General features: G+C 40.7%; 1 protein-coding gene and 1 long non-coding RNA gene across 4 annotated transcripts; one reads left to right on the top strand and one right to left on the bottom strand.

Annotated features, from left to right (window-relative positions):
- Positions 1 to 47867: 47867 nt before the first annotated feature.
- LOC148031076 (potassium channel KAT3-like) lies at positions 47868 to 69258 on the bottom strand. The gene is made up of 13 exons (XM_087684601.1): positions 68912 to 69258; positions 68282 to 68497; positions 67998 to 68150; positions 67768 to 67825; positions 51526 to 51849; positions 51183 to 51422; positions 50989 to 51087; positions 50860 to 50892; positions 49747 to 49932; positions 49424 to 49618; positions 49213 to 49288; positions 48443 to 49102; positions 47868 to 48010 (listed from the first exon to the last, which is right to left on the bottom strand). The coding sequence occupies exons 1-13, from the start codon at positions 69103 to 69105 to the stop codon at positions 47868 to 47870; spliced, it is 2577 nt and encodes an 858-aa protein (XP_087540727.1). The 5' UTR covers positions 69106 to 69258.
- LOC148031075 (uncharacterized) lies at positions 47912 to 69661 on the top strand. Of its 3 annotated transcripts, XR_015691843.1 has the most exons (9): positions 47958 to 48036; positions 51166 to 51221; positions 51493 to 51582; positions 68034 to 68146; positions 68265 to 68684; positions 68849 to 69016; positions 69125 to 69179; positions 69257 to 69420; positions 69523 to 69661. It is a non-coding gene; the product is annotated as an uncharacterized LOC148031075 (long non-coding RNA). The 3 variants fall into 3 exon arrangements; XR_015691844.1 differs by lacking the exon at positions 51493 to 51582 and having other exon boundaries at positions 47952 to 48036; XR_015691845.1 differs by lacking the exons at positions 51166 to 51221; positions 51493 to 51582 and having other exon boundaries at positions 47912 to 48036.
- The last annotated feature ends 2428 nt before the right edge of the window (positions 69662 to 72089 follow it).

Here is a 72089-nt window from a genome sequence, read left to right as displayed (position 1 = left end):
TATAAGCTTGCTCCATGTTGGATTTAACTCTCTATATAGCATGCTCTTCTCCTTCTAGCTCCATAGGTACCCCATTGAGCCAAGATTAGTTGAATGTAGCCAAAACCCCCTTCCATTTTGATGAAATGCCCTATAGAATGGTAATAGGTAATCCAAGAATGATTGAATACTCCAAAATTGAAGAAAAGTCCAATTATTTCAAGAACACTTGAAGCCTATGTTGTCCATATGCCGAAGTTGCAGAGGTTGTCACCATGAAAGATAGGGTTATAGGCAGGGCTAGAGGTTTTGGATTCGTCACTTTTGATTCAGAAGATGCAGTAGAGAAAGTTGTACCGAAGCCCTTCCATGAGCTTCATGATAAGACAATAGAAGTGAAGAAATCTTTACCAAATGAACTTTCTAATGGTAGTGATGGGAATCCAAATCACGGTTTTAGTTAAGGATATATGGGAATGGTTGTGGGGCACCACCATATAATGCTCCACATGGATTAAAAAATAGTACAAGTCTTGGAAATGTGTTTGGAGGTCCTTGGTATGCTCCACCTTCAGTTGGCAATGGCACCTTTCCATCATAGATACCTCCTATTTATGGACCTCCAAGTTATGGAGCACGTCCTAGCTATGGAGTTGCTATGAATGGAGGATATACAACAACTCCATATGATGGTGCTCTTGGATACCCTGCTATTGGTGGATTTGCTAGTGATGCAAGTCCTATTGCTTATGGGGTAGGTGGAACAAGTGCAATGACTGGGTATGGTGCACCAAGCTAGACACCTGGTGATGTTGGTGTACATACAAGTGGTCTTGCTAACTAGCTACAATGCTATTGGATATGGTTATAGTATGGGTGATACAAATTACAACTCCAACACTAGGAATTATCCTGCTTGTGGTAGTGTAGGTATGCTCATCACTTATGGAGATTCTTTTTTTGCATCGACATCTTATGGTGATTTAAGTTGGAGGCCTAGTGACAATCATAGCTCTTTAGCACTTCCATATGGTAGGCCTTTCAGAAACGATGATTGATCAGGTGTTGTCTTTGAATGTCAAAATGGAATAAGCACATGCATTATTTTGACAGAACCCTAATCAAAGCTTATTCACCATAGACATGCTAATCTACATTCCTGTCCTGCATGAAGTGATTGAAGAAAAACCACCATAAATAGTGAAATGATGATTGATCTCAGGTATCGTCTTTGAATGTCGAAATGGAAGAGGCACATACATTCTTTTGGTGGAATCCTAATCAAATCTTGTTCACCATAGACAGGCTAATCTACACTCCTGTCTGGTGTGAAGTGATTGAAGAAAAACCACCATAAATGGTGCTTTTTGGCAAGCTTAGTTGATAAGATGGCAAGCTCAACACATGTGAACATTGATGATGGACCGTGTGGCTAGATGAATCTACACGTCTACACTTAGCACGTTGATGGTCATTATGATACTCACATGGTCACTGACTTATCACTTATTATATTTAGTTTGTTACACCTACCTACAGCTGGCAAAGACATAGCGCCAATTGATTAGTGTAGTCGGTTATGCAGTGTTTGACTTAGAAGGCCACTTTCCTTTATGTTGTATCTAATCTATACTTTGTATACATTGTATAGTGTGTGGAAGAAGAAGAAAAATCAGTAAGAAAACGTTTTGGCCTCCATCTCTCTTCTTTTGTTCTTGAGTGAGCTTCCTCTTGTGCATACAGTGTATGTTTGGCGCAGTAGCTCAAGCACTCCCCCCATCACGCAATTCTTGACAATAAAGAAGCTTGTTATAGAGTGTCTTTGCAAGATAAAGCCATAGAATCAAGGTAAGAGTAGGGTTTTCCATGGAATCCATGAAAGGAAGCTTGAAAAGAGAGAAAACAAACCCTATTCTCCAAAAGTAACTCAAGTTTGGTCTCCATTAAAGCATGTAGCCTTCATTTTGTCCATCTTACCCTAAATTTTGGTTGAAAATTTGGTCACGACTTGCGAAAGAAACTGGAGCCTGCCATTATCCACTAGGTCATGCCAAGAACCTCCATCTTGGTCATAAGTTGTGACAAATCTCCATTTCTAACCACGGTTCTAGAAGAATCAACTCCTGTGACTAAATTTTAATTGCAATTTTCACTCCCTAGTCACTGCAACTAGATCTAATGTATGAAAATGACTTCTAATAGGATCTAACTATTGCTCTGATACCAATGTAAAGAAGGCCTATTCTATCATGGAAATCAATAAGAAAACTAATGAACTGAACTAAGAAAATAATAGAAAATAACATGAAATGCTTCAATCATGGCCATGCCTTATACAAGTTCTATTATACCATAGCACAACGTAGCCATGGAAGATGAAATCAAGATGCAAGAAGCAAAGCTTGGTACTCACCCCATGATGGTGATGGACAAGAGATCTCCCAAAATTAATGTAGGTGTAAAAAAAGATTCCTACATTAGCACTTCTTTCCTTTTTATAGTAAACCCTAGTACCATCATGGCTAAGGTATTTACATGGTTTTTTTTTGTAAAGGTAAGTAAACTGATGTGTCTAATTTAATTCATTACAGTTTTTGTAAAAGTGTTCCTCTCCTTATTGTTGAGATATCAAATTATGTATGCCCATAAAGATTGAATGTATGCCCATAGAGGCTGAATGTGTGCCCAAAAGAGGCTTGCCTACAAGTGGCTTTGTATGAGAGAGACAATGATGTGCATTGTGTGCTGTAGGAAGAGATGTCAAAAATCCCATAATCATAGTGAGGAAGAGTGGTACTATCCATAAAGTTATAAAGGCATGTACTTGTTGACACTCATTTCAAGTAATGTGATTATCAGGTTGAGTCACTCAAGATTGTGTTTATGAGTCCAAGCTAATCTATCTTGGAACCTAATTCACTTGATTTACAATTCCTCATTCAGATAATGTATCATGTGTTTGACTTGTGTCGACCATAGCTGATCTAGCTCTAGATTCGTGTTTCTTTACATGGTATCAGAGCCATGGCAAGCTAGTTCTAGCATCACTAGTGAGTCGTACTCTAACGTAAATGGATAGTAGGAGTTGAACCCACTTTAAGGCCCTCTGCCATATCCATACCTCAAGCCCATCCTTCTCTACTTAGCATCTCACTATCTTTTCAGCCATATCATATCTGCAAACAGATAAAAGAACCGTGAAGGAGGACACATCAACTTCTTTAATAGCAGCTTTTACAGTGGTCATTTTCAAAGAGCCAAAGTCCGTGTTTCTAGTGCTCAGGTTGATTGAATTCCTCTCTCTTTGCTGGACAGAAAAAGAGTTTCGTCATCGGTGGGGTCTTCATAAAGCAGCGCAAGGCAACAGGCGTGCTAGTGACTACGGAGCAGCAAAAGAGGAGCCTGAAATAGATGCCATGTTGAATTTTGATGTTCACAGACATACACAGAGAGAGAGAGAGAGAGAGAGAGATACACAGACACACACACACACACAGAGATGCCATGTTGAATTTTGATGTTCACAGACATATACAGAGAGAGAGAGGCAGAGAGAGAGAGAGAAGAAGAGATTGGATACTTTTGAAAAAAGGGAAGGGTGCAACAAACCGTTTGATCTGCATTGGAAGAAGCTGATGGATTCGAGCAATGCTCCCGCATAGGTGTGGAGAGAGAGAGAGAGAGAGAGAGAGAGAGAGGTTTGGCTGGTTGTAGCAGAGCTTTGTCGCATCTACCAGCTGAGAGACTTTTATATGGGTCATTGTTGTGTCTGTGTGTGTTTCTAACATAACGCTCTACCCATGTTTATATAGTAACTAAGGAGTAAAGAGAGGATGCTTGCTTTTTTAGCATTTTTTTAAATGACGTCATTGAGAACAAAGATAGAACACTTTATTTTAGCATTCTTGATGATGTCATTGATGACCTTTGGGAGGGCGCTCTATTTTTGCAGCGCGAAGATAAAAATTGACAAATATATAGGCAAGGATGCACCACGCATCGCGCCATCTCGACGGGTGGGCGTCACTCCAAGGCGGTGACCAAGGCATAGACCTTGGCATCTTGACCTTGGCATACTTGGCAACGGGCTACGAAGGCTTCGTTGGCATCGTTGACTGCATGTGATAAGCTCCCACTAGCTTGTAGGAAAATCTTCCCGAGAGGTCACCCGTTGCGGCAGTGTCGTCACCCAAGTGCACTTAACCACCAAGTGACTATCCACTAGGCTAGTTCTTTTTGTTGTTCTGTTCTATAAACATAGTCTTAATAAGCTAGTGTTGGGAGGGTCTCCAAGTCTTCCTTCCATGAATTGGCATATAATATCTCATTAATAATAATAATTGTCTTCATAATTAGACCTAGTTTCATAATTAGAGTTAGTTTTTAAAAATGTGCAACATAAATCAATTTTCTTTGGAATGTATATGCACATTAAAATAAACTAAGTAATAGGGACATTACATTCTTCCTCCTTAGAGAAATTGAGATGTCCTCATCTCAAGAGAAACTGGGGATATTCTTTTATAAGGGTTACCTCATCGACCCAAGTGGCATCCTCTTTAGGATAATCCTTCCATTGTACTAGGTGTTCTCTTAGGATTCGGCTTCTTAGAGGTTTCTCCCTTATATCTAGAATCTTCTTGGGTTGCATTTCTAGAATTCCTTGGGTAGGCATAACTATTTGTTCGTCATTAAGCATATGATCGAGGTTTGGTACATAAGGTTTCAGTAGGCTTACATGAAATACATTGTGAATCTTGAGATGGGGTGGCAATTTAAGCTTGTAGGCTTGCCTTCCCATTACTTTGATTACTTCATATGGTCCACAATATTTTGGACTAAGTTTATTTTCCCAAGGATAATGAGCTCTTGTCGGGCCTTACCCTTAGAAACACCATGTCACCTTCCTTGAATGTTCTTATGGATCTTTCAAGATCTGCATAGGAATTTTGTTGATTTTGAGCAGCTTGGATGTCATGTTGGATCAATTGGATTTGTTGGTCCATCTCTTCAGGCATAGCCTTAGAAGCCTCTACCTTGAGAGTGGGATCTGAGAAGTTTAGATGTATACGACATTCTTGCCCATACAAGGCTTAAAACAGAAACATCTTGATTGTTTGTTGAAAGGTAGTGTTATAAGAAAACTCTACCAAATGTTAATGTTCAATCCATTGTTTCGGTTCTTTGCCATAATAATACCTTAGAATATCTTCAATGGTCTGGTTCACCCTCTCAATTTGGCCCCATAAGTTTGAGGATGATAAGCAATACTGAAGCATAGCTGCGTACCATTGCTTGGAATAGGCAAGTCCAAAACTTAGAGGTGAACTTGGAGTCTTGGCTCAGTGATTATGCTCTTTGGCAATCCATGTAACCTAAATACTTCTTTGATTAAAGACTCGAGAAATGTCTAATGACTTATAGGTTGATTTGACTGGGATCAAGTGTGTAACTTTTGTCAATCTATCAACCACTACCATGATGGAGTCATATCCACCAGTAGCAATAGGTGATCCAACAACAAAGTCCATACTTATTAACTCCCATTTCATTTGTGGAATATCCAAGGGTTGTAACTCTCTAGGCATCTTGATCCTTTCTGCCTTGACTCTTTGACAAGTCAAGCACTAAGTTACATACTTTAATGCATCCCTTTCTAATCCTGGCCAATGATAGCTCTTACGAATTGCATTGAGTGTCTTGGCATACCCCAAATGTCCTACAATGGGGTTGTCATGTGCTTCCCATAAGATCTTGGCCTTCACTTATGGTCTTTTTGGGACACAAAGGCGGACATGGTAATATAGACAACCATTGCTAGCATGGTAATCCTTAATCTTAGACCTTTCTTTGTTAGATATTTCTCCTTGAAGTACCTTAGCCAAGAGTCCTTCATATTCCTTACCCTGAGAAATAGCTTGGTGTACAAGCTCAAGTATAGGGCTATCATGTATGGATATGGTTCTTAAGCTTCAAACTTCTACAATGCTGTTAAGAAAGGCTTTTCGACTTAATGCATCACTAACAACATTGTCCTTCCTTGGATGATATTTGATTTTAAAATCAAACTCTTGCAGTATCTCTATCCATCTTCTTTGCCTCATGTTTAGGTCAACTTGGGTGAAGATCCACTTAAGACTTTTATGATCTATCACTAAAGTGAATTCCCTTCTCAATAGATAGTGTCTCTACAGTTTCACGGCATGGATTACTGCGAGTAACTCAAGGTCATGAGTGGCATAGTTGGACTCGTAGGGTTTCCACTGGTCTTCCTTCTTGTACTAGCACCCAACTGATTGCAAGTCCACTTGCATCAGTGATCACTTCAAATGGTTGATTGAAGTCAGGGAGTTTTAATACAGGTGCAGTGGCTATAGCTTCTTTAAACTTATTAAAGCTTTCTTAATGCTCAATGGTCCAAAGGATTACTGTATTTTTCTTCAAAATATTTGTCAAGGGTGCAACAATGAGGGAATAATCCTTGATGAAGATTCGGTACCATCTTGTCAGTCCAAAAAATCCTCGGATTTCTTTTACTATCTTAGGTATTGGCCATTCTAGGAATATTTCACTTTGGTAGGGTCTACAGAGATTCCATTAGCGAAAACAATGTATCCAAGATATTCAATCCTGTCAGTGAGAAATACGCATTTACTTATCTTGGAATAGAGCTGATTTTCATGGAGTGTTGCTAGTGCGATCTTTAAGTGACCTTCATGTACCTCTATTGATTTGGAGTATACTAGTATATCACCAAAGAATACTAGCACAAAATCATCCAAATATGGTCGAAAGATGTCTTGCATTAGACGATTAAATGTAGCTGGGGCATTAGTCAATCCGAATGGCATGACTAAAAATTCATCATGACCATACCTAGTGTTGAAGGCAGTCTTTGGGATATCTTCTTCCTTGATTCGAATTTGATAGTATCTGGACCTTAGATCAATCTTGGAAAAAACCTTCGCTTCATGTAGGCGATCTAAAAGTCATATATCCTAGGTATGGGGTACTTGTTTTTTATCGTAACTTGGTTTAGTCCTCTTAAGTCAATGTAGAGTCTAAGTGTTCCGTCCTTCTTTTTCTAGAAGAGGACAGGTGCTCCCCAAGGCAAATTACTTGGGTGGATAAATCCTTGCTCTATTAGTTGCCTCAGTTGTTCCTTAAGCTCAATAGCTTCAAGAATAGACATTTTGTACTATCATTTTAACACTAGCTCTGGACTCTAGTTCTTCCAACTTTCCCATATGCCTTTACAGTTTCTCCTTCCAAGTCTTGAAAGATTATTTCCTCTTTAGCACATCAAATGTGGACTTTATTCTTCTTGAGCCAATCCATTCCAAGAATGTAATCATAGCATCCTAGTGGTAGGATTCAAAATTCTATTTCAGTTATATGGTCGTCTAACTCAAATTAAAGTTTCCCTACAGTTTTCATTGAGGCGATTTCCTTCCCACTAGCCAATTCTACTATCATTTTCCTTGTCCCCATGGATTCCAAATGCAATCTTTTAACTGTCTTGGGTGCAGGAAAGGAATGTGTGCTACCACAATCAATTAAGATTATAAACAACATACCCTTGTAAGTAGCTGGAGATTGAATTACTGAACATTGGTGGTCCACTCCTTTCTTTTCCACGGTAGCATGAATGGATCCTCTTTCAATTTCTTCACTTAATGTGCATTCCTCAAGCTGTCCAATCATGGTATTTACCTGGGCATCAGCTGTTCTTCCATGTCCATGGCTTGGGTTCTTGTTGCCGTTCCCTCGGCCTCTTCCACCAACAGGGTTTGGGCTATGATTTCTAGGATGGTTAGGAAAATTTTCCCTTAGGTGTCCAATCCTTCCGCACTGGTAGGAGTGCCTGATTCCTATCCCATTTTGTCCTTGGGTGATTGCATTAGCTCTACTATTTCCTTTGGCATTGGCCATGTTGATACCATGGTTTGGGTAGCCCTTTCCATAGTTGTTTATTGGACGGTTCCTTTGGCCATTCTTGGCCATAGATTTTTCTCACATAAGAGCAACTTCGAGAGTTGTTGGTCTCATTGATTCAAGGCAAGTGTCCGAAGCTGGATTTAGTCCTTGGCAGAACCTTGCAATCTATTGAGACGTTGTTATTGGGGGGTGTATATTTGCGCAGACTCACAAACTTATAATAGTATCCTTCTAAGGTTAGGCTTAGTTGGCATAAGTTGTAGAATTCATTCATCTTGATTGATTCAAAAGATGGGGGAAAATAGTGTCATTTCATAGCTTCTTTGATCTCCTCCCAAGTTTGGGAAGCTTTTGTTACCCCTTTATCTCAGCAAAACTATTTTCCACCAAAGCTTAGCTTCACCAATAAGACGAAGATGATTAGTCATGGAATGATTTGTAGTAGTAGTTTCAGCAGTTAACACAATATTAGTGAGTTTAGGAATCTCCCAATTCCCATTTTTTGAATACTAAAAAGGTGGCACCCGGATAACATGCCCATAAGTTTCTCAAAACCATATGATGTGACCTATCATTGGAAAGCACTTGAAAAATGGAGTCTATTGAGCTATAGAACGCTCGATTTGGAGTTATAGTGTTCAAGTTATGACAAATCCAAAGATTTGACCACATGTCCCAAACTTATGGGAAATTCCCATATTTTCCAATATGGTGTTAGTTAGAAAATAGTCATCCAAAGCCTCAATCTACGCTTTTGCATCTTGCTCCACCTTGGGTCCTCCACCGCTAAACCTAGGTGTTTGTGCATTCTTGAGAAGAAACTTCTTCTCTTGGAGTTCCTTGTAAATTTCATCAATTCGCACCAGTTGGCGATTTTGATTATCTCTGTTACTTCTTTGTTACAAAATGAGGTGGGTTGGCCTTCAACTCTAGGATTTGATAAGATTTTGGGAGATTGGGATACTCTAGAAGCTCTTTTTTTTCTCTTTTGACTTTACACTCCCGACGGTAAGGGTTATCCTATCAGGAGAAATAACCTTTGTATATTAGTCATACATCCAATGATGTAGGGTCATTGTCTTCCCATTAATTGTCACAGTATCATTAACTCTCTGACCTTTAAATAAGAAACATCAAACTAGTTTTAGTTCTTCAAGTCATTTTAACAACTTGAGATGGACTTTTACATCTTCGTACAGAGTTGAGTCCATTACGGTTTCTCTTAATTCCAACATGTTTGACTGGCAAGCAATGGAGTACATGATCTCAAAAATCACTTCACAAAGCGTACTTCATTATTAACTTGTCAAAGCAACTCAACTATCATCTCATAAGTATGAGACTTTATATTTATGAAAATTATTTGCAAAGATGTATTGATCATACTATGATCTACCAATACATCATCTCATGGATCCTTTCCTCATGAAAAGTATTAGGGTCTATATTCTCATATCTGGGGGGATTCTTGTATACATGGCAAACAACATAATGTGGTGGTTCTTGGGGATAACCAAAACATTCTGTACCAAAATAAGGCCTTCTTGGTTGTACCACAACAACTCTCTCGGGTGGTACTATCTGTAACATTTTTTAGTATACCCACAAGGTTTCAAATACAAGCTTATCCCCAATGTCTAGTAACCATTCAACAAAGACACTGAACAAAAGGTATATCTTAACTATCCTTATTTTTTCAACCCATCGAATCCTCCATAATTCATAATGAAGCAAGATGTTATGCCCACAATATATCTCCATATGTGACCTATTCCTTGGCTAGAAATCTCTCATATACCATGAGTTAGGATGAGGTTGCAAAACAATTGGAGGAATAAAGGTCATTTCCATTATCTCAAATATAGCCTCGCGAGATGAGAAATTCTTCGACCCTAAGGCTACTTGATACATGATGGAAAAAATATCCCGCAAACATGTAGCCTCCTCATCACCAAGTTCCTAATGAGCATAATGTGTATGATAGTGTTAGTGCAAGATAATCAACAATAGTTTTCTTCAAACGAGTGTGATTATTTTATTAATTCATTTTGCACGTTGACTACTTAACCTTACACTAAAAGCTCTTTTGAAACCTAGACTCTAATACCACATGTGAGGAAGCAATCCATAAATGAATAGAATTTCCTACTAGTTAATTGATCTAAAATATGATCAACGAATGGTAACAGATAGTAATCCTTAACTGTCTACTTATTAAGCTATCTAAAGTCTATGCAAAGTCAAATCTGATTATTATTCTTCTTTTTGTGATAACAACTAGTGAACACCACTCTAAGTGTTGTACTAAAAATATCAGGCTTGATTCTGTAGTTTTGTCAATTCTTTGAATAACCCATCCCTTAGTTCAAAGAGCATATACTTTACTTTTTGTCACAGAGGGCGAGTACCTTCCTTTAGGGGAATGGTATGAACAACCAGTTGGGAGAAATACCTCTCAACTTGTCATAACTCCCAGCAAAGATGTCACAGAATTCTTGAATCAAGGGCACATAGTCCTTCATTTCTTCCAAATTGAGCATGGACCCTAATTCAATTGGCCGTGAATCATTCATCATACTAAGTTCTAGCTCAATTACATTTGCATCTCTTATCCTCTCTTAAGCCTCTATTGGCTCGTTCAAAGTTTTGATATATATCCTCTATAGTGGACCCCTAGTTGGATTCATTACTTGATGACGTGTCATTAGAAGATGGAGCATCTAATGTATCTAACTCTGACAAGGATAAAGGAACTCTCATAGTTTGAGGAGATTTAGGGTGGGCATCCACTACTAGACATCTAGCACCTTTGCCAAAGATCAACCGATTATAGCGGGTATATCAACTTGATAATATGCTTGTAAGATCCATGGCCTGCCTAGCAATACTTGATAGCTAGGCCACCTTGCGAACACTACTAACCCTAAAGTCTAGAATGCATTTCACATTAGCGACAATCATGTGTGTGGACTTTAGTATCAAAGAAAGGAGTGAGGTTAATACCGCACTTGGTTCAAAGAGAGTGAGAGACGGGGGAGAGTGTAGCTCAATCCCCCTACCCATAAGGTAAAATCTCACACTACAAGGAAACAAAGGAATAGTGACGGTGGGTAGAGACGCAGAAATAGCGATGTCACTATTTGCGTCGCTGTTAGTGTTGCATTTGCGACGCTAATAGCGACTCAAATAGGAATGCCCCACAAAGAAAAAAAAGTGGGCTGAAACGCGAGCGCGTTTGGTCATTTTGCGCATTCGTGAAACATTTCGAGAGGGAGAGAAAGAGAGAGAGAGAGAGAGCAACCATTTTGCATAGAGGGTGAGAGAGGGAGAGGAAGAAGGCTTGCCGCCACCGCCGCTTTTCGTGAAGGAGAGGAGGAGCCGCCAAACCCTCCTGCAAATCTTTACGATGATTCCATTGTCTCTCTCTTTTACTTGTTTAGGGTTTAATTTGTGTATATTTAGAGAGGGAGAGGAAATGAGAGAGAAAGAGAGGGAGAGGGAGAGGGAGAGGGAGAGGGAGAGGGAGAGGGAGAGGGAGAGGGAGAGGGAGGGCGAGGAAAGGGAGAGGGAGAGGGAGGGAGAGAAAGAGAAAGAGAGGGGGAGAAAAAGAGAAAGGGAGGGAGAGGGAGGGGGAGGAAATGAGAGAGGGAGAGGGAGGGAGAGAGAGAAAGAGAGGGAGAGGGAGAGGGAGGGGGAGAAAATGAGAGAGGGAGAGGGAGGGAGAGTGCATTCTCTCTCTCTTTTACTTTTTTTAATATAATTTGTGTATATTGAGAGAGGGAGAGGAAATAAGAGAGAAAGAGAGGGAGAGGGAGGGGGAGGGAGGGAGAGAGAGAGAAAGAGAGGGAGAGGGAGGAAATGAGAGAGGAGAGGGAGGGGGAGAGAGAGAAAGAGAGGGAGAGAGAGAGGGAGGGGGATGAAATGAGAGAACGAGAGGGAGGGAGAGTGTATTCTCTCTCTGTTTTATTTATTTTTGTATAATTTGTGTATATTGAGTGAGGGAGAGGAAATGAGAGGGAGAGGGAGAGGGAAGGAGAGGAAATGAGAGAGGGAATGGAGAGGGAGAGAGAGGGAGAGAAAATGAGAGAGGGAGAGGGAGACATTAAACATAATAGGGAAATGAGAGAGGGAGAGGGAGAGGGAGAGGGGGGGAGATGAAAACATAATAGGGAAATGAGAGAGGGAGAGGGAGAGAGCAAAAGGAAATGAGAGAGGGAGAGGAGAAAGAAAAAAAAATGAGAGAATGAGAGGAGAGAGAAAAAGAGAGAAGATGTTAAACATAATAGGAAAAGAGAGAAAGAGAGGGTGTGGGTGAGGGTGAGGACGAGGGAGGGAGAGGAAATGAGAGAGGGAGAGGAAGAGAGAAAAGGAAATGAGATAGGGAGAGGAGAGAGAAAAAGAAATGAGAGATAGAGAGGAGAGAGAAAAAGAGAGAAAAATCATTAAACCTAATGGAAAAAGAGAGAAAGAGAGGGTCAGGGTGAGGGAGGGAGAGGAAATGAGAGAGGAAGAGAAAGAGAGAAAGGGAAATGAGAGAGGGATAGGAGAGAGAAAAAATGAGAGATGGAGAGGAGAGAGAGAAAATAGAAAAATCATTAAATCTAATAGAGAAAGAGAGAAAGAGAGGGTCAGGGTGAGGGAGAGAGAGGAAATGAGAGAGGGAGAGAAAGAGAGAAATGGAAATGAGAGAGGGAGAGGAGAGAGAAAAATAAATGAGAGAGATAGGAGAGAGAAAAAGAGAGAAAAATCATTAAACCTAATAGGGAAAGAGAGAAAGAGAGGGTCAAGGTGAGGGAGGGAGAGGAAATGAGAGAGGAAGAGAGAAAAAGAGAGAAAAATCATTAAACCTAATAGGGAAAGAGAGAAAGAGAGGGTCAGGGTGAGGGAGGGAGAGGGAGAGGAAATGAGAGAGGAAGAGAAAGAGAAAAAGGGAAATGAGAGAGGGACAGAAGAGAGAAAAAGAAATGAGAGAGAGGAGAGAGAAAAAGAGAGAAAAATCATTAAACCTAATAGGAAAGGAGAGAAAGAGAGGGTCAAGGTGAGGGAGGGAGAGGAAATGAGAGAGGGAAAGAAAGAGAGAAAAGGAAATGAGAGAGGGAGAGGAGAGAGAAAAAGAGAAAAAAATTATTAAACCTAATAGAGAAAGAGAGAAAGAGAGGGTGAGGGTGAGAGAGGGAGAGAAAGAGAGAAAGGGAAATGAGAGATGGAGAGGAGAAAGAAAAAGAAATATGAGAGAGAGGAGAGAGAGAAAAAGAGAGAAAAATCATTAAACCTAATAGGGAAAGAGAGAAAGAGAGGGTCAAGGTGAGGGAGGGAGAGGAAATGAGAGAGGGAGAGAAAGAGAGAAAAGTAAATAGGACTTTACAATAAGCTCATCCTAGGCTCATAGGGGTTAGACCGATCCTCAACAAACCTAAGGGATATATGGCTAGAGAGACCTAGAATACTTGTGCCTCCTAGCATAATGTTCTTCTTGCAAAGAAACCTCTCATACATGGGGCTTGTCCTAGCCTCCACCACGCAAATATACAATGAAGGCAATCAGCCTATCAGTATGAAAAACATTCATTTTTCATAACGTAATCCCAAAAACAAATTTGGATATTCCATAAAAATCAATCTCTTCTTAAAAAGACAAATACAGAAAACTAAAACAGCATCATTCATATATATACTTCGCAAAACTAAAACAGCATCACCACAAGATCTCTTAGGAAACTCATCTTCAACTATCAATTTTAATTAATAAATATAATATAAAATCACTTGCAAGGAATGACGCTCTTTTATCATTAACCCTCTTTCTTCCTTAGAATAGTCTTAGGAACAAATTTATGCTCTAACAAGCATATATTTGAGCATAATAACTATTTTAAGGTTTATTCCATAAGTAGTAGTAGTATATATGCAACCATCAAGCTAGAGATCATGCTTTGGTATTTGTGGAGATCCCAATCTCATGCCCTCATAGAGATTGTAGTATGCAATAGTGTGGAGAGAAGATGGGTGAGTTGTAAATGGTAAAGGAGAATTCTATTGATGATGGAGAGCAGGTGAGGTGAATCGCCAATCCTATTCTTAGTGAGTGCGTCGTGGTCGTGGTCGTGGTCGTCGTAGTCGTACTCATAGTTGTAGTCATAGTCGTATTTGTAGTCGTGGTCGTGGTGGTCGTGGTCATGGTCATGGTCGTAGTCATGGTTGTGGTCGTCGTAGTCGTGGTCGTGGTTGTGGCCGTGGTTATAGTCATGGTCGTAGTCGTAGTCATGGTCATCGTAGTCATGGTCATGGTCGTGGGTCGTGGTTGTGGTCCTCGTAGTCGTAGTCGTGATCGTGGTCGTGGTCGTGGTCGTGGTCGTGGTCGTGGTCGTGGTCGTGGTCGTGGTCGTGGTCGTGGTCGTGGTCGTGGTCGTGGTCGTGGTCGTGGTCATAGTCATTGTCGTGGTGGTCGTGGTCGTGGTCGTGGTCGTGGTTGTGGTCATAGTCATAACGTAGAAAAAGAGATAGAGAGAGAGAGAGAGAGAGATGGAAGGAGAGGATAACAATTTAAGAAAAAAAAATGATAACAAAAATAAATTGTTTGTTATAACATAGACAAAATGGAAAACGATGAAGGTCATGTTGTTCAAGATCGCGAGGCGTATCTTAATCAGCATGTCCCATGTTCTTGCTCTCAATGCAAGCTGGCAATTAGACGAAAACATCAATTGTCTATAGAACATGTACAACGATTTGGCAAGTTTCAATCTGAGATCATTGATCAGGCGATTGCAGATTTTCAGCAAACGATAAGAAAAGTTAATATCAATCATGCATTGTACTCGCAAGCTAATTGAATACCATATACAATAAGATTGGGTCTCGCTGGCAAATTTTCTATCCAGGGAGGTGATGTCTCGTCCCAAGGAGGAGTGCACCCTTTGCGGCCAATTAGAAGAGTTCATGGGCGTGCGATGGATAGAGTGCATGAGCCAATCCACCACTTGCAAGGCCAATCTATACCGTCAATGCCAGAGGAGACAGGCAACCTTCCAGACCTACCTACAATCTTGGAGCCTGAGATGAAGGCAATGATCGATGCATTGATTCCCATGGATGTCGAGACTTCTAATCCGCTTAGAGAGGAAGCATCCATACCATTATATGATGGGTGCCGAGTATCTCACCTGAAGACACTGCTTGCACTCTTAAGTGTGCAAGCAAAATATGAGTGGAGCAATACGAGTGTGACCGAGTTGTTCAAGTACCTTGTACATATGCTTCATTGATTTTTTTTTCGGTAGTATTATTAAAAACATTTGTGCTTTTTCAAGGTGTTTATGATTTTTTTCAGGTTATTAAAATATCATATATTACCACCTACAAATACCATGCCAGAGTCTCGTGATGATGCACGACATGTTTTACGAAAGCTTGGCATGGACTACAACAACATCCATGCATGTATCAACAATTGCATACTGTTTCGAGGAGAATACGAGACTATGGAGACATGTCCAAAGTGTGGTGCTCACAGGTATCAAGAGGACTTGCAAGGGCAAACCATCCCTCAAAAAGTTCTCAGACACTTTCCGCTTATCCCCCGCATAAACCACATGTTTCGTACATCCGACATGGCGAGCTTGACAACGTGGCATGCGCAGAATAGGTCCACAGATGGAGTTCAACGAATATCAGCAAATTCACACGCATGGAGCCACATTGACTCTACCTTCCCAGGCTTTGCCCGAGAGCCAAGGAATCTTCAGCTCGGTCTTGCAATGGATGGCTTGAACCCATTCGGTCTGCGCTCAACTTCTTACAGTGTGTGGCCTATAGTCCTTGTCAACTATAATATCCCTCCATGGCTTTCTACAAAGAAAGGACATCTCATCCTTAGCTTACTCGTCCCCGGCTGCTATAAAGTCAAAAATATGGACGTGTATCTTTGTCCATTAGTCGATGAGCTTAAGATTTTGTGGGAGGAGGGGGTCACCGTGCAAGATATGAGTAGGCGCAATAGTCGGCGGTCAGCCAATATTCGAGCCATTCTCATGTGGACAATGCATGACTTTCCCGGATTCAGAGAGTGCTCAGGTGAACAGGCCTCAATTCTCGTTGGTAATATCTATATTTGATCTCGTTTAAGCTTGTAATCACTGGGTCGTGGTGTTGGAACAGGTCTGGTCACCTCAGGTTATCATGCATGTCCATTGTGTGGGCCACAGTTAGACTCCTGAAGGTCATGAACCATGAAAAAGATGGTATATCAAGGACACACTGCTTTCTTGCCAGAGGATCATGAACTCAGGGAAGGTTTTCTTGGATGACCTCCAACACGTATAAACACCGCAAGCTGGTACGAGCTGAAAATGGTCCACACGGAATCACATCCAAATGAAATGTGACGGTTCTCAGTTTTCTACGAGTTGCCATATTGGACCCACTTACAAGTCAACCATTGTTGGATCCCATGCATATTTTCAAGAATGTGGGCAGCTTGCTATGGGACCACATCACAGGAAAGAGAGACACTATAGGGGCACGAATGGATTTGAAGGAGGTAGGTAAGATGGAGGCGCTTTGGCCGCAATCGAGTGCTGATGGTCGCGTGCAGCTACCTCGCACTCCTTGGGTTTTGTCCACTAAAGAAGAGCACATTGTGAAGCAAGTAAAGTCTATCTGTACTCCGACGGGTATGATACGTTCTCTTAGGTCTGCATTTTCTAAAGACGACCAATTATCAGGTCTAAAATCCTATGACTGGTATAAGATATGTTAGGTTTGTACTAGGAATGGATTGTAATTGGTGTGCGCATTTTGCTATTTGGAGTGTAGCCATTATTCATAGTGCTTTCTCATTTGTGGCAGTTTGTACTACCAATCGCGATCGCAGGATATCTTACTCCAGAAATACGTGGGGCCATTTACAAGTTGTCGACTTTGGTGCAATGGATCTCACTGAAGGAGATTAAGACATCCTATATTGAATCCGTGAGGCGGGGAGCAGTGGAGACGGTCTGTCTCTTTGAGAAACACCTACCCACTAGCATGCTCACGATACAAATCCACCTTCTTATGCATCTTGTAGATGAAGTGAAGATTGCTAGACCTATCTATACGCGATGGATGTTCTTCTTAGAGCACTTCATGAAAACCCTGAAAGGCTTTGTGCGACAACGAGCTCGGCCAGAAGGTAGCATGGTTGAAGGTTGGTTAGTGTTTGAGGCGCTAGTGCATATTTCACAATGGCTACCAATGGTGGATCCAAACAACGAAATGCTATGGTCATTGAAGGACGATGATAGACTGACTGGAGATGTGGTGGTTAGAAATGGGGTAGAAAAAAGAATGGATGTCTCAATGGAGGAGAAGGTGAATCATTTTTGTATGTTGCACCATGCCTCTATGGAGACGTAGCTCGCTAAGTACTAGATCGCTAGGCAAGATCGAGAGGAAGCGGGAGCTGAATTCCGATGTAGTACGTGTCATTGACCGATTCGATATCCCGAGTGCATGGAGGAGATGTCGCGGTTCATGTCAACGTGATGGTTGCATGGAGCTTTGACCACAGCGTCTCGCGAAGTGACAGAGGTCTCAATGGAGGAGTGGGAATTCTCGAGGGGATGTAGTCCAAAGGTGATGAGGTGTTTAGGATTTGTCGTATCTAAATTTTATATGCGACATCTAATTTGAGTGTTTCAATATACAGTACAAAATATATAGTGCAACGTAGTCACGTGGATGGCATTTTCGCGTGGAGCATATTGACAAAATGCGCTCCACAATGGACTGTGGTATCATGGCAAGGTTCGGCAAGAGATCCGGCAACGAGCAACGGATCCAAACACGGTTGTGGATGAGATGGAGTATTTTGGGAACTTGCAAAGTATTGTTACGGTGGATTACCGTAGCTTCTCCATGATACTATTCGATATGCAGTGGTTCAAAGTGGTACTTGGAGGAGCTGGAGCAACAGTTCGATGAGGTCCATCTGGATTTCTTGAAATAGATTTCGAAAAAAAATAGACAGATTTGCGCGACACCTTTGTGTTGCCGGTCCATTGTGAACATGTGCATGGACTCATTTGTTTATTAATTATATTACGACATGGTAGATGTCACAATGGTTTAAACTCTCTTGTATGTGTTTGTGAACAGGTAATCTTCTATCCAAACCCCTGACAACCTCGATGGTGGTATGTTATACCTTCAACTCCCCAAAGTGCAAGAGTATATGATCAAAGTAATGTTCCGAGCATAGATGAAGACAATATGCAAATAGAGGGGTCGATATTGCAAGGAGTGGAGGCCATCGAAAGCTTGGAGCCAGCATCGGCTAACAATGATGGAAATACAGGAGTCCAAGAATTCTTTGAGAACAAGGTGGACTCATCCTTTTGTGGTAACATGTCTATCGACCTTCCAGTGTATGCAGAGTTGTGTCAGGAGATTGACATGGGACCATAGGATACTTCATACTTGGAGCATCCACTTACTCAATTCGTTGACCAATCACTTTGTAGAGAGTTTGGGGACTGGAACTTTATGCCTGTTTTGAGTGAAAATGATTATTCTAACATCATTTTTTGTCTGTGCAAGTGACATTTTCAGGATGAGTCGAGGGATGAGTGATGAGGAGTTACAGGATATCTTCACACACATGTCTCCAAACCAAATCGTGAGATTCAGAGATATGGCAGACCAGGAGCTGTCTCGGTCTTTGTCAGGGCACTCTGCTAAATCTACTTTAGTGTGATTGGATGCTTCAGCTTCGAGTAGATGAGCTCGACGCTCCAGACTTGGGCCAAAGGGAGGGAGTGCTTCAAGGTCAGGGGGATGCTGTAGAGATACGGAGACAGTGAGCCCGTGGTCGACACAGGATACAGGTGCAACTTGTCTCTCTCATGGCGGTTCCAGGGAGCGTGGCTCAGGCTCAGGTGGATGCTGTGGAGGAACGAACGCGGTGTCTCCGTCTCATCATTCAGCTAGAGTTGCATCACCTCCAGGATTTGTCACACCTGTGGGGACATCTACTCCAGTTACTCCGGCTTTTGCTCAAGCCGTCAGTAGGTGGCATCCCTATGGGTGCCACTCCTAGAGATATTACCCCAGTTGGTACACCAGATGCACAGGGGTCTCCTAGATATGCCCAGGAGCGTGGATGCAGATAGGGGTCTCCTAGATATGCCCAGGAGCGTGGATGCAGATGGGAGAGGACCCATCTTAGGCAGACCCCAGGGGGATATGCATATCTAGTTGATGATAGGTCAGGAGCCATCATCATGAATAATGAGGGGAGGAGGGTGATGGCTCGCATGAGAGAGTTGTGCCAGCAAGTTTTTCACCACAACGTCTTAGATCATTGGAAGAACATACCGAAGGGGGGCAAGGACTACATAGTAGCATCCTTGCATGAGGAGTTTCTGGTTCCAGCCTCAGTAGATAGATTTTCTACGGGTTGGATGATGGATTGCATGTATGTATATATGTCATACATACGATCCGACGCACGCAAGGCAATCGAGAGTGGGGCTGCAAAGCCTGAGTGGTTAGATGTGGACGACTCGCACCGACTGAGGGAGGAGGCTATAGATTCTCCAGGACATTAGAGTCAGCAGCGCGAGGTAGCGAGGGCATGACTCGAGGCCGGAGTGGTCCATCATCTTGGGAGTGGCGGCCACATGACATATTTGGAGGACTTTGTAAGTTTTTCTTTTGTTTTGCTTGTTTATTTTTTTGCAATATTCTTTGTACTGACAAATCATATTTCTAATAGTTAGCATTTTGTTTTCTTTGTAGCACTCCATTACAAATCGCGATCCAACCGGCCTTGAGATTCGATATGCAGAGAGGCACGGTCTCACTTCATTGAATGACCGATTATATAGACGCAGCGGCCCTGTAAGTCACTCATCTTTCTTGTCCGTAGTTACCATGTTTAATTAAAATGCATTATTGTATGGTGGACTAATGTGTTGTTGTTTCTTTTTTTGCAGAGTCCGTTCGATGCTCCTTTGCGGTGGGACGAGCTTTCGGAGAGCGAGGATATGTAGCTCGCCCTTGGATCCTTGGAGCTCACACACCTTTATTTTTTGGTCACCTAATCTGTGTAGACATTTTCTATGTATTAGTGATATCTTGTCATGATTGTACCAATCACTTATTATGCGATCATGTATTTATTTCATGTATCAATGTTATGATTTCAGTATACTTTGTTTTTGTTTGCAAGCGCATTGTACACAGTGCAGAAACTATTTTATATGGCTAAGCTGTCCTGCCACAAAAAAAAAAATTCCATGTTACCGTCACTATTAGCGTCGCAAATTTACTGCTCACGTCATTATTCACGTCGTTATTTTCGTCGCAAACCGTCGCTATCAGCATCGGTATTGGCATCGATATCAACGTCTCATTTTGATAGCGACGCTGATACCGAGTGTTCTATGTGTTGCCAATAACGACGCTTTTTGTAACGATGGGGGCAAATTTTGTTATTTGCATTTTCGTCGCTTTTAACATTTGTATAAGGCCTATATATTGTAGTGTCAGCTCCAACCCCCTAAAACAATGTTAAACCCAATAACTAATCCTACCAATATTGGGAGGATCACAATTTAATTAGATCTATCTAGTGTTGAAAAGTTACCTGACTTATCGGGTCCACCCAGCCATAGGCCTCCAATCGTCTTTAGGATCGAAGCCTCCCACTTTCCTTGATGGGGTTTGCTTAGTTTTCTAATTAGCAAAGCATTCTACCATGTTGTTTGGACATATAAAATCAGCTTCCTTTTATTACTCCATTAAATTGGGTTCATTAAACTCAATCTTTAGCACATAAAAAATAATTCAAAAATCAGATACTTTATTTCACCATCACTCCCCAAAGTGGTACAAAATCGTCTTTCCACATAAAGACACTGCCCTAGTCTAGGATAGGACCTTCCAATCCCTCAGGATTGGATTGTATGTGATCACACTCCATCCGCGGTCAACAGGGAATTTACTGGCTCAAAGCCCCTCTAAGCTTCCTTGAGTGTCCATAGTCATCCTACATAATAGGGGCACTTACCACTCGGCCCTTTGCCTTCTCAGGTACTCGAGTGATCAAAAACCAAAAACACCTATCTCCCTTAGGAGCATAGGACCCCCACCCACATGTGAGTTTTTCCAAACTCCGTAGAGTGGTAGGGAGCATTGGGTTGGGGACCCGAATGTCTCGAACCACCACAATCCACAACTCGTCCGACTATGCAAGCCCGGAATCATAAGAACCATAATTCATCATTCACAAATCCAAAAGCAGTCATAACCATAAAACAGTTTTAATACACTTGTATGTGATGCATAGAATCTATCCTCCTTTGTCAATTTCTGTGTTCCTTCCTAAAAAGAAATTGATAATACTAATATGTTTTGTAAATACAAGTACGTTCTAACTTATCATAATCTATGTAAGGGACTAGCTTATCCCTCATAGAAAATTGTAGAGTTAATAGCTTAAAAAGTAATCATTCTTTTATGTATTGAACCTGATTATCTCCGTTCGGCCATCTATCATGATTATGGTTTATGGCCACATCCTCGATTTGTTGTGAGACGGCTAGTTCTTTCGTTTGAATGGGTTCGAGGTTAATCTCCGCTTGTGCTTCAATATCATGTTGAGTTCCCTCAACAGTGACCACTTCTTTGTGTTGGGAAGCTCTTTGAACGTGACCTCGCTCAACATCTCGACGTCTCTTGGGAACCATGGAAGAAGCTAATGGATTCGAGCAGCACTCCCACGTAGATGCGAGAGAGAGAGATTCGGCTGGTTGCAGCAAAGCTTTGTCGCATCAGCCAGCAGAGAGACTTATGCATGGGTCATTGTTGTGTCTATGTGTGTTTCTGACGTAACGCTCTATCCCTGTTTATATAGTAACCAGGGGGTGAAGAGAGTATGCTTTCTTTTTTAGTATTTTTTTTAAAATGACATCATCGAAGACAAAGATAGAACGCTTTCTTTTAGCATTTTTCACGATGTCATTGATGATGTTAGGGAGGGGGCTCCATTTTTGCAGCATGAAGATAAAATTTGACGAATATATGGGCGAGGAAGCACTACGCATTGCGTCGTCGGGCAGGTGTCACTCCAAGGCGTACAACCAAGGCAGCGACGAAGGCATAGACCAAGGCATCTTAGCCTTGGCATACTTGGCAATGGGCTACGAAGGCTTCGTTGGCATCATTGGCCACGCATGAGAAGCTCCCATTATCTACAACCAAGGCAGCGACGAAGGCATAGACCAAGGCATCTTAGCCTTGGCATACTTGGCAATGGGCTACGAAGGCTTCGTTGGCATCATTGGCCACGCATGAGAAGCTCCCATTATCTTGTAGGAAAATATTCCCGAGAGGTCACCCATCCCGGTAGTGTCGTCACCCAAGTTCACTTAACTACTAAGTGACTATCCACTAGGCTAGTTCTTTTTGTTGTTCTATACTACAAATATAGTCTTAATAATCTAGTTTTGGGAGGGTCTCCCAAGTCTTCCTTCCATGAGTTGGCATATAATATCTCATTAATAATAACAATTATCTTCATAATTAGAGCTAGTTTCATAATTAGAGTTAGTTTTTAAAAATGTGCAACATAAAACAATTTTCTTTGGAATGTATATGCACATTAAAATAAACTAAGTAATGGGGACATTATATACACCCTCCTACTTGGAAAATATAATAATCCTTCTTACAATTGTGGAAATCAAGGTGTATGGACATTCAATGCATCCGTGGTGTACCTCACTTTCTCAAGAGCCAATCATAAAACTTGGGCTTATACTCTAGAGTTGCATAATGGTCCATATCTTGTGGGCGAATGCCTACTTGTGTGATATAAGTTAATACATCAGTCAAGAGGACATCAAAGTTGAGTCGACTTGCAATGTGGAGTTTCTGCTCCATTAGAATCTTATCCAAGTATGGGTGAAGCATGATATTGTCTTCTAATGGCTATTTCCTAGTTAAGGCTAACACTCTAAATGAGGTTGGGGCCACATAGGTTTGGTTATACTAAAAAGTCTTCATGGCATGTCATTGCTCCACATTGGTCATGATTTGGCAACCTTCTTGAGCCCATGAAAGGTGCAAATTATACCATTTGCATAAGAAATTGAACTCGGACTGAACTAGTCATTGGAGTTCAAAAAGTTCCTATGGTGGCATAGAAATTTTTTTTTTCTTGTAGGAGGTGATTAAGCATTAGCTTACATCCTCTTCTCGTGAAATTTCATTGTTAATCATTTCATTTGCAATAGTGGAGATCTTAGTGAAGATGAACGGACCATACCTCATTTTTTATGGGCTCATCAAGTAATCTTAGGTCCAAATGTTTGTAACTTCTAGCAAACAACGTGAAAATTGAGTCCAATCACTAAATGCACATTGCCAAGTCATCCCATGTGTCCATGGCCATGTTGGAAGCCACTTCAAGAATCATCATGGCCGAGGTGGCCTAAGTCTTAGTGGTTTGAATAGGACAAGTTGATGTGTGGTACTTTCATGTGAGGATTCCCAGTGAGCGTGGCATATTTAGTTTGAGAATTTCAAAGTTCAATTGATGTTGTATTATCAAGTTGTGCACTGGTGATCATCTTAGAGTCATGAGGAAGGGGCTTACTCAAGAGCGGTTGCTTGTGGACTCTTATGTAAAAAGTTAGGAATAGTTATGATGTTAATAATATGCCATGTCACACAGACATTGGTATATAAGGAGAGAAGTTGTAATTTTTCACATCTTTTGACAAATCAATACATTTACAATCTTTTTCTCACATCTTGCTCTAAGCTTCCATGGCTTCCTCATCTTTCCTGTCTTTCTCTCTCCAATTCTAGTCTTTCTCTCTCCTCGTTACTCTTATTCTCTCTCTCCCTGCAGTCTTTCTCTCTCCTCTGCAATCTTTCTCTCTCCTCTTACTCTCTCCCCGGTTCTCTCTCTGACAAGTGGTATCAGAGCTTCAGTCTTTGATTCATTATTTTCTTCCATTTTCACTCCTATTTTCCTATTTCAAAACCAATTTCAGACAAAAATGGTACAAGACAGTGACTAGTGGAGTGCTGCAGGACAACTACAGTTAGCAAATGACTACATCTGGAGATATCCAAGGTCAGATATGGCGGATAAGGGCTTAAATGGTTGGACGTCACCAAATTTTATGCAAAATTGAAGGTAACTAGGGTAAAGGATGGTTAACCGGGCTTAGTTTGAGAACAAACTGTGGTTACTTTGAAAAGAGGGGTTTCTCTTTCCCCTTTCCTGGAAATTCCTGCAGGTTCCATGGAGGTTCAGCCCCAAGATCTGTTCATATCTCTCTCATCTCTGATCTTCCTGACCAACAACCACCTGGAATAGAACCTATTCATCATGAGCTTCAAGTTGAGCACCAGATTGCTCAAGATTCAGCATGCATTCAGGCCAGGAACAGCCCCGAAAATTGCGGCGCAATTTTTGGGCTGATTCCAGCCCTGCCCTGCTTCAAGCTTGCTTCCTCTCAGCCTTGGCACTCTTCTTGATCCATTCCTGGCATAAATCTTCAGCCATATTGAGATTCTCAGCCACATTTAAAGATTCTTCAGCTTCTCTTGAACCCTAGGTGAACAGTCCATGGGTAGCCATGAAAGCTTCAGCCCAAGCTTCCATTTCTTGACAATTTCTTGAAGATTCTTCATCCTTTTGGCCCGTGGAATCATTTCAGTATTCTTCAACAAATTGCAAGGATTAATCACGGGATGGCTAAAGATTGAGAATCAAGAGCTTCTATGGAGCAAAAATTTGGGGGAAACGGGTTTAATGCTTCAATTTCAAGCATTTGAAGCTTCAAGATTGGTCTCAACCATCAGATAAGCAAGCCTTATGGATTATTTTGCTAACATTGGACAATTGGGAGCCCTATCAAGCATTTGGCAAGTCATTTTCAGCCATGTCAAGGTATTTCTCTTCAAATTTTAATCTCTCTCATTAATCCAATTGCTGAGCTTAAGCCATTTGACTAAGAGATTAAAGAATTGAACATTTTCATCAAATTCTCAGCCAACCTTTGCTTGAATTCATCTATTCATGAATGCAATGCTTGCCTAATGCATATTAGCTTCAATCAGTGAATTAAAGGCCTCAATCTGAGATTTCAGTATAACATTTGAATCTTATTGACTGAATACATTGATTGATGCCTTTGTTTACTCTAATCCAATTGATTGGTTGATTCTCTTTTTCCTAAATTGGAAAATTGTAAAAGGGTAAGTACTAGCAATCAGTGAGTCACTGAATTGCATAGGTAAAACCCTTCTCCCATCTCAAGTTTTCTTATCTCAATCAATTGCATCTCATGAAAGGCTGAATGGATATTTTTGAATTGCATATCATGCTAATTGCTTAGCACACTAGCCTCTGCCATGTTGATATTCCCACCGAGGAAAAAGGTGGATGCCGGGGGAAATAGTGGGACAAAAGAGAGGTGACCCTCCCTCATTATCGAAGATCCCGAAGGGGTGCAACCAACCGACCCGAGGGGAACTTTGCCCACCTCTCGGTGATTCGGAGCCCGTGTAGGGAGCCTGTCCTGCGGTTTTATCCCTCACACAGGTACAGCGAGTGGAGGATTGAAGATTGAAGACTTTCCAACGACTCAAGTACCTACTGGACTAAAACAGGGTAAAACAGGGAATTTACAGGTCACCCACAGGCTATTTACAGGTGGATACAGGTACACCCTTCATTGCTGAAGCATAGGTGGAGGTACTACAAGGTACCCACAGGTCCCAAATACCCCTTTGCAGGGTTTGGTAGCCATTTGAGGTTACTCTCTTGCATTACAGGGTCAAAACTGGGCACTTACAGGTCTAAATAGGGTGCAGGACTGGACAGTTCAGACTCTAAAATTCAGTTACAGAATTTTCTATCCTAAACCTGTTATAGCGTGCTATAGCTCATCTCGAAGAGGGCATTGTTAGCTTCGATTCGCACAAAAAAGTTCTGCAATCGAAGTTTTCTAGCCAAAGTTATAGCCGTTTTACTGACAGGGGGTACTGCAGGATTGCACTAGTATGGCAGGACATAAAGGCAAAAATAAGGTCCAGGAGGATTATGCACAGCAAATCAGGGATTCCATGATGGAAAGTACACTTCAAGAGAACCTTGAAGAGCTTCAACAACAAGGAGAGATCAGTATACTCAATGATACTCTGTGTCTCCATGAACTAAGACATAGGGAACGTCATGAGGCCATTTTGACAGCAATGGAGCAGATGATTCTATCTCATGGTCAAACGAAGTCTACTGTTGAGAAGTTGATGGAATCAACTACCCAAACCAAGGCTTCCATTGATAAATTAGTAGAATCTAATGCTCAACTTATGGCAAAATTTTCTCAATTAATGGAGTCACAAACGGGATCAAAAGAAGCCAATGAGAAGGCTTATTCAAATAGTGACCCTTCAGTCCCACTTCAGTCATCCAACCAAAATGGTCATGGAAATGGGATCATTGGAAGAAGAGGCATACCAAATAGTCAGTATGAAGTAGGAGAAGCTTCACAAAGGTATGATGACTATTTGGGCAGTTTGAATGGAGCCAATACTCAAACTTTTGGACTGCATACTCAGAATTCCAGGGGTGCCTTACCAACATGAAGATTACATGGTAATTCTCAACCACCTGTTGGAAGATTTCAGTCTCAATTTGGGAGTCCTGTACTTAGAAATCTTGATCAGCCAGTATTGGGACAGCAACCCTTTCATGATAGAGAATTCAAGGACAAAGTTGTTTTATCCAAATTCAATGGCCAGTCATCTTCACCATCAGAATTAGAGGAATGGACCTCTAAGATGGAGTCTTATTTTGACATATTTCCTAAAACTGATGATATGAAGATACATTTTGCCTCCTTGCACTTAGAAGGATTTGCCCACACTTGGTGGAGGTATATCAAGAAAGAGAATGTACTTATTGAGAATTGGGAAGCTTTCAAGGCACTTATGGCTGAAGTCTTTGTTTCACCTCTTGAAAAAGAGAAAATAGAACGAAGATGGTATGGTTTGGAACAAAGAGGCCTAAGTGTAAGAGAATATACAAACCAATTCCTCAACTTGACTATGTATGTGGAAAACATCAGTGATGAGGCCAAGTTACACAGGTTTATGTATGGTTTAGAACCATCCTTGTCAACTGATGTTATGGCGCAGAATCCTACTTCACTTTTCAAGGCTATTGAGCTTGCAGAGCGCTATGGAAGGAAGTATAGGAAAGAGTCTTCATTTCAGCCAAGTTATGGACAACCAAGGACTGTTTTAAAGCAAGGGCAAGTTGGTAACAATTATGGCAGCAATCATATGCCTAGTGGGAGCTTTCGGATACCAACTTATCCTCCATTTAATGCTTCTAGGCTTCAAAGCAATTTCAGGACAGCAAACAGTCCAAAGGTTGAATTTAAGCAAGGTGACAATAAGCCTAAGTCCACTTCAGCCAATACAAATTCCAAAAATATTCCCATGGATCTTTACAAGGAAAGAAAGGACAAAGGCTTATGCTTCAAGTGTGGAGAAAAGTATACTCCTGACCATGCTTCAAAGTGTGTATACAAAAATGCCAAGCCAAAGTTTCAGAGTATGCTAGTTCTTGAGGACTTTGAAAATGACATAGATGAAGTTAATGCAGTCACAATCAATGCTGAAAATGAAGATTTCGAGGATGATGATGGACAGGAGTACTTTTATGATCCATCTGACTCTTTTCCTTTTGATCCAGGCGGTGATATCCCATTTGATCCTGGTGGATTTTGTAATGAGTTGCCTGCTGCCACTAATTATTCTATCTCTATGGATGCTTGGACGGGATCTAAGAGCCCTAATACACTTCGTATGAAGGGAAGCATATGTGGAAAGCCAGTGTTCATCTTGATAGATAGTGGCAGTACTCACAGTTTTGTCAATAAATCTATTATGTACAAGTTGAATTGTGTTCCCACTGACTTACAGCAACCTATTCGAGTACAAGTGGCTAATGGTGAAGAGGAAACCAGCACACAGATTTGCCCACAGGTTTCTTTGCAGATGGCTGAAAATTTTGAAGTCAGAGTAAACCTGATCACTTTGGAAATGGGGCCCATAGATATTGTACTTGGTTGTGATTGGTTGATGACCTTAGGCAGGATTACTATGGATTTCTCACAGTTATATATGGAGTTTTTCTCCAATGGACAGCTCATCCGTTTACAGGGAATCCCTAGTAGATCTGATTTTCAGCTTATCACCATTCAACAACTCAAGAAAGAGTACAAGAAGCGCTCACAGATATTTGTATTGCATTTGAACAAAGAAACACAGGATCAGCCCAATAATTCAGCAAACCATCCAGCCTTGACAGCTCTTCTTGAGGAGTATAGAGATTTATTTAAAGTACCTACTTCATTGCCTCCTAAGAGAGCGGTGGATCACCCCATTGATTTGGAACCCAACTCAAAGACAATCAATAAGCCACCTTACAGACTATCAAAATGTGAACGAGAGGAAGTAGCCAAGCAAATCAAAGAGCTTCTTGAAATGGGATTCATTGAACCAAGTTCTTCACCTTATGCATCTCCAATCTTGTTAGTCAAAAAGAAATATGGATCTTTCAGAATGTGCATTGACTACAGGGATCTCAATAAGATAACACTGAAGAACAGGTATCCTATACCCAGGATAGATGATTTGCTTGATGAGCTTAAAGGGGCTCGATTCTTCACGAAGATTGATTTGAGATCAGGGTATCATCAGATTCGCATGAGAGAGGGTGATGAAGTCAAGACTGCTTTTAGGACTGATCGTGGGCTCTACCATTTCTTGGTGATGCCATTCGGCCATACAAACGCTCCAGCTACCTTTCAAAGCCTGATGAATAAGATTCTGCAACCTTTCCTCTTTCAGTTTGTCCTGGTGTACTTTGACGACATTTTGATCTACAGCAAGACTTTATAGGATCATTTGTCGCATATGAGGAAGGTTTTTGATGTGTTGAGACATCATAGGCTTTTTGCTAAGGAGAAGAAGTGTTCTTTCATGCAGACTGAAGTGGAATACTTGGGACATATAGTCAGTGAAAAAGGAATACAGGCTGATCCCAAGAAGGTGCAATGCATAAAAGATTGGCCAACGCCTACTATTACTACCTCTCTTAGAGGATTTCTTAGTTTATCTTCATTCTATCGCAGATTTATTAAGCACTATGCAACAATTGCAGCCCCTTTAACTGACAGGTTGAAGAAAGAGGCTTTCTTTTGGGACGCTCTTGCAGATAGCAGCTTCAACCAGTTAAAGGAATTACTTACCTCTGCTCCTATTCTTGTATGCCCGGATTTCTCTAAAGAGTTTACTATACAGTGTGATGCTAGTGGCCGTGGCATTGGGGCTGTTTTGCTTCAGGAGCATGGAGTAATTCCATTTGAAAGCCATAAGCTTACTGATAAGGAGATGGCCATGAATGTTTATGACCAGGAAATGTTGGCTATTCTGCATGCAATCAAGAAATGGCACCATTACTTATATGGCAGCCGATTCAGAGTACATAGTGATCATCGGGTACTCAAGTATTTCCTTACTCAGTCAAATCTCACTCCAAAGCAATGACGATGGGTAGCAACATTACAAAATTATGACTTTGACATCACTCATACAAGGGGCAAAGATAACATAGTGGCTGATTCTCTTTCTCGTATGTGGGCCTGCAAAGTGTCAGCCATGACGGAACTACATAGTGATTGGATTGAAGAATTACAGGAGGCCTATCTTTGAGATGAGGAATTCAGCCAAATCTTTCAGAAATTACAGCAAGGTCTTATGGAAGAAAACTCACATTACCAGCTTAAAAATGGTCTTATTTTGTGGAAGGGCAAGATTGTTATTCCCTCTACTTCTTCTTTCAAGCGAAAAATTATGGAGGAGTTGCATTCTTTGCCTTTAGTTGGACATTTGGGAGTTTTCAAGACTTATGACAGGATCAGCAAGAGCTTTTATTGGAAAGGACTGTGGAAAGATGTCAAGGACTTCGTTATGAAATGTATGCCTTGTCAGCAAAATAAAGATAGCACCCATAAGCCAGGAGGTTTGTTGCAGCCATTGCCTATTCCTATGGGTAAATGGACTCATATTACTATGGACTTTATCACTGGCTTACCTACTACCAAGAAGGGGTGGAATAGTATTTATGTGGTGGTTGACAGACTCACTAAAGCAGCTCATTTTATCCCAACAAAAATTCAGTTTACTGCTTCCCAAGTGGCCAACCAGTTCATGGAGCATATTTTCAGATTACATGGATTACCGCAGGTGATTGTCCATGATAGGGACTCAAAGTTTATGAGTAACTTTTGGCAAGCGGTATTTACATCTATGGATACTAAGTTGGCTCCATCTATGGCTTATCATCCCCAAACTGATGGACAGACAGAGAGAGTTAATAAATGGTTGGAGACTTATCTTCGCCATTTTTGCTATGATGTCCAAACCTCATGGGATTCTTGGCTACACTTGGCTGAGTTTCCTTATAATAACTCCACTCATGCGAGCATAGGAGTTTCACCCTTTGAGGCTTTGTATGGTTACAAGGTGCCCTTACCCACAGTCATTTTTAATGAAAAGATCAACCCTCATGGAAAGGAAGAGTTGGAAAGAATGCAGACCCTTCTTCAGCAATGCAAGGTGAATCTAAGGAAGGCTCAAGATCAGATGAAGATGTATGCTAATGAGAAGAGGAGGCCTTTAGAGTTCCAGGAAGGAGAGCTGGTTTTGTTAAAGGTGCCCAAATCTAAGTACTCTACATTGAAAGATGGATCCAATAATAAGCTTGACCACAGATTTTATGGCCCTTACAGGATCCTTAAGCGGATTGGAGATTTGGCATACAGACTAGAGCTTCCCTCTTCTACAAAAATTCATAACGTCTTCCATGTTAGTCAGCTCAAGCCCTATTATGGTGATCCAGTGGATATAGTTGATGAGCTGCCACCTATTGATGAAGATGGTCTTGTTCAGTACATCCCAGAGGCTGTTATAGGTCAGCGCGAAAAGAAGCTTCGATCACGTTCTATTGTGGAATATTTGATAAAATGGAGAGGTTTACCCTCCGAAGAGGCTTCTTGGAGACCTGATTCAATATTGGATGAGTATCCATACTTGAGGGATACATTGGTGGCTGAAGCCTATTGCTTATGGAGCTAATATTGATGCAGACTGGTTCAGGACAGCACGCTGTTTTAGAACAGTTTTTATCGTACCTCATTTTCAGAATTAAGCTATCTACATGAGCTTAAAGTACTCTTCAAGAGCTTCGTTTTGATATGTGGTACATCTCATTTGGACACTTCTATCAAAAGTTATGGCAGATTTGGTCCAGCAGGGACTGTTTATTCAGCAAGCTGTCTACTTTCTTCTGGAACTATTTATTGAAGATTCTATGGCTCCATTTGCTTCTGAAATTCTTCAAATCATGTATATAGTTGGGTCCTCTCTCCATTCTTCAAATTCAGCCCTTGTAATGATAATTCTTCATTCAATTCCCATTCATAAAGCTGTAAAACAGAGTAGTACTCTGTTCTATCCATCTCTTCTTTAGCTCTTTCTAGGTTTGTTTTTTAGGACAAAAACTTTTGGGAAGGGATGGATTGTAAGAAGTTGGGAATAGTTAGGATATTAATAATATGCCATGTCACACAGACATTGGTATATAAGGAGAGAAGTTGTAATTTTTCACATCTTTTGACAAATCAATACATTTACAATCTTTTTCTCCCATCTTGCTCTAAGCTTCCATGGCTTCCTCATCTTTCCTGTCTTTCTCTCTCCAATTCTAGTCTTTCTCTCTCCTCGTCACTCTTATTCTCTCTCTCCCTGCAGTCTTTCTCTCTCCTCTGCAGTCTTTCTCTCTCCTCTTACTCTCTCCCTGGTTCTCTCTCTGACATCTTAATTTAAACTTCGGGTCAATAGACTATTTGAGCACTCAAGAATTGAGCACCCTTCCTTTTGGATTTTCTCCTCCCATGTTTTAGTTGACATTTTTGAAGCTTGGTTTTTGGTGCATGAGATTGAGGATGATGCATAGCACTTGAGAGTTTAGGCAACCATAGCAAGGTGCTATTTCATAGTACCCTTAGGCTTGCAATAGGGCTTTTGGAACCTAGCATTGCTCGGTCATGTGTGAACTTTAAGAGTGCCAAATCCATCATTTAGGCCTATATTTTGAGGCATAGAGATTATGCATTCCTAATTATTAATGTTTGTGAGATTGTGGTCTATGCTTGGGGATCCACTTGAGTGTTTGGGCTATGAAGGTACTATGGGATTCCCAAATGTGGCTATGAAGGTACTATGGGAGTACATTGTGATGTTCTACCCCCCTCCTTAGGGTTGACACTAGGTTTAGCTAAAAGTCGTTGCTATTTTGGGGATTTAAAAAAGAAAGCCGTGATTTGGAGTGTTTTCACAAATTTTTCCAAAACTTGGATTTTTTCAATGTATTTGCCAAAAGTTGGAGTTTTTCCACAAAATTTGTAACTTTGTGAGGGATAATATTGTTACTCGTATTGAAAATTTGTATTAAATAAGCTATTCAAGGGACCATTTTTTTCAAACTCTCAAAATATACCGAAGAGAGAAAATTGAACAAAATTGGGTTTCTACCACACATCTCAAAAAGTACCCTTATCAATCAAACTAATCTCTAAAATAACGAGTCAATCTAAACAAAACATAAAAAGAACTCAATATAGGAAAATATAATTATTTATCTTGCAATTATTTAAGAAAATTATGAAAGCCACTTATATATAACTATTATATAGTATCAATATGTGGACTTGGCAGCAAACGAAGGTCAATATCTTCCTCATCTTCTTCACTAATCACTCCAAAGCTTCTCATATATGCAATGGTTGTAGGGAGCTTTAACTCTAACATATCTAGAAGGGATATAGACAACCCTCTGAGGGGAATTGAAATGAAGTGATCAACAAGCTTTATGGAACAAAATCGATACTACATTGAGAAAAAAATTGTCACAACTAGCAAAAATGAACTTGGACCATCAAAACTAAGAAGAATGAAATTTCTTTGCACACAAAACAAGCATGATTTATAACGAGATCCGTCACTTACAGATAGGTAGCCCCCTCAATGAATACCAAGCTTTATGGATGTATTCTTCATAGCAAAAGGCAAACAATAAACTTGCATACTTTTCATAATAGGAGTAGAGGAGCAAGATCTAAATTACCTTGAAAAAAAATTAGCTCAAGCAACAAAAACAAAGTTGGAGTATCAAAATCAGGAAAAATGAAATTACTTTGCATACTAAATAAGCATAGTTTATAAAGAGATCCATAACCTATAAATAGATGGCCCCCTCAATGAATCAAAAAGCATGATCAATAATAACACTTTTAGATCCTCATCCAATCATGTCCACAAATGGATGCTGGTCCATGATTAATAATGTCTACTTTTAATAGAGTTCTCATTATGCTCAAAAAGAAAAATACCAAATAGGTGGTCCCTTCACATCGTGTATCCAAAATGAACTTCCACCTCCACTTCTTCATTTGCCCTTTAAATCTTCAATTCACTAGTGCATGGTCTCATTGAACAATAGCCAAAATAAAACTCTCAAGTATTTGATTTGCATTTTATGTGTCAAGGAAGGGTAAGCATAAAAGTTGAATCTGTTTGCTTAAGGAAAGGTTGATGCATCATCATATGTTGATTTTTGTCCATCCCAAGCACACGAATGTAGACATAATACATGTGCTTGCAGGCTAGGAAGGTTTTACTTTCCAACTCTCTATTTTGAAAGTCAGGATACATGCAGAAGGGCCCAGGATTGACATGTACCTCATAAAAATGCTCTGACATAACATAAAATATGACTTTCTCATTTTTCCCACTACTTTCTCTTCCATGAAAACTACATCCAACGCCTCAACCAATGCAATTTTTCTTTCTGCATCCTTAGAAATACCATGTCTCCATTTTTGCTTCACTTGCCACTTGAAGAGGTAAGTGGTCATGTCCCATGGGTCATAGTATTTTTGGAAGTAAGTGGAATGCCATCATTCTTGAATGCAAAAACTCCTTTTATAAGAATTGAAATCTCTTCTGCAGAAGCATTGGTGCTCTTGTCGATAGACCACATCCTTGGTCGCAAGGGTGCATGCTTAACTTGTTTATCAACATGCCATGTATGCTCCACATCATGACTGCAAAACCAGAACCATTGTGCAATGGGCTTACCCTGAAATTCCCTCTCTGACCGAAATGAAGGGCATAGTAACCTAGGTGATCTACTTTCTATCACATTGCAGCACTTCTTTCTATTTATAATACCAAAACATTTTTGTTTGCAATGAACGAGCATTCTCCGAATGGCCCACAAACTTCTATGCATTTCCTCCTTTGAGACAATATTAGTTGGGAGATCCATTTCAATTGGCACTGCACGCACCTCATGGTCCAAGCCTACTTCTATAGCTTAGTCATTTCTATTTTGAAAATTTATATTATGTGGTCATCCTTTTTGTTTTCTATCCCTTGACCCCACTGCATAGCCAAGTTTATGAGAGCTACAACCATCTAGAGCTCTTCTTTTCCTTTGAACTGTTTCTTTGTTCCTAGAAATGAAAGGCTCTCTGTACATGGGGGTGCCAAGAATTGCTCCTTGAACTGTTCAAGCTATGAATGTAGGTGAAGGGGTGTTTCTTGCAACCACCCTATTAATAAGAGCATCCATGTTGGGACAACCTCCAAAGTATCTTTCAATTGTGAAGGCCAGTTGCCTTAAATATTGAATATATGAGTTGATCAAGTCAATGGCACATGCATAATACAAACCAATTTTCTTCTTCCCATCCTCCCCTGCCAATCAATTTGCATGCATGCTCTCAAAAAGATTTGTATTGGGAATACAATCCCTCTCCCAAGGACTCAAGGAAGCCCGCAACCCAATAAAAAAGTCACCAATTTCTCTTACATGTTTATTTTGTTTTCATACTTGGGTATTCCCACCCCAATGATATTAGTACATGTGCATGTAACAAATAGAAACAAATAAAAACATTTACATGTGTAGTACTAACCCAATAGTCTATCCTATTCTCCCACCATTTGATCCATCTCTTCAATGCTACGACACTATCTCAAGGTAGTCCTACTTGCTACCACCAATTTTGTATAGTTGTCGCATTCCTCTTGCCCTCTTCAATGGATTTTGAAAGGCGCCACCTCTGTCACATAAGTTCAAATAATGCTTCCAAAGGTTTGAAGGCACGTATTTTGTTGAGTGCTTTTGTAAGCTTTGTTCCCAATGAAACAAACATGATTGCTCTCTTCCTTCCAACACATTCTCATGTCCCCCATTGAAAATAGTGTCGATTGTCATCCAATTTGCACCTGCTTCATCCGCCATAAAACCTACAAAGTCTGCAAGAGGATGTCCGCACTCAAGCATCACATTATTAAGCCATCTCCAAAAGAGAATATGTGTTTCTGTATCCTCTTCCTTTGTATCACAAATAACAATAACCATGATCCCCTTCAATCTGCAATTAAAAATACAGTGATTAGGAACTAAAATATGTCAATGAAAATTGATATAACAAGTAAGGTTCCCGAACAAACCATGGATCGTACATAGAAAAAGACATTGTTGCCCAATCATCTATTATGTGTGTACAGTCAAAGTGAACCCAAGACTTGCAAAGGTCTCCATTTCCTGAGCGTTGCATTCGATTTACCAGTTCCACTCCAGAGCCAGGTCCTTTAGTAGACATCTTGAAAATGTAACTTTTTTCACCCACCCCTTTCCCTGGAAATCTACTACTATGAAAAAAAGGAAACATGCATCTTTTTTCAACTCCAAAATGCTATTAAAGCCATCTCCAACAACACAAGTTTCTTTTTTTTTTTTTGGCATGTCATGATACTATTGAACCTGCAACCTCAACAAAAGGAAGTTTGTTAAACCAGTAACAATGCTACAAACTATAGTTTGTAGACTTGAATAACCAAAACTAACCTCTAATTTTGAACCAATGGCATCAACTCCTCCAAAAAGTTTGTAAGCTCTTTTTTCCCTCCACATTTGAACCAATTGTCAAAGATTCAATGATAATTTGTTTTGCTACAATCATTTGAATCTTACTAGCACCACAGTGTCGATTCACTTGCAAAATGAGTGAACTAGAGATCTAATTTTTTTAATTGCAGCCATTGAAGTCCATGGTTGCACATTGTGTCTGAGTGCCTACATGAAGCTTCAAACTCTCCATGCTTGTGTCCTTTAGCAAAATGTAATAAACTTTGCAATTACAAGTTGCATAACAAATGACAACTTTACTACAATAGTGACAAGTGATTGAATGTTTTTCTTTACTTGCAAACAAGTAGCCCCTTGCTCACTGTGTTGTTGAGGTAACCATGAAAATACATTTTATTATATTGATTATTGCTCTCATAGTAAGGAAATTTAACTCGATGACATTGCAAATCTCCAAGGCAATGGCTAATCTTGAAGTAGCATTAGGGAAGATATTAGTTGGATGGGTTCGTATCCAGACATGACCATCATATTGTTGTTGCATACCATCCATGTTTGAAGATGTGCCATACGTAGGCAGAAGAACGAAAGCAACAAAACCATTATACTCTCTTGGAATCTCACTTACAATAAAAAGGCCTTCACTCATCTGCAATAAATACTTCAACTTCTTTCCCCTGGGGCTATTAGCAATCCAATGTAAAATCTCTTTCTTTATTGGTGGAAATGAATGAGAACTATCAAGTCCATCTTCCGACTCTAAGTCAATAGCCAGAGTTGATACGGGTGCACAAAAAGCATTTGTTATAAGTGGTGAAGAAGTTTGAGATGTGCGAAGGAATCAGATGAAGTGTCTACCACAAGTCCTGAAAGTGAATGAGCTTGTTTGCTATTTTCTATACTATACAGTCCTTCACCTTGGTCCATTGTGAAAGTGGTATCACAATGTATTATTTTATACTAGCGTAAAAGAGAAGAATCGAGCAAAAATTGCTCTGCACCATTGATATCTGGTTGGCCATGAACTGCGATCTCTTCATTGTAAGTGTCAAGTTGGAAAATAGCATGCAAAACTACCAGCTTTCGGTCGGGGGTAGAAGTGATTGAAGAAAATAATAGCTCACAAGAATCTTTCCATTTCTCAGGGGCACAATACATTCCAATGATTAGGAGCTGATTGACCATTGAAGAGTAATTTCTACCATCGTCTCTCACAAAAGCCAGTTTGAAACTCAGCAAACAATGGAGCTACGAAGGCAAAATATTATATCTAATAGCATGCTTAGTTTTTATCGATTTCTTTAAATGTAGAAATAATAGTCCATTACCCCCACCAAATATGGATTATATGAGCTCTTACTCCATGGGCAAGTTCTTAGTGACAGTTGAAGTTGCGAATCAGTCCATTAATTAACTAAATCATTTAAAAAAGTCCACATATTGAAAAAACACAAGAGTTAGTTAAATTAAAAAAATTAAATCATATCTTCCCAAAAATAAATTTAGCAAGTATTTATAAATTTTTTTGGAGGTCATGATGTAGCACAGCTTTTTATTAGCACGTTTAATTTTGTCAGATGTCAGGCACCGTCATCATTTATATATTTTAGTAAATAAATTTTCAATGTTCAAGAGAAACATTCTCTCATGATGGATGTTCAATATGCATCTACCTCATGCTATTGAAAGTTGTGTGTAACAATTTAAACATATCTTCTTTTTTGTCTTATGTTTTATTACTTCTTCCTCCTCCTTCTCCTCCTTTTTGTTTTTCTTCTTCGTCCTTTTCTCTTTTGTTTCCCTCTTCTTCTCTTCCATTGCAAGTTGGAAGGCACAAAGAAGCAAGAAGGAGAGTAGCCCCTGCCAACAAACTCAAACAAGACCAACATTCTCCATCAAACTCAGCGAGTAAACTCCACACTCCATCCCTATGGCTAAAAATCTATATTTCAAGTTTCATTTTTTCCCCATGGCTAAAAAAAATGGAAGAGGAGGTAGACAATGAGAGGACAAAAATGGGAGGGAAGAGAAGGAAAGGGGAGGAAGAGAAGGAGATGGTAAACTAAAAAAATGGGAGGGGAGGAGACCTTTGGGACACTCAGGGCTATTTACGTCAACACAGATAACTATCGAGGGTTGGGCGCAGCCCCCTTTGGAGGGAGAAGGAGGAGAGGGAGAAGGCAGGGAGGGGGAACCCTCAGCACCCCCCATTTGTTCCGCAGGGTGTTGTTGGTGTGGTTTAGGGAGTTGTTGGTTTGAGGCTGTGGCAGTCATAGGGGGTACAGGAGGCAAACAAGCCAATGCTCTCATGTGGAAGTAAAGGCAAAAGGAGGTGCAGATGTTTTGAGACCTCTATGTTGGAGGCATCATGAAGATGTAAGGCCACGACACAGTTGCAAGCGGCATTCTCTATCTGCCATGTTGCCTAGGCGCCATTTTTGAGGTCGTATGCTCCTAAATTTGTCTACATATCTGAGCAATAGCTTTGGAGGGTTTAAGAATGGCCATCTATCGCCATCACATATCAGCAGGTAGATATGCAATTCATATAAGAAGTCTGGCATTACACGCATGGGTAAGTCTTTGGCTCTTTTTCATTCAGATATTTGTGGATCTATGCCATGTTAGTTGTTAGGTGAACTGAAGCATTTCGTTACTTTTATTGATGATGATTACTCACATAAGGTCTTAACATATCCCATAAAGAAAAAATTGAAAGTATTGACTATGTTTTAGCATTTGGCTTGCTCTTGTTGAGAACCAATATGGGCATAGATGGAAATGCCTAGGTTTTGACAATGGGGGTGAGTTTAAAGTCTTTGAGTAGTTTTGTGATGAGAAGGGTACTAAGTATTAGTTCACTATCCCGTATAACCAACCCTAGAATGGTATGGTTGAGTGCATGACTAGGACCATTTAGGAGAGAGTACGTAGTATGCTTAGGTAGGTAGGCTTACTGCAACATTTCTAGGTTGAGGCAATTACCACTGCCATACATTTTAATTTATTAATTTGCATGTATTGTTATTGCCCATCAAGTTGTAGAGGAGGTATGGTCTAGAAAACCTCCATTATATACTCATTTGCATATCTTTGGTTGCGAGGCTTTCTATCATATTCCCAAGGACAAGTATAATAAGCTAGATCCTAAGTCAATGAAACACATCTTCCTTGGTTTGGGGATGTACATGAGATGGGCTATCACTTATGGGATCCGTAGGCTCAAAAGGTCATTTGTAGCCATAATGTTGTTTTTCATAAAGAGAAAATGCATAAGCAACTTGAGTAGGTAATTGAGATACACAGGGTGACATTTCAAGAGGAGCCTCTTACTCTTATACAGCCAGCTAGACAACTTACATGATGATGTTAATCAGGATGTACAAGCCCCATAGTCTACTTTGAGACGTTCTACTAGAAATAGATTTCCCCCTAAGCTATTTGAGCCCTCTATGGACTATGTTATGGTGATAGATGCTGGTGAGTCTCTTAATTATAATGTGGTTATGTATAGGGGTGGTAGTCACTCTTGGAAGAAGGCCATATAGTTAAAGTATGACTCATTGTAGAAAAATCATATGTGGGATTTGGTTCCTTTGCCTAATGAAAAGCATGCTTTGCTATACAAGTGGGTGTATAAGTTGAAGGGAGTACCCCTAGACACCCAAGCTAGCATATAAGGCTACATCAGTTACTAAGGGTTTTAAGTAAGATCATGGTATTGATTTTGATAAAGTCTTCTCTCATGTAGTCAAGATAACTATCCTACGATTGGTTTTGGCATTGCACAATTAGATTTGGATCTTTATCAAATGACTTTCTTGCATGTGACTTGCATGATGGCCTAAGGGCTTCAAGGAAAAGGGCAAGGAATACCTAGTGTGCAAGTTGAGAAAGAGCCTTTATGGCCTTAAATAGGCACCTAGTTTTACGCTTTCATGTATTCACAGGGATATACTCACAATGAGATGGATCCGTATTTATACACGAAGTAGAACAATGATGGTAGCCTTATGATTTTGGTACTTTATGTAGATTATATGTTCATTGCTAGGAGTGCTCATGATGAGCTAGATGCCTTGAAAAGTTAGCTCAAGAAGAGCATTGAGATGAAGGACATGGGACATGCCTCACATATTCTTGGAATGTGCATCACATGTGATCGCTCTAAGGGGTACATCTAGAAGGTCCTTGAGCAATTTCATATGTAGGGTGTTAAGCCTATTGGATGTCCTTTGCCTTCTCATGTGAAGGTTAGTTAGGCAGCCAATTATTTGCAGTTTGATGAGCAAAAGGCCGAGATGGCCAAGAACCCTTATCCATTTACAGTGTGGATAGTTTAATGTATACTATGATAGCTACTCATCCTGACATAGCATTTTTAGTGGGAGTTGTGGTACTCTATATGGCTACACCTAGGAGGTGGCATTGGGATGCCATGAAGAGATATCATGAGGTACCTTAAGGGCAATGCAGATATGTGTATATGTTATGGTGGCTAGGATACATTAACTCTGATTATGCAAGACATGTAGATAGTAGGAAGTCTACCTTTGGCTATGTCTTCACCTTTGTTGGAGGTATTGTTTATTGGATCTCCAAGGTGTAGAAGTGCATGGCCCTATCCACTATAGAGATAGAGTATGTTATAGCCACTGAGGCTTGCAAGGAGGCTCTTTGGTAGGTTTTCTAGTGGCAAACATTGGTATTACTTATGTGGTCCCTACACTACATTCGAATTCTATGAGTGCTATTCACTAAGCCAAGAATCCGGTCTTCCATGCAAAAACAAAGCACATTGAGATGCGTTATCACTTTGTCAAAGAGGTCATTGAGGACAAGTTCATTGAGCTTGTTAAGACCTCAACCGACCAAAATCATGTAGATCTGCGCATTAGAAGTGTCTCAATGGAGTGTTTTGCCTTTCTTAGGAAGATAATGGGCATTGGATGAGATGATATCTATTCCTCATCATATTGTACTTTTATGTACATTTGTACTTTTTTTTTTTCACTCCTCACTCGAAGCACATTCGCCTTACAATGGGAGGTTGTTGGGGGTAAAAGCGCATGTGACTATACCACGTGTGTTTGCTACACTTATAGTACTTGCACACTTGTACATTGTAGGTGGCGGGCACTCATTATTGTCACTTCATTCTTTATTTTTTCAGTGACTAATAAATAAGGGAAGGTTGATCACACATTGTGACTATCAGAGTTCTCACATCTTAGGTCTCTCTCTCTCTCTTACTCTCTTGCTCCATCCTCCATAGCTTGCATCTCCCTTGGGTTTGCTTGATCATGCTTCCACTCAAGCTTCTCCCTTCAATAATCTCTATTTGGGCATACTTTATGATCCTCTGCTACCTTATTCTCTCCTTTCATATTGCTCCACCATTCCAGCTCTCCTACTTGCCTCCACAATCCCCCCTTCACCTTCAATATGGACTAATATCTCCCCTAGCTACTCTCTTGTCTATGCCGTTAGTTGTAACTCCATTGCTTTCAATCTTACCTCCACTGCTCCCCTACTCTCGCTTTTGGCCTATCTTTACATCCTCCTAATTCTATGCACTCAAATTCTTGTATAACCTTATGGTCACTCCACCATTTCCCCTTCACCTTCAATATACATGCTCCTAGCAATGCTTTCTCCCCTACCACTATTTTGTCTATGTTGATAATCTTAACTCCATTCACTACACTATTCTCCATTGCTCCCCTTCTCTCATCTTTTCGGCTAATCTCTAATATACAATTGAGATCATGGTTCTCATCCACTTATTTTGTATGGATTTAGGTTTTGGACTTCATGTCTATTCATACTGTGACATGCTATTATTATTGTTACAAGCTTTATAAACTTGCGCTACTTATTAATCTAAAAGAGTTTTTTGCCAATACTCCTCCCTGGTGGTGGCTGTTGAGACTTTTGCTAGTTCATGGTGTGTTCTCTTCTACTTCCCCCCTCCCTTGTATTAATTTTTTTTAAAAAAATTCATAGAGCAAAGGCTTATTCTCTTTTATGTTAATGCTCTTTGGTAACACACATACAAGGTGTGCACTGGTAGTATGATGGATCACAATAGTATTATTATTAAAGAAAGATCGGCTTTTACATTCTTTAATAGAGCAAGGAATGTTAAAGAATTATTTAATCATTGTGACAACAATGTATTCTCTAAATATTACATATATTTTTAGGTACATAGAAGGATTTTTTCCATTAAAAATGGTAATACACAAATCTATGTAAGAGAATAAATGTATTTGTGCTTGACATTAGTTGTGGCTAATTCATGCCTTGATATAACAAGATTATGATTCTACAAATTCCAATGACTTTTATTGCCTAGCAAAAATTTATTCAGCCTATCATTTTCTATCTTAATGATAATTATTCTCCAACTAAGAATAGTTTTAATGTAGTCATGCAATGCTATTAGCTGAGTGTATCTCTCTAATATGGGGCCCAACATAGATACTTTTGCCCTTGTTCTAATAGCCCTTCTCTTGCTACATTCTAGTAACTACCTAACCTTCTTCATTGATGTCTATTTAAAGACATGCATACATACTCTATTTTCAATGAGGAACTTTACCATTACTGTCTTTGCTAGCCCCTTGTGCACTCTTTCCTATGTGAGAATGAGCCCTATCATGCCACTTCAAAATTTTTTAAAAAAACATTAACAATTGCCAAATATCCTTGTCTTTCCTTAGGGATCAAAGCAAGGTGACATATGCTTGTTTGAGTGACAAGGACAACAATTCATGGCTATTGTTGATGCTTGTGACACATTTTAGATTGCATAGTTGTTACTAACTATCTATCTATTTCGTTTGCATGTATTAGATAGTCCCTATCTCTTACAAGCTATTATTATACTTGTATTGTTATGATTTTGGCATCATTTTAGTGTAATATTGGTAATCTTATAACCTTTCCTTTCTATTAATTTCTATTAACATTGTGACTTCAAGCATCGAGGAAACATTTTGTTTAAGTAGTACTAAATGGGTTTGATTTGTGGTAGTAACGCACATGTGCACACATACATAGAACATAGAAAATACCAGTAGTATTAAATGGTTTTAATTTATGGTAGTAACACACATGTGCACATAGAACATAAAAAATACAAGAAGAGGAAAAAGGGAAAGAATCATTGTCTCTGTATTATTAGAAGGTTTTGGGAGTGCCGCCGCATGGTAGCCTCTCATCACCCTCCAACACCTATTTTTTTTCTTTTAAACATTTTTTCCCACTTTTTCCCCCCTCTTCTTGATTGTAAATGCCCCGAACAACGTAGTATGCTTAACAATTATGATATTCGCTTGTTTTCAAGATTTAATATAAAAGAGAATGAACACTTAAAGCTGAAAATGAAAATTACTCACAAAATTACAGCCATGAAAATGTAAAAGTAATGGAGACAAGATTGAGGGTTGAAAATGGGCAACCCCCCCCCCCCCCCCCCCCCCCCCCCCTCGCCCCCCCCCCTTGAAGGAATGTATTTTTGCTCAACCCAAGTCCCTTAGGGAAGAGCTCAGTTACAATCAACCTGAGAGTGAGAAGAAGTAATTCTCACTCTCACAAGATCATGCAAAGATGTACAAACACACATGCATTATCTATTATGCAATGATAAGAACTGATTTCTTTACAATATGAGAGAAGAAAAAGGGGAAATCAACCTTTCTCCATCGTTGATCAACAGCACATGGATAGGGCTTGCTTCTTGTTGCTAAAATGGAAGAAAGAGCTCGAGAAGGAGGTGCTGTAATGAATTTATAGGCTTGCTGTCCTGTAAAACAACAGTGATGATAGAAGAGGGAATATGGAGGAATTTGATAATGGAGAAGTAGGGAATGATGATGGGGATGGATGGGGCCACTTTCTAGCTATCTGTGGGTGTTGTACATGAGTTTACAACAAAGAAAAATGATGTTGAATGAAGAAAAACGAGCTCTTATTTATAGGAGAGGGGAGAGCTAGTACAAAAGGGGAAAGTGGAGTAGCACAAGACAAGTGTCCAGCCACATGTCATGAGACGTGACAAGTGGTGGGACACTTGGAAACTTGTGTGACAAGTGTCTTGACACTTGTCTCTTCTCTATGGCCTTCCTTTTTGGGTTGAATACTGTCAAGAATAGAAACAACCAAATTTAGTAAGCACAGTCAGAGTACAGAACTTACTATTTTTAGAATGATATCCCTATTTTTTAGGACTAGCATTTTTAGGCTAATTCGAGGCTCCTAAAATTTAGGGATCTCCTAAAATTTAGGGACCCCCCAATATGGGTGTCATATGAAAGCTTTTTTCGTGTACATTGCAAAAATGGTATCCGAATCTTCATGTGACTTTCCTATGCAAAGAAATGTGCATTTCAAGCTTTCAGCCCACACATGCACATTATACAAGCATTTCATGATCATGCCATCTTGTTGATTGTAACTGTTTGTTCTGGTGGATCTAGCCCACACTTCAAGGCATCAATCCTTTCTGTGTGCGAGTCTAACCCTGATATGCGTGAGTTCTAGTCAAAGGCACCCAATCGGGCCATATAGGTGGAAGTGTGAACTATCTTTTCTCTAACCCACCATGTGGGTCCACCATAACCTGTGACCACTCATCAGTGGGCCAGCTCCAATGCACTTTTCTTTATATCTAATTAGTGCAAAGGAAATAAATTTAATAAATCATTATATAGACAAATTAATGAAAAATGATACAAATTCTGTTTCTATAGAGTTATGACATTGATAAGCAAGGAGGCTCCCTCCCCCTCCCCCCCCCTCTTTCTCTCTCTCTCTCTCCTTGAGATAATATTATTATAATTGAATATTATTACATAAATTATACTTTACTGTTAATTAGTGCGTATATTTATAATTGATACTTATGTTATGTATTAATACTTCATTATTTTGTATGATTATTATTAATATATTTTTATATTAATTATACATATAATATACATATTATAATTATTAATACTTATATAATAATAAACATGTATAAATACAATAATAATGATCTATAGGATCACATTTAATATTTACAATAATGATAATGATGATAGTGATAATGATACATATGATATAACTATATGATAATTAAATAATATACACATTCATTATAGTTATTAATATGTTAAAGTAATTGGTTACGTATTAATCATTAACAATTAAATATTATTATGTTGTACTTAATTTATAGTTACTATGTATAGTTATAGTTAGTATCTATATTATGTGTGAATACTTAATATACATTTAAGCATATAATAATTAAATATACACTTTAAAAATATAATTATATGGATTATTATATTTAATATGTATGATGATGATGATACACATGATATAATTTTATGCTAATTCAATAATATGAGTTCTAATTATAGGTTTTAATATATTAATATAATTGATTACATATTAATAATTAACTATCAATACATTAATTAATTGTTAACAATAAAAGATGTATAATTCATATATATAGAATAATTAAATAGGTTAATGTATATACATATTATGTATCATTTATATATGTTAATATATAACTATAATTATACATAATAATAATAATTAGTTAAAATAGTAATACATGAATAACTATAGATTATCCTTCATGCATTATTTGAATTAATTATAATTATAATACCTATATTATAATTATTAATATTTAATGTAATTGATTAATACATCAATTAAATATTAATAAAAGTGATGTATAATTGTATAGTTTATGGATTGCCAAACTTATATAAGATTGTAGGCCTAATGTGAATAGAAATCGCCATTAAATGTGTTTGTCTTTGAGAAACTTTGAGAAATGGTTGTAAGGGTTCTTTGGATATATAGTTTAGACTTGATATTGTTGATGTTGGTCTTCCACTCCCTAAATATTAGAGAGTGCCACATTCCCATATATTGCATGCTTGTGCATTCAACATTGTATTAAACTAAGTTGCCAAAGCTTTCAGAGTTAGGATTATGTTCCTCATATCAACCTCCCATTAATCCTCTTGCCACATGAAATGTGCTTTTCAACACTAGTGCGAAGCACCGTGAGAATCTAGGTGCAAAGTGCCTAGTATGATTATACAGATGAATTATGCCATTACATATTATATGTAATCTATTTGCAAGGTGTAACAATGTTTGGTTAGAGCTTTGTAACCTTTATTTATGCCCAAAGCAATGGTATGTTTGCAAGGTAGTGTCTAAATATGGTGAATCTCAAGTTTGGCCATTTGGCACTTCGGTTTGACCATTCTTCACTTACAAGGTAGTGCATCTTTGTATGTGTCTATTCCTAGATTGTAAATACGATCATAAAAGATGTATGTGAGAGCTAACTTTTTTCATGCACTAATGCTACACACACACACACACACACACACACACACACACACACACACACACACACACACACACACACACACACACACACACACACACACACACACACACACACACACACACACACACACACACACACACACACACACACACACACACACACACACACACACACACACACACACACACACACACACACACACACACACACACACACACACACACACGTGCGCGCACGTACGCACATGGGCACATGCATGCGCTCATGACACACACACAAACATTCGTGAATGCACGTGTACACATGAGTGAACGGGTGCACGCACGCACACATGCGCGCGCGCACACATACACACACATGCTTGCTTCTTTTAAACAATATCTCATATGTTATGAAAAGAAATGAGATGTGTGTGTGTGTGTGTGTGTGTGTGTGTGTGTGTGTGTGTGTGCATGGGCTTTAAGAGTGCTGTGTGCATATACATGAGGGAGTGATATACATGCACACATGAGTGTAAATGTGTGCATTTGAATAATCATGTTTTGGAAGTATTTATGAAAGTCCTTGTAGAGATTGAGGTGTTTTATTACTCTCTTTCCATTATCATGGATCATATATGTTGATGATATCAACATTTACTCACATAGACATGATTGAATGGACATGCAAGCTTACTTGAAATTGGTTTCATTGCTAATTTAAAAAGTTGGAGGTGGAACAAAAGCAAGCAAGTTGATGCATGGAAGCTTAGCATGATAGGCTACTATGTAGTGACATGACAATGCTTATATTGTTGTGTGTTGGCATGTGAATTGAGAGGTAATGATTACAAAATTGGCTCACACAAGGGACTTTGAATATCAAGTGAGAAAGATTAAGATACCCCCATGGAGAGGGTAGGTGACATAAAGGATTGTTTTGAGGACATGCGAGACATGGTGATATCATACAGTTCGAGGACATACTCCACAGTCCAAGTCTCAAGTGAGAATGTTTAAAAAAGAGATGCGTTCAAGCCATGTTTGAACTTTTCTATAATGTTGTTATTGTATTAAGAGTAAGCATTTACAACTTGAGTACCAAAGGCTAGATGAAGAGACCCTGCATAGCATTTGGATTGGGAATTTCCGACCCCCTTTGGGCTTATTGTCACTCTATACAATGGTAGGCTTTGAAGAGCTAGGTTTATAATTGGAGTGAGACACAAAATCCTATGGAGAGATCTTTATTCTCTGGATGATGTTACGACAAGCAAGGTCTTAGATGCATAATGGGTTGTGCCAGAGGGACGTATGCACCCATGATACTCAACCGATACCGGGAACTACTAGGCTACGACCCCATTGGCTATAAGGCAAGGAAGGTCTCTTGCAAGGTGATGATCATGGCAGTACTAATGCAAGGAAGGTATTTGGAAATGCGTATTCTCATGAGGAGGGAGGGACCAAAACGAAAAGAAAAATAAAAGAAACAAGAGAAAGGCGCTTTATGGTTGGTTTGTTAGCCAGTTGTTTGTCGCACGGACAGGAGTTCCGACTCGTCGACGAAGTACAAAGCGTCGTTGTCCCTCACAACCTCTAACTCGTCTATCTCTGCGCCTTCGCCACTGAAGACTTTTACTGGCTGGATACCAAGCTTCTGGCCTGAGTAACCGAAGCGCGAAGATCAGGTAAGCTCTCTCTTTCTCTCTCTATATCTCTCACACACACACACACACACACACACACACACACACACACACAAAATGCTTTGATTGAGTTAATTTACAACACGAATGAATGAATGAGAGAGAGAGAGAGAGAGAGAGAGAGAGAGAGAGAGAGAGAGAGAGAGAGAGAGAGATCACTGTTTGTGCGTGATAGTGCAGCACACTCTTAGTATTGGGGGCTTCCGCAAGTTCAATTTTCTGCTACCAGCGATGTTTTTCCTTTTGGTTTTCTCATTTTAGCTGTGCATATGGCTTTTGCATGTTGGCTAGAATGACTCTTGTTCATCTGATTATTTTTTGACCCAACCACCATTGAGAGAGAGAGAGAGAGAGAGAGAGAGAGAGAGAGAGAGAGGGAGATTCTTACCTGCAACCTTGACTAGTTCCTTAAAGGACCTTGGCACCGCCATGAGTTTTGGCCCCTCCTTTGTGGGGTCTTGTTTATGTACAGGATGGTGCCTGTAGATTGTAACACGTTTTACATGAGATTGCCAAACTGGTGCTGAAAATGGTGTCTGCTGCGCTAATGTTTTGAAAGGGGAATCGTCAAGGTTCATGGATCTTTTTCCTAACATCCAAGCCGAGGCATTGCTTCCAAATCCAGGAGAACGCTGCTTGGTTGCATGATGATAATGATTGCTTTGACGAATAGTTCTTTCATTAGACACATGGTCCTGCCTTACAGTCCCAGAATTCAAGACCTTACTCATCCAATCTTGATGGTGAACTTGGGATTCCCCTAACTGACTTGCATGACTATCTTGATCTACCTCCCATGCCAACCTTGGTGAGGCAACCAGTCTGGCTGCTTGGAGAATGTGAAAGCTTTCTGATATTTCCATTCTCTTATCTGCTTTATCATCTAACAGCTCCTGCAATAGTTCAATGTTTCCATGTTGTGCTGCTCTGCACACACAGTCCTGCTGTGCTTCAGGGCTCAAGATTGCACCATTCTCTCTCAAAAGCTTTACTACTGTCACATGACTCCCATTTATGGCTTCCCAAAGTGGGACATTACCCTCTTTGTCTGCATTAAGGATACACATGATATACACGACTTAACTTGATTGGTACAAAAGCTGATTTGCATTCTCGTGACTAGCTTATGTACCAAAGTCTCATGGGAAGAAAACCTACCTTTGATGTTAGGATCACCACCATATTCTAGAAGAATTTCAATGCATTCTTTGTATCCTTTGGCTGCTGCTATGTGCTGAGCAAATGCAGAAAATATAATTTCTTACTGTTAAGCTTACCATTAACATTTATCATCTTCAAAGATGTAAGTAATAGGATTTGAATAATGCTACGAAGATGAAAGAGAGATTAGTAAAGTGACAAACTTTACCAGAGCTGTTTCTCCATTATGGTCGGCAGTATTTGGGTCCATTCCTTGCATCAGAAGCTGGTGCAATAGTTCACCGTTCCCTGTTGATGCAGCATAGCGCAGGCTTAACATCACGCCCCATTTTCCATGAGCAATTGTTTGTTCAATGTCTTTCGCAAGCTCAAACATACTTGGATTCTTGGAATCTTTCATATGCTGCCGGCATCAAAACAGTGAAATTTCTGTTATTGTAGAAACTGTTGCAATCAGAATATGGTTGCAAATCAAATCACGAGCTGTGGCTTGTTTCAAATCTAAGCTCTGGTTTGGAAGCATCATGAAACCTGAAGTAGGTTGATAGCCATTATCTGCCCATCGACCACATTTGCCTGGACTATGTTAGTAAAAGTGGTTCGATCAACCCTTAGAAGTTGTGAAAGCTTCCTTGTGCGTACTGTGAAGGGCTGTGGGCGAAAGCACAGAACACCTATTTCTCCAACAACATCACCTGCCTCAGCAACACCCACTGCCTGCAAGAAATGTTTATTTTCAACCATATTGTACGGTTCCTTATGAGAATACAGAGAAGAAATTTTTGCAAGAGAAAGAGCATAGGTTTAAATGTCTGCTGGAAGGTCCTCTCCTTGCTGCGGTCATCACTGCAAGGTCCACCAGTGAAGGAAGAGGCAAGAGCAGACCTGCAGATGTATACCAACTGCACAAATAGATTCATGGACTAGTTTTAGACCGATTTCTAACAGTCATTTTGTACCATGTGGAATACAAGTTTAATGGTTTTGTTGTGTGCCTTGGCAAGTGTTTATGGTCATTGTGAGTCACCACACAGGACATTGTGAGGCCATAAAAAGTTTGTCATTGGCACAGCTATAGATTAGGCAGCGTCATAAATTGGGCAATCTGGGAAGGGCCCAACGTGGGGCTCGATATGAAGCCTAAGCTTGGATAATAGCCAAACATATACACATCCAAGAGGAACTCCATTGGCTCTTTGTGAGCAGATTGGGCTGGTGTGGTCCATTCTTCACTCTGCAGGATAGCACTTCTTGGCTTGTGGGCTGTGGCTCACAGTCCACCAAGACACACCCCAGAGGTGGTGCTGAATTGCATAGTTTTGGATTAGTACCGGTTTGTGTCTTTGCCTCTGTGCTTGTGTATGGACTTTTGTATTTATTTGTTGTGCACATAATTAACTCTTACATGTTTTAGTAAATGAATAGAGCTGAATGAGTGATTGTAGTTTATTGAGCATTAAAGGTACATGTGTTGATAAACTTGAGAGCCCATGAATCATTTCAATTTCTATACAAAGTGCACATAACTTACGTGAACAATTCTGTGATTTCTCTGCATGATTATTGCAATACAAGCATGAACGCATGCTTTGAAAAAGAAAACCTTTACTGTACATGTGCTAGACATTATTTAGGGAGTTGTACCTGTTCAATGCCATTCTTGTGTGTGTACAAGTCCTGCCAAGCGACAGTAGAGCATATGAAAGTCATTCAGGCAGTTCCTAATGTGACTAGACGATTGATTGCCAGTATATAAGTGAATGTAAGTCGTACCACTGCTCCTGAGACCAGAATGTAAAATTCTGTAGGGGCCTCGTTTTTTAGAATAATATCTTCTTTTGGGGGAAAGTATTCTGCCTTCATTTCTGCCACCTTAAGCACACCATAATACGTTTTTAAAAAGTGTCAGGTGTAAAACAGACCCATGGTTTAATGATCACTTTGATACAGGATTGTAGAAAACTTACCAGTTGTAAGCGGAAGTCATATGATGTTCCTTGAAAAAGGTAAACTTTCTCAACGGTTGGATAAAAGAGGTGCTGTGCAATGCTAGAGCGGATGGCTTTAGGTAGTTCAGGCATTATTTCCTCGTGTTTTAGGCTTTCTGTTTTAAATTTGATTTTCACATGGTCTAGCATTTGGCCATGTAACCTTTGTGGCAAACGGTGGCGCTCTGTAAAGTTTGTCATGGCTTGGACTGTGTCTCTCTGAAGTAGCAGAAAGTTCTGTATCAGTTCTTGTTCAGATAATCAAATCTAAATAGTGATATCTTTGCAGGAATGTGCTAAAAAGATAAAGTGTAAATCTTACAAATCTCCTAGTCCTGCTTGTTACATGTACGACGAGATTTGTCATATTGCCAATCAGGTAGGCTGTGAGACCTAAATTGAAGAGCATGTAAAGATTTTCGAAGATCATTTCTCTGTAATTTTTTGCATGAATGTCACCATAACCAACAGATGTCAGTGTTGTTATGGACCAATACATGGAATATATATAACAGATCCATTGACTCTTTTCCCTGAAATGTGGTAGTACAGCTCCAATCCAGGTTTCATCTTCTCTTTGCTCAGGGTACCAAGTTGCCAGCAAATAATAAAAACATGCCGCACAATGTACATCCATTAATGTGACCTGCACAAATGCAAACCAGCATGATAGATAAGAAAATATTTTGTGAAAGAGCTACTAGAAATTGAAATAAGGTGAAACAAGCCTGTGCCCAGACCAGCTGAATCACAGGACAGCAGCAAAACACAGACTTTAGAGTAGTCAGGAAGTGCAGTCAGACCTGAAACAACAGTCACATGCCACAACCAGCATCAGAACCAAGACACTTTGGCTTTGATACCATGACAAAATGGTGTGGAGCAACCGAGGCAAAGAGACATAGCTGATCAAACTGCTGTAAACACGAAGAACTAAAAAGAAGAGCATGAACACATGAAGTCAAAGAAAAAAAACTCAGGAAATGGAATCCATATACTGAGGCTCGAGTGTACACAAATGCACGGGCTGTGGGCCTGGTAGACTGCTAGAGTTTCCCTCTCTCCAGCAGCAAGTAGTGTGCTTGTATGAATGAAAATTGATAAACAGTGGAGGAGAGAGAGCCGATATATAGGCTGAGGAAATACACAAAAATGAGTAGGTTGCCCAACATTAAATGTGGCCTGAAATGCATGGGCTGTGGGCAACCAGAGTGCTAGAGTCTCCCTCTCTCTAGCAGGAAGCAGTGTGCTTGTATGAATGAAAGTTGTTAAACAGTGGAGGAGAGACAGCCAATAAATAGGCTGAGGAAATACACAAAAATGAGCAGGTTGGCCAGCATTAAATGTGGCCTGAAATGCAGTGGACCAAATGCACGAATTGAAGGAAAGTTGTGGCTTGTTGTAGAAGACAAGAAGTGATTGCAGATATGCTATTGGGCTGCCTAGGAGAGGCTTGGACTGAATTCAAAAGCCATGCAGAAGACAAAGAAATGCTAATCTCCAGCTAATGTGCTTATGACGAGGGCTATTGTTAAGTTAAACAGTCTGATGGACAAAGACAATGTTAGAGATCCAAAAGTCCTTGTCTTTGAGCCTCATGAGCAAGAGATGGAACATGGGGAAATACATATGCAAGCACGTTGGCTAGCACCTTGCTCCTAGTGAAGCCACTAAAGATGGGCTGATCTTCGAGGTTCATGAGTTGGTTCTAGAAAAGAAGAAACTCTAGACTCTTGCATGAGCTTTTAGAACCAGCATTGAGTAGTGAAGGATTATTCTTGATCTTGTGAAGGAGGGAATGCAATAAAGAGGATGAAGATCCACTAGATGATGCACCATGTGTGGGAGGGGAGATGGAAGAAGAGGAAGAATCCTTATGGAACACCACACAAATAGTGCTAGTTTTGGGGCCACCAGGCTGTCCATTGTGCAAGATTAAGTGGTAATATTGCATTTTCGGTTGATGTGAATTTTATTATTGCTGTAACTATGTAAATTGGATAATTACCATCCTCTCCTTGAAAGGAAGGTTGGTTTTTGTTGAGCTAAAATACACTTTATAGTTGATTAGCATTTTTAAACAGCCCCAAAACATGCTTAATTAATGAAAAATGCAAATTTGGTACGCGATTTGAGAGAGTTTCAATGGTCCCCCAAAATGCTAATTATTTTGGGGCAACCTTCCACATCTATAAATAGACAAGCTGCCAAACATTCAACCTTATCCTTTGGTGCAAGTTTCTCACTCTACCATGCAGATTTTAGTTATCAACCACTTACCATATGCTGTCCAGCCATCACTGACTACAGCATATCACTATCTAGTCCTAGGCGGCCTGCTTTCAACCATTGGCCTATTCTTTGGAGGTCTCCATTTGCTGCGTCATCATAGCACTTGATTAGTGTGCATTTTCAGCATTCAGTGCCATGTGACAAGCTGCTGCCACCTCTCCTACCAGACGACTATTGCAGTACTTGCGTTTTTGTTGTTGAGCAGGCCGTTTACATCAACAAACACCTCTTCTATTATCGCATGCCAATTCTCTGCCTCGGCACTCTCTCATCTCTGATTGGTGGTTACTGCACTTGGGATCCATCTCCAGTGGATGTCACTCTTTGAAACTGCATTGCTTTGCCCTTGGGCATTTTGTACACTCTTACATTCATTTGCAACATTCATTCACTTTAGAGTTTCTTCTCTCTGTGTTTGTCTTTGTGTTTGAGTTTTGAGTTTTTGCGTTTTGCATTTAGGGTTTGAGTTTTACTTGTCTCTGGGCTAAGTCTTTGTGTTTCAGTCTTGGTTGTACATACTGTGTTTTCTCAGTGCAAACCCTAGCATATCTTTATATGATATCAGAGCCGGTGCTCTTCTAAAGAGTATCTTGCAGTGATTGTGGAGGCTAGTCTTGGTTAGAGGGTAGGCACACATTTACATTTACCATCTTCTGTTGTGCTAAGAAATGCATTTAGTCACTTAAACAGCCCCAAAACATGCTTATTTTAGGCTTATTTTAGCCAAAACCCTACGATGGGGAGCGGATTGAGAGAGTTAAGTGGGAGAGGATCTAGAACCCTAATTTTCTATAAATTGGCAGCCAGCCCTCCACTCTTTCCTCAATCTCGTTTTTGCAGATTTTAGGTGTTTCAGCTTGCTGCCCACACCCTGTTCGCAGAGGATATTTTAGCCGAAGCTGTCCATTATTGTCTCCATCAGTTGGCACCTGATTTCCAGTCCTCTTCACACAGTTTGGAGCTGATTTCAGTCAAGCGACTTTTGTTCCTGTGCAGACCTGTTGCCGTACAGCTTGCCACATCATCACAGTCATGCTGCCTACGTTTTCAATCTTTCTCTCACATGTTGCCTGCGTTTTTTGTCTTTCTCTCACCTGCTGCTTGCGTTTTGTCTTTCTCTCTCCTCGTTGCTGTCTGCATCAGATCCAGCTTCTCATTGTTGCGTTTGCTGGTGTACGACATCCGGAGGTTGCCTTGCTGCGATTCGGGATCCGTTCGGAGTACGACACACTCTCCAGCTCATTACCCTTACCTTGATCCTTGAGATACAGGAGTTCGAGGTTCAATATTCATTCACTGCATAGTGTGTTTGCTGTATGAGCATCGTATTATTCAATAGTTATATCACTTTATTTATTCACTGTGTTCATTGTCTCTCAGTTACCCTAACCCTAACTGTGTTCTTTTATCAGTCTGTGCTTTGTCGTACGGTTTCTGTGTTAGGGTATTTCTTAACATGGTATCAGAGCTTGGTACTCTTTGAAAAACCTAGGCCTTTGATCTGAAAGCTCTTCACAAGAAGCAAGAACAACAATAGGTTCAAATGACTTCGAACACAACAACATCGATTCAGTCTCCAAAACCAACTATGCCGAGAACCAAGCGAGAGTGGGCCGATCAGCTTGCTTCACAAAGTTCCGACATGGTGGATGACACTTTTGATTACATGGAAGAAAAGCTAGGCAAGCTGACCTCTGAAGAATATAAACTGATCATAGCTTATAGAAGAAAGAAGATTGAGGAGCTCGATCGAAGAATTCTCCTTCAAGAAAATCTCCTAAATGAAGGTATGCATGAATTTCTCTCTTTAGGTTTTGTGCGTTAGTCTGATGATGTTGCAAGGCCGTCGAGACTGTATATACAGCAAGGGCTGAAGTGTGGAAGCACTCGAATCGATCGCTGGAAGCCAAGAACTAATGCCGGGGAGTCCAACAATGATTGGGAAGGTTGCCAACAGTACTGGGAAGCCGGGAAAGAAGCTGGAAATGCTAGGAATAGATCAGCCCAATTTCCTAAAAATGCGCCGCATTTTGGCTGTTCTGGGGGTTTGGGGGTCTTCAGCAGTGCTTTGGAACACTAGGAAATGTTGAGGGGGCTCCGATGCAGCCCTGGAAGGTACCAATGGAAGACTGGAAGGTCGGGGAGGAGGCGAGAGATTAAAACATACATGTAAATGAAGGTGCCATGGCTGCCATTGAAGCTCGGGTTGAAGCTCTTTAAATCCGGGCTGAAGAGAATGCTTGGCAAGCTCCAATGCCTTTGATTTGATACTAGTTGAAAGGGAAGTGGAACCCAAGAGGAAGAAGCTTGGCGGTGAGAGCTATGGCGGATGGAGAGCAAGAGCAAGAGAGAGAGAGAGTGAAACTCAAAGTGGGAACTAAAAAAAAAACAACCACAATGTGAGGCCGGCCTTCCTTTTATTCAAACTGTCACTAAAAGAATAAAGAATAAGTGACTGTGACGGGCGCCTACCACTTGCAGTGTGCAGTGGCAGGTATTGTCAGTGTAGTAATACACGGGTGACCATACCGAGCATGCCAGAGTAGCCCAAGCTCATGGGAAGTCCGTGCAGCCAAGGCTGTGAGCGTATAAAGCCCACCCTCCTGTGTACTTGTCCAAAGAGCATCACCTGTAGAAGCATCCTCCACTGTGACTGCATCCTGAGTAAAAATGACTCGGGTACCTAACTGAGTAAGACCATGCACAGATAATAGGTTAAAACCCAAATCAGGCACATAGAGAACTTTGGCGGAGGAAGACCGCCTGTTAGAAAACATAGGTAAAGTCCCCACTCCTTGAACAGGAACTGTAGAATTGTCACCAATGGTGACTGTACCCCCTCTGGAACGAAGATCCTGAAGCCAATCCTGACGGAAGGTCATATGTGAAGATGCTCCACTATCGACGAGCCAAGGCTTCTCCTGTGTGGTAGAAGCTAGGGCAGTGTCTTCCTCAACAAAGAGATGCACAAACGCAGATTCTGTTGTGGCTAGGGCCGCCTTCGAGTCCTTCTCCTTAGGCTTCAAATGGGGATACTTCTGCCAACACTTCTCCTCGGGATGAGTGCCCTTCCCACAATGGGGACACTTGGGCTTCTTCTCCTTCGCATCCTTCTTGTCTTTCTCCTTCTTGTCCTTGGATTTCTCCTTCTTTTGTTTCTTCTTCTTGCCACCACCTGTGGCAGCCGTAAATGCCTTGGTGGAGCCACTGGCTCCCACCTCTTTGAGTCGCTCGTCATGCTCCAAGACAAGCGGGGAAAGCTCCTCCCATAGGAGAGTCTCACGGGTTCTCGTAGTGATGAGGCTGGTGTAGAAGACATCATAACGGGGTGATGGCAGCTGAGTCAACAGAATCATCGCCATATCCTCAGACGATATCAGACGACCAAGAGAGGCTAGCTCGCCTCGCATATCCTCCATCTTCGTGATGTGCTCCTTCATGGAAGAAGAACCATCAAGACTGAGCATCCGCAACTTCTTCTCCAGGGAAATCTTGTGGGCAAATGTCTTGTGCTGATACAAAGACGCAAGCTTTGTCCATACTTCCGCCGCGGTCTTTAACCTGTGAACATGTACAAGAACAGAATCATGGAGACTCATAAAAAGAAAGGAACGGGCTCGAGAGTTGAGCCTATCCCATAAGGCTGCACGGTCCATAGAGGTGCCATCGGACGAATCCACGGGGGGTCGGTTGATGGGCGAAGAAACAAGCTCCCACAGATCAAAGGTATCAAGGATGCAAGCCACCTTGCATGACCATAGGGAATAGTTGGAACCATCCAACTTGTCTTCCTTCGGAAAGGAAGGGAGAATCGGCACCTGGATAGAGGGAATCAAGGAAGGCATCCGCACATCTGATGCAGTCTTCACTGAAGAAACCTTCGCAGTAGATGGAACCCTCTGAGATGCATGGACTGAAGAAGGACGAGTGCGAGGAGGGTCTTCCCGATGTCGAACTTCACGATAGTCCCGCCTCCGCTCAGAGGAATGATGAGAAAGAAGCTCATCCTCTGAGTCTTCAAAGCCTGAAAACTGGTAAGACATCTTCCAATCTGCAAAATACCAAAGAAAGTTGTGCCGCTGACGAAATAGGACCAGCAATGTGGTCACCAACCACCAAGACGCAGGCAGAGAGTGCCTACAAACACCTGGATCTGCAAAACGCAAATAGATCTGATGTCGAACACTAGAATCGAGACCACCAGCACCGGGAACAAGCCCAGACAGAGGTCGCCTGCAGGATAGGAGCAGCCAGGGTAGAAGCGACCTGCAGAGCAGCAAAACGCAGGCTGTAGGAAGGTCGCCCTGCAGCAGAAGAGGTCGTCTGGCAGCAAACGCAGGGTTGCTGCGTCACTGGATGACGTGGCAGCCCCTGTGTACAGCAAACGCAGGCTGTACAGCCTCCTGATGCAGTCGCCTGGCTGGGATGGACCTGTTGGCAGCCGCCTGAAGCAATCGCCTGGCTGTTGTGGAACTGTGGGCAGCAGCAGTAAGGTATTTCTCTCGTCCTCCGTGCTCTCAATCAGGCGATGATACCATGTGAGAGTGCGCAGCGAAAGAAGAACACGAACACAGAGGAGAGGAGAGAGGAAGTAGAGAATGAAGGAAGAAAATCTGCACTGACTGAGATGAATGCTGAATACACTGGAATGGACAGAACAGTCCTTGCACGCAGCCCGGAGTGTCAGTGAGGGAACTAGGACAGACTGGAAGCAGAGGCAGCACCAATGCCGGAGACGGAGACGGAGGAAGCAGTGCTGTACCTGCAGAGCATGAATACTGGACTGACTGGGGGGGCTGCTATAAATAGCCCCCAGCCAGCAAACTGGCCGACCAGCTAAACTGGCCGACCTGGCCAGATCTGGCCGACTATGGCCAGATCTGGTCCGACTGACTAGAACTGGTCCGACTGCCCAAAATAATGGGCAGTCAGCCCAGAAACAGCCCAGATTGGGCTGTAAAATGCCCAAGGCTGAATGCTGACTAAAGCAGCCTAAAAACACACTGACAGAGCTCCTCTGTCTCCTGTCAGACTCTGACAGGAGCTCACAACCAGGAGATGAGAGACTGAGACTGAATAAGAGCAGGCTAACAGAGGATGCTAAGCCCAGTTATTTTGAGGATGCTAAGCCCACTTATTTTGAGGATGCTATTGGTCATGCTCATTGGGATGCAACAATGGATGAGAAGGTGGCTGCATTAGAGGCTAACAAGACTTGGGATCTAGTATCATTGCCTAAGGATAATAAAGCTATTGGGTGTAAGTGGATCTATAAAATATAAGGTTCTGTTAGTAGGTATAATGTTAGGTTGGTTGCAAAAGGCTATGCTTAAACATATGGCATAGATTATAAAGAGACATTTAGTCGAGTTGCTAGAATAGCAATTGTTAGATGTGTGATTATTTTGGTAGCAGCCAAAGCTTGGAGTTTATATTAAATGGATGCAAAGAATGCCTTCTTGGATGGTAAATTACAACAAGAGGCATATATGGAGTAGCCAATAGGTTATGAGGATATAGAGAATTTCACCTATGTATGCAAGTTAAAGAATGTGCTCTATAGATTGAAGCAAGCACCTAGAGTATAGTCTGACAAGATTGGAGAGTATCTTATCAATATTAGCTTTTATGTTTATGATGTTGATCATTCACTTTACGTGAGAAAATGAGATGTAAGTTTGGTTATCATAGTCATTTATGTGGATGACTTGATTATTATAGGCAATAGTGATAGTGGGATCGCTAAAGTCAAGGACCATATGAGGAAGACATTTGAGATGAAAGATTTGGGTGAGCTAAGATACTTCTTGGTAGTGAGTTGATCAGATGTTATGATGTTATATGGCTATTCCAAAGGCAATATAGCTTTGGATATGTTATCTAAGTATTGTATGACAGTATGTAAGCCTCTTTCAATGCCATTGGAGCAAAATGTAAAGTTGAGTGTTGATGTTGGGGATAAGATTGAAGGTCCTAATATGTTTAGGAGGATAGTAGACAGTTTGACTTACATGACTATCATAAGGCCAAACTTGAGTTATATTGTTGGCCTTGTTAGCTAGTTTATGTAGATGCTCAGAAAGCCTCATTTGGATGCACTTAAACACATATTGAGGTATGTGAAGTTCACTTTGCATTATTGACTTTTTTCTGAGGCAAGTAAAGATATATTGGTGTTGGGATATATATATGTAAATTGGATTGGTAGCATATTTGACAAAAGATCTATCAATGGTTTTTGTTTTTTGCATTTAATGCACTTATAAGGTGGGTGACAGTTCAATAGAGCTAAATTGTCTCCATAGCCATAGAACAAAGGGCATGATACTCAACCTCTATAGAAGAAAGTGCCACAATGGGAAGTGCTACAGTAGGTTGATTCTTATTGCTCCATGAGATAGCTCTCGATCCAAGAGAGAATGTGTAACTTGTAATGGATCATCTCAAATCCACATCACTTGCCTAATTTGAGTCACTCCCATTTAGAAAAGATGGTTCCCTCTTTGTATATGATCTCATAGGATGGAGTCTCCTATAAATAGTGCAGAAAGCGCAAAGGGGCTCTCTAGTGAGCTTATGTAGGGGTCTCCATAAAAGAAGACAACAATGGCACGACAAAGGAAATCTCTAGCTTAGTGTGAATAAGCCAGATCAACAAATCAATAAGGCACTTGCAACGGGTAGCATCTTGGAAGGAATCTCATGTAGTCAAAATCTTGGACTCTGGGTCCATGGGGCAAGAAATAGCTTGACACTTGGCCATACCGAACTCCGAAAGTAACTTAGACATGTACTTGTGTTAGGATATAAAGATGCCCGATGCCCTTGGATAGATCTTTAAGCTAAGGAAGAAGTGTCGAATCCCTAGATTTGTCATGTCGAACTCTTGTTGCAAGGTGTCTTGAGTCTGATTAACCTCATGGAGTCACTCCTTGTGATAATCAAGCCATCCACATACAAAAAGATGAACACACATTTGTCACACTTAAGAACCTCCTCTAAAACTTAGGTCCTAAAGCCAATCCTATTGATAGGTCATGTGGGATGAAGCTCCAGTGTCCATGAGCCAAGGCTTCTCCGTGGTGAAAGAAGTAAGAGTAGTATCATTCTCCTTGAACACATGTACAAAGATGCACTTAGTGGCAGCTGGGGTAGCCTTCGAATAGACCCTTGGGCTTTAAATGGGGATACTTCTGCCAACACTTCTCCTCTAGATGAGTGCCCTTTCCATAATATGGGCACTTGAGCTTCTTCTTACCATCCTTCTTTGCCTCTTTCTTGTTATATTGTTTCTTTTTCTTTGGCTTCTCCTTCTTCTTCCTTCCTCCTGAACCTGTTGTGAAAGTTTTCATGGAGACGGATCCACTTGCGCCTACCTCCTTGAGTTGCTCGTTATGCTCCAAAACTAGCAGGGCAAGCTCCTCACAAAGAAGAGTCTCTTAGATCCTCGATCTAAGAAGGTTGATATAGAACACATCAAACTATGGAGATGGCAGTTGAATTAGGGGAATCTATCCTCTAGTTTATTGATGGGATCCTTTATGAAAGGAAAGTCATCACCACTGAGCATCCAAAGTTTCTTCTCAAGAGAGATCTTGTGGGCAAACATCTTTCGATGGTACAAAGACATAAGCTTTTTCAACATTTCTGCTGTTGTTTTCAACCTGCAAACATGCACTAAATAGAATCTTGTAAGCTCATGAAAAGGAAGGATCGGGCTTGAGAGTTGAGCCGATCCCATAGGGCTACACGATCCATTGATGTTTCCTATGGGGATTCTCCACAGGACGGTGTATAGGAAGGGTAACAAGCTTCCAAAGATTGAAGGTATCAAGGATGCATTCCACCTTACATGACCAAAGCGAATAGTTGGAACCATCTAGATTCTAGCTGGTCGTCTTTGGGTAATGAAGGGAGAATAAGCACTTGGAGAGGTGGTGCCATGTTAGGCATTTTAAAGCCAGTAGAACAAGCTTTGTGTGAAACATGGTGAGAGGGGGGAGGAGAAGGCTGCTCTGAATGATGAGACTGTACAAAGGGGCTTGGTGACCTCCATTCTTTATCATAATCACACTGCCCTTCAGAGAAGTGATAGGAAACCTCCTTGGCCGAGATATCAAAGCCTTGGCATTGGGGATTAGACATCTTCGTATAACTTGCAAACATACAAAGGTTGCTGCATTTTGCTGTAGGAAACCCTGAATGGAGGGAAAATCAGCAACACTTGCAAGAAGAGAGTTGTGGATGTCTTGCTTTTGTCGTATGGCACTTGCAAGAATGCAAAACATCTATGTTTTCTACAGCAAACAACAGGCTGAAATTTGAGTTTTCAGCAATAGTGTGGCCTCCTCTTTGGTTGGAAACTTAATGTCCTTACATAGGTGATGATACCATGTGATAGTGCACAACAGAAGAGAATTACGAACACGGAGAGAAAAGGAGAGGAGAAGAAAGCAGGAAGGGAAGAGAAAACTGGAATTACTGTTGAAATGCAGGGATGACAACACATTCAAATGCATGAAGAGAATGCCAGTTAAAACTCCAATGTCCTTCTCAAACTTTGACAGAGCTTACATCCAAGAGATGATAGCAAAAACACACTCAATGCTAACACAATTGTATCTAGTTAATAGTACGAGCACTTGCACTATGTGCACATAAATCTCCATGAAAGTCTTCATGTTTGACCCATAGAAGTATTGGCTAACCATGGCCAAATATGCCAATGTACTAACAGTTAGATGCTCTATGAAAATTGTGAAAACTTTGCTTGTAGATATCCTTAATAGGCACACATTTAGCCTTGTTTGCTAGTAAGTCATCTTTAATGGAATACTTGTCTGATATCTTGCTGTTAGTTGGTAGTTTCCAAGCATATCAATGGCCTAAGCTCTATGTGCTATAACTTCCATCTTGGCCTAGTTGCCAAATCCTACGACGGTGAGGATGTATCTAGTAACTCTTCATCGAAGAAAGATTGTAGTCGGTCTGAATTGTTAGACTGATAAGGCATAGATCTCGGAGATGCTACCAAGAGCATTTGACAACTTTGTTAATTGACCCCTTATGGTTGTGAATCTCTTCCACAAGTTCTGCTGAAACCAGCCTTCCTTCTTGGATAATGTAGTAATTAACCTGATTAATCAGCAATTACAGCAAGCATCAAATTCACAAATCTGAATGGAACACTTTATCACTTCAATGGGAGATAGTTGACACTTGATTGACCCCAAAATTGGCAGCTCTTGTGGTACATCTTCTTTAACTTATAATCCTTCAAATCTGTAGTACACTGAAATGTAGGTTGATCTCTCTGCAAATTTGAGTACTTCGGACTGGCATAAATGGCCACTCAATTTGCCCCTTGATCTTGGTACAATTTGGGCACAAATTGAGCCAAGAACACGTGCATGTGGGTTATTCTAACTGTGTATGGGCGATTCCCTTCAGATCTGCTGGAATTCCTTGAATTCCAGTAGCTGCCCTGATCGTTGGGTTCCTAATTTGTGGGCATGCTTCCCAAGATGACTGCCCTAAATTCAGCAGAAATTAGGGTTTTTGACAGCAAGTTCAGTTCTGTCCACTTCAGATTTACTGAAAGAAGCTGAGAACTTGACACAGGAGAGAGAGAATATCTTGAGGAGAAAATTTTCTGTAGAGAGAAATTATCAGGCTGATGCCAAATTGGCCTTCATTTTGCTGTTACCAGCTGCCACAAGCCCCAAAAATGCTGTTGCTTTTGCTGATAGGCACCACCAGGAAGCTGCTGCCTACTACTTGGAGATCCTCTTTGTGGCTAATGCATGATCCTGAAAAGGACCTTTGGGGATTGGGTATCAACCAGCCCCAAATTGCCCCAAACTGCCTGGCATGGCAAGTTTCCTCTCGTTTTGACAAGTGGTGGCCTTTCCAATGCAAGACTCAGCCTCTAGATTGAATCTCCATCAATTAAAAATTGTGGATATTGAAAATCTTCTCGACTTGCCTACAAAATTGGTGCACTGCCCATCCACATTTAATGTGCTAAGCCCTTTGGACTTGAAAGTCTTTCTAACTTTCATTAACCTTAGTCCAAGCATTAAATGCTTACTTTTCTCTAGCCCAAATGACACCTCAAGTCATTTCCAAGGGCCCATTTAATGCCTAGAACCAAGATTGTCACCAAGCACTAGTACCTGTCCAACCTAACTTGTAGTTACAACTTTTGCCAATGTCCCTCATTGCTTAACTTGGGTTTTGGTGGTACCATTGGGCCCAAAATAACTTGCACTTCATATGTGCACCTCACATGTGCAAACCTTAATTATGCCTTGCTGGAAAGGGCAGTAGATCACCTGATTTACTATGAATTACAGCAATCAATAAATACACAAATTTGGAAATGCAAACTTTACCACTTAATCTTGGATAGTCCATACCAGGTTGGCCCCAACAATTGGTGCCCCTTGCAATATTTCTTTATCTTGCATTACTAAAAGGTTGAAGTACAATGAAGCATGGGCTGATCTCCTTCTATCTTCAATATAGTTGCTGTAAAAAATGACCAGCACTTCATAAAAACAATTTGTGCCTTGATTGTGCTACAATCTGGGCACAATTGGGTCTTCAATCTCTTGCATGCGAGCCACAAGAAATTGAGAATGGGCTACCTCTTGGATCAACTGCAAATTCTTGCCTTTAGTTGCTATACGGAGTATGAGGTCTTCAATAATTGTACTCCTTAGGCGGCTGTGGAAACTCTAGTTTCTACTGTAAATTAGGGTTTCAGCAGCAATTTCTTCAATTGCTCTTTATCCCATGTTGGGAATGGCTAAAAACTGCTGAGGCTTTATTAGTAGATGAGAGAGAAGCTAAGAAGAGAGAGAATTCTGATTCCTTTGTGAGAATGTTGCTTCCACCAATTTCTATCCATTGTAAAACAACATTACATTCTAACACCTAGCCACTTGGAGGCTTCACATGGCTGTCGCCTTGTGCTATATGATGTTGCATGCTGCTGCCCACCTTCTGGATGCTGCCGCTTGTTTGTAGGGCTTCCTTTGGTGGCTGAATTGTCTAGGATCAGCTGGTGACTGCAGCAACAACTCTCTCTCTCTCTCTCTCTCTCTAGCTGCTATAAGCCTTTGAATGGCTGGAATGACACTTAGCTAGCCCCAATAGTGGGACATTTAATTGTCTTGCCATTGATTGGCCTTGGACTAGCATTAATTTGTTAATTAATGCCTAATCACCTAATGTCACCACTTGACATTTTAATGACCCAATTAATGGCCTAGACCCAAACTGACACTAGGGACCCACATGTATCTATCTAGCATAACTCTATATAACTTTTGCTAGTGTCACCCACTACTCGCTTGGGGTACTTGGGTCATCAATGTGACTAATGTGACTTGCACTTCACATGTGCACAACTTAACAATGCCAAAACTAGCATTAACATACATGTCCCTGTGACATTCTATCACCTTGTTTTATGGCCTTGGAGGTTGGGTTGGTCTCATAAAAATTCTTGCAAATGGTGGTCAGTCCCATCTATAATGTGGGCATTATGTAGATGGTTGTTGTTTTCTTTTTTTTTTGGGGGTGTGATATGTGAAATTACTTTTGATCTCATGAGGTTCTTTTAGAAGTTAAGACCACACTGTAATTGTTAACCGCCTCTTGTTTATACAAGTATATGCTAATTGAACTAACAATTTTGTAACACCAATGAGTTCAATCAATTTCTTCAAATATTGATGTAGTTGGCCACGTCTACAACAATGTTGCAAATCATTGATCCAAATCAATCTTATACGGTTCACATGGATATCAATGATTATATGATACGTGCTACTACCTTATATCAAGGCAGCCAGCTTATCATGTTCGAGAGCTACAAGCTCGCTAACACTAGATGCATTATACCACACAAGAAAACAAATTCTTGGCCGTTTTTCATGCATTGAGACTATGGCGATACTTTGTCAGTGTTTGCTCTACATTCGATGTTTCTCTATAAAACCCTACTATCTCTTTGATATGTTATGAGTGCATATTGTTGTGTCACACTATTTTGATAGCTTGTGTGGCATCTTTGTGGGGTCTACTGCTGGAAGAGGACTCACTCTTGGTTGGGCTGCCTTGAGGTGCATTGTGCAGGCTTAACTGCCCTTAAAGGGCTGTTGAAGGATACCATCTCAAGGCTTAATTGCCCCTTTGGGGTGTCCAAGGGCAGCTGGTGGGCTGGTTTGGGTGTTTGTTATGGGCAATGCCCTATGAAGAAAATTGTGGAGCAATTGCTCGGGTTTGCACCGAGGAAACATAGAGTGTATGACTATGATGGAAACACAATGATACAGGCACAGACGTGCAAAACTCAAAGCCTAAATGCAAAACTCAAAACTCAAACACAAAAACAGACACAAGCAGAAGAAGAGAGAAAGAACACAACTTTGAAGTGAATGAAAATTGCAAATGAATGTAAGAGTGTACAGAGTGCCCAAGGACAGAGCAATATTAAAATTGTCAAATGTAGATGCTGGAGGAGGTAGGCAGTAGCCAGAAGCTGCAAACGTAGATGTGGAACTATCGCTTGAAGAGGGAGTGCCTGTCACGTGGCTGATGGAGATCAAAAGCAAGATGCAAGAGACTGTTTGGAGGTTGGTGATGATTGTGGAGTGTCAAACACAGCAGTGGGACTGACGCTTGTTAGGAGGTGGCTGCAGGAGAAGCAGTCGCTAGAAGCTGGAGCACTTGGAGGAGTGATGGCAGCAGTTGTGAAGTTTGGACAGCCACGTGGAAGAAGACTGATGACTGAAAATCTGCACAAGAGGTCATGACTGAATGGGGGCAGCCTGTCTATTTATAGATGTGGATGGACCCTCCCAAATTATGGTTTCACAGAAACTCTCTCGAACCATGCCGTGTTTTAGGGATTTTCATTAAATAAACATGTTTTGGGGCTGTTTAAGAGGCTAATCAGCAGGTAATGCATTTTTTATCTCAATAGGCCCTAAGTGCCCTTGAAGGGCCTTGGGCTAGCTTGGTTTCCTAACATGAGGTTGCATGCTTGTGGGATGCTTCACATTGGGAATCACCAAACTAGCAAGCTGATGCTTAAGGTTGCCACCAGCAGTATGCTGAATGCCTTTGTCAGCTCTGTAACCTGCAGAAAACAGCAGCAAGGAAAGGAAAATATTTATCCTCTCATGTGTGCGCTGCACGAAACATCAGTCCTTGGGCTAGGAGCTGGCCCAGGTTGCTAATGGTGGGGGTGAGCCCTTATTGGCTCTATGGTTGGGTGGGGAATTTTTTGTGCATCACTCTATGTTTCTTTCTATGCTTGTATGGCTTTTGTCACTTCATGTGTGCAAGTTGGATCGAGGTGGCCATTTCATTGACATTAGAGCAGCAATCTGCTCTCTACCATGTGCCTTTTTACAGACTAGTCCGTGTAATATCTGTATGGTATGGTACTGTATATATCTGTATGGTCTAGTACAAAAAAACTGCCCCTTTTGTATGATCGTTGATGCATGATGTACGATGTATCCACTCCCATCTATTTGCTTGTAACTTGTAGTGCATGTTGCGCTTGCGGCATATGCCGTATAAGTTTTTGGTCATTTTTCATCTTATATACTCAAATTGCATTTCTATTTTGACTTTAAAACATGCTTTCTATCATTTATAGTCCCAAATAAGCAAGCTAAAATTTATGTTGTACTGATATCGTACTGTACCTTATAAAATCTTAAGGTACCATTTAGTACTGTATTTTATTGTACCGGACTGTATTGTACCTCCATACTTGACAACTAAGGTGAGTGGTTGAAGCTCAGTTGTACTCCACTCCCAAATATGGTGCTGTGAAGAAGTAAGACATGGGGAGTGTATGCAAGCAGGAGGTATGACCATTTCATTGAGCTCAATGGGTGTATTGCCCACTCCCAAATAGGCTGGTATTAGACACTACTAGCAAGAGAAGTAGACATGGGGAGCACACGCAAGCAGGTGGTTGAGTATGGTGAATTTTTTCTTTAGCCTACCTAGTACTCGCGTGTAAAGTTCTACATCCAGTCTGGCATTAAAAATGCATACAGATCATGGCATTAACAATACTTGTGTGTGAGGTTGTTAATTGTGCAGGGAAGATAATCCTTTTCATGAGTCAGTGGGTGCCTTGAACAAAATCTGTTCATAAACTCTGTCTCTATCATGTCAGATGAGATTACAACTGTTATATATGAGTACAGATCCACACGAGTCCATTTGGTGTTTGACTTACACATAACAGCTTCAAACTTCGTATCCAGAAGTAGCTCAATCGAGTGTCTTTCTCAAGTCTGGCAAGAAAAAGATTACATCAAACTTGTTAAATTTGCAGGCTGGTAAAGTGAACTACAATCCAAAAGCAGTTTTATTTATATTTATATATTTATTTTTTGGGGGTGGGGGGATATTTTGAACAAATTTGGAAAGTGACTCAACATACTAATACTTCCAAAAAGTTAATACCGTGTGAAAAATTCGCTCACTCGCCGCAATCTCCAGAAGCGAAGCATGTTCAGGGCACTATAAGTGAGGCGCTGGCTGTTCTGCTGCATAAGAGCAAGTGCCTGTATTGGCAGTGTGGATGCCACATCTAACGTGAACCAAGTCTTTAGGTACCTGAGCATAAGACAGTGCAAATGCAGAATTTTTATCTATCTGATGAGCACAATAAACCTTATGTAATTAAGGAAATTGACAGCTATTTACACTGAAATATCTATGTGGCTGCAGAATGTCAATTTTCATACCGGGCTGCAATTTTGGACTTAACATCCACAAGGAGGTAAGTTTTGGGATCAATATATGCTACAAAGAATGTTAGGATGATGTCAACAGCAAAGAAACAGTCCACGACAAAGTCTGCAGTAATGTAGGGCCATATAGGCATTCTGATGAATCCCAGCTCAAAAGGTGCCATCCAAGCTGTATAAATGACCAGCAATACCAGAAAATTTTCCCAGTACCTGAAGAAAGTCAGGTACACAGGTTAATGATTGGCAAAGTTTATATGCTAATTTGACCAGAATATGTGTGTTTGCGCATGTATATGCCAATATTTTCAATGGCGCAAAGTTGTTGCTGATACAGGAGGTTGGCAACAGCATGAGAATGATTGCCATTAGCACAACCGAAGCATCTCCATATGTGAAGGTATTATGTTTTTTGTCTGTCTATATTCTTTTATGTTAGGTGGTCCACTGTTTAGTTCAAAATACATCATATCAACCTCTGACCAGTGCTTGATGTTTCAATGCCATTTATTCAGAGATGTTTGCCTGCACTAATCTCTCTTCTGTTTTTGGTTTACTGTGCAGCATAATTTACTTGGTAAACATCTAGTAAGTGTTAAATACCAAGTGTTAAGCTAGAGTTGATACCTGTATCGAGGATCATATGGCAGGACTATCTTCTTGCTTACTGACAAGAAGCTGTATCCTCGGGATCCTAAAGGTGGCAAAGGTTCACTGTCAAAGCTGGCCAAGGTTCCCCGTTCAGGGTCATTTATCTTCTCGTTTGTACTACATGATTTAGTCAACCTGCAGTTAGTAGAGCAGGTATAGAGAGCTGACATACTGTGGTTGGTGTACCAGAGGCCGAAAGCTCTCCTGACAGGCAGCTAGATCAAGCTACAAACGTACTTGTTATGTAAGTTAGTTAGAAGGGTCTATCTAAAATATGCTGTGCAAGTCAATTGCATCCTAAATAAGGGTAGATTGATGCAGGGAGCTGTTCATACTAGCAGAGAATGCAGCAAGAGAGATGGTGAGGGCACTTGGAGAGAGGGAGCTTCAGCATGCAAGGACGGTAATGTCAAAGTTGATTTGAGCACTCGAGTGGCAGAGGAGGCAACAGAGGATTGCGTTATCAGCTGGCTTCTTATAGAAGAGTGAGTGTGTTGTCAATTAAGGATGTCCATGCATGAACATTTTCATACATGAAGGGGCCAGAAATGTGGTTTTTAACATCTTCCATTTGGTGGGTTACGAAGTTGTGAGTGGAAGCTCCACCAGGGTGGATGGATCGAAGGCCAGAGAAGCTTCAAGCGTGGGACCTTCACTATATGGCCTCTTTTTAAGTCCTTTAGTTGTTGCTGGTTTAGTCTTTTTATGCTGGCCTGTTGATAAAAGGTGCTTCTTCTGCTCTTTATGTACTCAACTTCTGGCAATTTTTTTTGCATATCTTGGCGTTCTACTTTGTCACCTTCCGTTTCTCTGCATAAATAACAATGAACTTTTATACTGGGTTTTTATTGAGCCTGAGGTACAAGAATCTCTCTTTTTGTGAAAAAAGTCTCTACAAGCAAGTGAAGTTCCTACAAATGCAGCAAGGGGGATGGCTATGCATCCGTTAGAATACGTGCAAACGTTTCGGACCTTGATTGCCATTTTTTTAATTTAATTTTCTGTCTTCTGGTGGCTCAATTAGCGCCCGGCTCTTCCATTAAAGGAAGGCGAAGCTCTTTTTTGTGAAGTAATTGATGTTATGTCCTCTGATGGCCCGGTCAGAACTTAGTGCACAAACTCTGCAATTAAAGGGAGGCGGAGGAGTCAGCTTCCCCTCTCCTCTGGTGGCCCCCTTAATGCAGAACTCTGCATTTGAAAGGAGGCGGAGGTATGTCAATGGTAAGCATGTCCAGTAAATCTCTTGCTGAAGGCTGCATAGTGGATGCAGTTAATCAATCTCATGGGGAAGGCTGGATAAGGGATGCAATGAGATGCGAGAAAAATCCCATTTGCAACGTGGAGGAAATGGAAGCTTTTTGTATTATCATGCGTGAAGACACAAAAAGGGTGTTGGGGGTGGGGGAAGAGGGGTATAATTTTTCTACAACTATGATTGGTGTGAAAGCAAAAGCATTAACACGAGCTTTGGGCTGGGGAGGCGATGGCTGGTCTAAGGGTTGACGTAGGAACATCTTATATTGTGTTCTTCTGTGGAGCAGGAGCAGGGCCCTGTCACTGTAGCAAAAAGGTGGGGGGAGGGTTGTCGTCTTGCATGAAAGAGGCTATGGCGGAGGGTTTTTCCTCGGTCTGCGTAAGAATGTGCTTCTGTGCTGGAAGGAAGAACGGAGAGAGAGAGAGAGAGAGAGAGAGAGAGAGAGAGAGAGAGAGAGAGGAGCTAATGGGTGGGAGTTCCGTCTGATTTGCAAAGGGAAGAGAGCAATCAATCATATGGGTAGAGGGGTCCCCCGGAGTCGAAGGGATATGCACATGCGTTGATGGCATCTCCCCCTCCATTCCAGAGAAAGCCCCATTGCTGAGAGGAAAAGCTAAACAGAAAAACCTGCAGCATGACCTGACCGACCATCCAGCAGTGCATTATTCCTCTGGAGGACCACCTTCCCCCCCCAACCCTTTGCCGCCAAAATGATGCTCCATCGCCATTAGCTTAGCTTGTCTACAGGATTTGATTCGGCATTTTAGAATCAACACAACACAGGTTCTTTTGGATAGACGCTAGCTTAGCTTATCCAATTGGATTTGATTCTGCATTTCAGAATCAACGTGGGTTCTTTGAATAAACCCTATTGGGCACTCCAGATTGGAATTTCTCGGGATCTTGGAACATGTGCTTTATTGTTTGGGCAATTCAGATCGAATCCAGCCAGGGCTCTTGGAATAAGTGTTCCATTTTGTCAGCCTTGAACCTCAACTTTGAAACCGAAGTTCGTGTTAAACTATGCTGTATGATTGAGTTTGCTAAGTATACTTCCCAGGATAAACAATTCACACACACACACACACACACACACACACACACACACACACACACGTACGTGCGGGTGCATGCGCGTGCGCGCGCACAACTACAATTAGCCTTTGCTGGTGAGATTGTACAAAATAAACAACACAGTAGAAGCAACATTCGCAAAAAGATAGCAAACTATTGAGCAGCATAGAAGTTGATGTTCCCTCTTTTCATTAGTTTGTTGCCATACAAGCTTAGCCAACCTCTTAACTCTGAATTGGTCAATCTAGGCACATTCGCGTGTTATCTAGCTTTTGGAATCCAAAAGTAATGCACATGTATTTGCTGCCCCCCCCCCTAAAAAAGAAGAAGAAGAAAGTTCATCCCACTTGTAAGGGTGGGCCTTGCAATTGATAATATTTGTTGCTTGCAATTGTGTGTTGTGTCCTTTTGGGACACTAGTACTCACCCTTCACAAGTAAAAAGCGGACAACTTGTGTGGATAGAAAAGGTAGATACCAGAGGGATTGGTCTAATTCTTGCCTTTCTTGGTAGTAAGACAATTGGCCAAGCTTTTTAAGCTTAATATCATAAGTTCAAGTCTTAGTTGTAGTTGTGTTATAATTGTTGAAACATTAGTTATTCCTATACATATAATCTTTAGTGATGTTAATTAAGGATTCTCTTATGGTTGACTAAATGCTACACCAACAAGAGAATCAAGGCACCTTTGGTGGATAACTTTGAATTAATGTGTGAATAATAAGACTTTACTATAATAAAATGGACTCTTTAGTAGTGCATTTGTTCTCTTTGATGTGAATTGGCTTGCAAAACAGGTTAGGTGGTGTAGCTCAATGTAACTTT

The sequence above is a fragment of the Lygodium microphyllum genome, chromosome 9 (assembly GCF_053477565.2).
Source record: "Lygodium microphyllum isolate KBCC chromosome 9, Lygodium_microphyllum_v1.1.10, whole genome shotgun sequence".
In the NCBI taxonomy this organism is placed as follows: domain Eukaryota; kingdom Viridiplantae; phylum Streptophyta; class Polypodiopsida; order Schizaeales; family Lygodiaceae; genus Lygodium; species Lygodium microphyllum.
The sequence above is the reverse complement of the archived record's forward strand: the minus strand, read 5'-3'. Positions and strand labels throughout refer to the sequence as shown.

Excerpts from the sequence above, each read along its gene's own strand:
- LOC148031076 (XM_087684601.1), bottom strand. The coding sequence starts at position 69,105 with ATGTCAGCTCTCTATACCTGCTCTACTAACTGCAGGTTGACTAAATCA. Across the intron at positions 68,151-68,281 it reads AAGTCCAAAATTGCAGCCCG|GTACCTAAAGACTTGGTTCA; the intron begins GTATGAAAATTG and ends TCTTATGCTCAG. Across the intron at positions 49,103-49,212 it reads TGGTGATCCTAACATCAAAG|ACAAAGAGGGTAATGTCCCA; the intron begins GTAGGTTTTCTT and ends TCCTTAATGCAG.